The 72089-nt window shown below is 44.4% G+C and overlaps 1 protein-coding gene and 1 long non-coding RNA gene across 2 annotated transcripts; one reads left to right on the top strand and one right to left on the bottom strand.

The window, feature by feature from the left end:
• Positions 1-18676: 18676 nt before the first annotated feature.
• LOC147110341 (uncharacterized) lies at positions 18677-22620 on the bottom strand. Its single transcript, XR_015079905.1, has 2 exons — positions 22395-22620; positions 18677-21123 (listed from the first exon to the last, which is right to left on the bottom strand). It is a non-coding gene; the product is annotated as an uncharacterized LOC147110341 (long non-coding RNA).
• Positions 22621-23511: 891 nt separating this feature from the next.
• On the top strand, positions 23512-29895 carry LOC147110342 (transcription factor SOX-8-like). Its single transcript, XM_086000260.1, has 3 exons — positions 23512-24326; positions 26392-26648; positions 27893-29895. Exons 1-3 carry the CDS (start codon positions 23890-23892, stop codon positions 28618-28620), a joined length of 1422 nt encoding a protein of 473 aa, XP_085856386.1. The 5' UTR covers positions 23512-23889; the 3' UTR covers positions 28621-29895.
• The last annotated feature ends 42194 nt before the right edge of the window (positions 29896-72089 follow it).

Consider the following 72089-nt stretch of genomic DNA (forward strand, 5'->3'; position numbering starts at 1 on the left):
TTATACCAGAGCCACATCTAATGTCACAATCTCATGTGCGCACAGCAAGCTACCACAAACAGCAATGAGGTAATGGCCAAATCAACTTTTTTGACATATAGGTTGAGGGATAAATATTAGCCAGGACACCGGGTAGTGCCGTGGGATCTTTTACATCCACCCGAGAGCAGACGGGGCCTCGGTTTAATGAAAGACGGCACCTCAGACAGTGCAGCACTCCCTCAGCACTGCACTGGAATGTCAGCCTAAATTTAGTACTCAAGTCCCTGGAGTGGGACTTGAACCCACGAGCTTCTTACAGGAGGAAAGAGCCACAACTAACTAATACACACCACAGCATGTTTCTGCACTAGAACACACTGCTCCTGCACCAACTGCTGCAAGCATTCATATTCATACTTTTTTTGTTCATCTTTTAAATGTTTAATATCACAATGCTTAACTTATCAATGTAATGGAATTAAGTTCTTTTAGAAAAACTGTCGAGACCTTGTGAGCAGTTTTCAGCACTGCCCGTACAATTATTACTCTATCCAGACCAGATATAGTTATCTTTGAACATCTATGATTAGCTGTGGACGAGACTTGTGCAGCATCGAGGGAGAATGTGGACAGTGCATGACTATCTGCATGTGATTCAAAGCTCGAGTGCCTTTTTTTTTCCAAACAACCTCTATTCTTGGAGCTTCAGATGGCTATCTGAGTGGCGTGGAACGTTTACATCTAGTTTCTCATGGGCCAACAATTAGGATTTTGTGGCTTCAACTTAATTTAGCTCGATATTAGATTTTTGCCGATTACAAGTCGGTGGGTTTGAGTCCAAAGGTCACTCCGAGGACAAAGTTTGGGGCTTGTACAAGTTACAGAAGCCTGCAATTTGAAGCAGGACATTTGGGTGAAAGCGACCACTTATTTTGTTCCGTACGCACACGGTGTATGCGCAACTATTGAGGCGCAGTGCACGATATGTGGGCATTATGCACACAAAGGAATAGAGATCCTTAGACTCAGAGGGTAAACAGGATTAGTAAAACAGCCATGTTCACTGCTACTTGCTATTTGATGTCAACAGAGCAATGCAAATGAGGGTGCAAAACACAAGTGTAATCTACTGATGGAACAATAACGTGCTTCCATGTCACACAACGAGAGTTATGGACAAGGAAACAAAGTTACAAAGTCTAACAATGCAGAAACAGCTTCCCTGACAGCTCATTTGGCAAGTACATTATCGAGTGTAGCACAGTCATACAGCAACTTGCATCGCTATTTCCTGCTTTACAGCAGTGACTACACTTCAAAAAGTACTTCGTTGACTGTGAAGCGCTTTGGGACGTCCGGTGGTCACGAAAGGCGCTATATAAATGCAAGTCTTTCTTTCTTTCTATAATGCAGAAAAGTGTCCCACATGATTCACAGAGGTGTAAGCAGACAAAATAGATACCGAGCCAAAGGAGACATTTAGGAAGAATGACCAAAAGCGTGGTCCAAAGTGGTGGGTTTTAAGAAGGGTCTCAAAGGGAGGAGACAGAAGTGGAGAGGCAGAGGGCTGTGGGGAGGGAATCCAGAGCACGGGGCCCAGGCGGCTGTAGGCAAAGCCACCAATGGTGAGGCAAAGGGAGGGCGGCTGCACAAGAGGCCTGAGTGAGAGGAACGGCGAGTTCGGTTGGGGGGTGGGGGGATTGTTGTATGGCTGGAGATGGGGCAAAGCCATGAGGGATTTAAACATACTTAAAGGTTGGGAGAGCGATAGAGACAGTTAAACAACAAAACATTTTTTTTTTTTTTTAAAGAGTGGACTGTGGGAGGCAGAAGATGGGCTGGGGGGGGTGGGGGATTGAATTTTAAACTGCAAAGTGCCTAAACAGAAGATTAAAGAAGATAATATACCAGAAGCAATACAGCACCATGTTCAGTTCCGTATATGCTTAGTTATCTCAGCTAATCATTCTTGTGATAGGTTGAGACTGGGGAGTTGTTTCTCTGTTTATGCAAATGGCTGCAGTTGATCTTCCAGCTCCAGCAGTCTACTTTGTTTTCATTTGTTGCTTTGCCGTTGCCTATTTTACATTCATTTTTTACCGCCCCCACCCCCAAAGACAGTTTTCCAAACAAAAAGACGAAGCATTTTTACATTGGCCTATTTCTGTGCTGTAGTCTTTCGGCCCAACTGGTCTATGCCGCCATTAAATGTTCCACATGAGCCTCCTCCCACCCCTCTTCCTCTAACCCTATCAGTATACCCGCCTATTTCTTTCGCCCTCATGTGCTTATTTAGTTTCCCCTTAAATGCACCTTTGCCGTTCGCCTCAACTACTCGTGGTGATAGCGAGTTCCACATTCTAACCACTGAGTAAAGAGGTTGCTCGTGAATTTCCGATTTGATTTATTGGTGACAATCTTGTATTTACAGCCCCTAGTTTTAATCCCCCCCACAAGTGGATACATCTTGTCTAATGTGCACTAGAACTAATTTATATTAAGAGTTGCCTGTTAATCATGTGACCGACAGTCTGACCCATTTCCTAACACCCCAACAGAAGAGAGTCAAGTCCACTGATGTCACAATATTTCACAATGTAGGTGAAAATGTTTTCCCTTTTAAAAAAAAAAAATATAAAATGAATTCAGTTCAAGGGTATAAAATATGGCTACAGATTATCGTGAACACTCACTCAGGACCAGTAATGCATTATCATTCCCTCTGCCCAATCCATTGAATACTCACTCAGGACCAGTAATGCATTACCATTCCCTCTGCCCAACCCACAGAACATTCACTCAGGACCAGTAATGCATTGCCATTCCCTCTGCCCAATCCATTGAATACTCACTCAGGACCAGTAATGCATTACCATTCCCTGTGCCCCACCAATGGAATACTCACTCAGGACCAGCAAGATACATTATGGCCTCATTTCTCTCCCCACCCACCCAAGCCATAGCTGAAGAAGACACAAGTTGCACGTAAACAATTTGAATGAATCATTAGATGTCAAAAGAACGCACTTTAAAAATATATTGCGCGTGTCCACCACAAAAATACTGATAAGTTTTCAATAGTTAGTTTTGTATTACTTGTTATCATATTTGATTTCAAAATAGGTTCTTTTTTATATTGCAAAAATCTAAATGGTTGCTTCTCCAAAAAAAAAGGTTGGCCCATAGGCAGGCCATATTAATGGCATTAAACTGGGTAACACAGTGCCATCAAAATACGTGAGGAGAATGCAAGGTGTACGTATATGGAAGGGGATGTTAGTCTGGAGCCAAGAAAGCATGAGGGAAGGAAACAGCAACATTTATTAAATCCAGTGGTATGTTTGTTGTTTAGTGCAAACATCCTTTGCTGAATCACAAGAGACATGAAGTGATACCTGCAACAACAGGGTTAAAGAGCCCAGCAACAACAGAGCTGGCAAAATGCTGAAAAGGCTTAATCAGTAAGACGGTAAACCCATTTAAACCACATGGAGAGCTGTGGTTAAATGCTCCAATTAAAAAGCTTCATTGGAAAGGAGAGAGCTGACAAGTCTGCAGAGGTGACATAAGGATGACACTGGGTACCATCACAGAACCACAAATTGGCAGGTGCCCCCTTTGTCAGTAAGGTCCTGGGAGGACAGGGCACAATTTCAAAATCTGCAGATGACACTAAACTCAGAGGTATACAGTGAGGAGGATACTGATAGACTTCATGAAGACAGATAGGCTGGTGAAATGGGCGGACACGTGGCAGATGAAATTTAAACCAGTAAAGTGCAAAGTGATACATTTTGGTAGGAAGAACGGGGAGAGGCAATATAAACTAAAGGGTACAATCCTAAAGAGGGTGCAAGAACAGAGAGGCCTGGGGGTGTCCGCGCACAAATCGTTGAAGGTGGCAGGGCAGGTTGAGAAAGCGGTTAAAAAAGCTTACGGGATACTGGGCTTCATAAATAAATAGTAGCCATGGCGTGGAGATGCCGGTGTTGGACTGGGGTGGACAAATGTAAGAAGTCACACAACACCAGGTTATAGTCCAACAGTTTTATTTGAAATCACAAACTTTCGGAGCGCTGCTCCTTCGTCAGGTGAAGTGGAGAGATGCATAAAGGCACAGCTTACATAGTCAGAGAATAATGCCAGATGTTTACAGGTAATCTTTCTAACTGCCATTTATCACACCTCGGCAGAGAGATAATCACAGCAATCAAAGGTGTGAATGGTGTCCAAACAGGTTAGTCAGGAAAACATTACATCAAAGAACAATGCGGTGGGGTCACAAGGGGTCAAATGTTGCAGATGCTGGGGTCCGTATGAAAAACAAAAAAACATTTTTTTTTGCAGGAAGAATCACTGAAAAGACTACACGATAACATCAACAAGTTCCATCCCACCATCAAACTCACCATGGACTACTCCTCAGAATCGGTTTCATTCTTGGACACACGAATCTCCATCAAAGACGGACACCTCAGCACTTCACTCTACCGCAAGCCCACGGACAACCTCACGATGCTCCACTTCTCCAGCTTCCACCCTAACCACGTTAAAGAAGCCATCCCCTATGGACAAGCTCTGCGAATACACAGGATCTGCTCAGACGAGGAGGAACTCGATGCACACCTACAGACGCTGAAAGACGCCCTCGTAAGAACGGGATATGACGCTCGACTCGTCGATCGACAGTTCCGACGGGCCACAGCAAAAAATCGCATAGACCTCCTCAGAAGACAACCACGGGACACAACCAACAGAGTACCCTTCGTCGTCCAGTACTTCCCCGGAGCGGAGAAACTACGCCATGTTCTTCGCAGCCTTCAACATGCCATCGATGACGACGAACACCTCGCTAAGGCCATCCCCACGCCTCCACTACTCACCTTCAAACAGCCGCCTAACCTCAAACAGACCATCGTTCGCAGCAAATTACCCAGCTTTCAGGAGAACAGCGACCACAACACCACACAACCCTGCCACGGCAACCTCTGCAAGACATGCCAGATCATCAACACAGGTACCATCATCACACGTGAGGACACCACCCACCAGGTACATGGTACATACTCAAGTGACTCGGCCAACGTTGTCTACTTCATACGTTGCAGGAAAGGATGCCCCGGAGCATGGTACATCGGCGAGACCATGCAGACACTGCGACAACAGATGAACGGACACCGCGCAACAATTGCCAGGCAGGAGTGTTCCCTCCCAGTCGGGGAACACTTCAGCAGTCAAGGACATTCACAGAAATCACAGAAACCCCACAGTGCAGATAGAGGCCATTTCGGCCCATCGAGCCTGCACCGACACATATCCCACCCGATCCCCGTAACCCCTACACCAACACATATCCCACCCTATCCCCGTAGCCCCACGTATTTAATCCCCCTAACACTAAGGGTCAATTAATCATAGCCAATCAACCTAACCCGCACATCTTTGGACTGTGGGAGGAAACCGGAGCACCCGGAGGAAACCCACGCAAACACGGGGAGAATGTGCAAACTCCACACAAACAGTCACCCGAGGCCAGATTCGAACCCGGGTCCCTGGCGCTGTGAGGCAACAGTGCTAACCACTATGCCACCGTGCTGCCTCCAATCTTCAGGTAAGCATTCTCCAAGGCAGCCTTCGAGACACACGACAACGCGAAATCGTAGAGCAGAAACTGATAGCCAAGTTCCGCACTCATGAGGACGGCCTCAACCGGGATCTTGGGTTCATGTCACACTACATGTAACCCCACCTGACGTAGGGTCATCCAGACTCGAGTCGTCGTTGGCTTGTTCTCTCTACACAGATGCGGCCGGACCTGCTGTGATTTCCAGCAAAAAAAAGTGTTTTTTTGTCTGTTTTTTGTTTTTCATACAGACCCCAGCATCTGCAACATTTGACCCCTTGTGACCCCACCTCATTGTTCTTTGATGTAATGTTTTCCTGACTAACCTGTTTAGACACCATTCACACCTTTGATTGCTGTGATTATCTCTCTGCCGAGGTGTGCTAAATGGCAGTTCGAAAGATTACCTGTAATCATCTGGCATTATTCTCTGACTATATAAGCTGTGTCTTTATGCATCTCTCCACTTCACCTGACGAAGGAGCAGCGCTCCAAAAGCTTCTGATTTCAAATAAAACTGTTGGACTATAACCTGGTGTTGTGTGACTTCTTACATTCATAAATAGAGGCATAGAGTACAAAAGCAAGGAAGTTATGATGAACCTTTACAAAACACTGGTTCGGCCTCAACTGGAGTATTGTGTTCAATTCTAGGCACCGCACTTTAGGAAGGATGTGAAGGCCTTAGAGAGGGTGCAGAAAAGATTTACGAGAATGATTCCAGGGATGAGGGACTTCAGTTACGTGGATAGACTGGAGAAGCTGGGCTTGTTCTCCTTAGAGCAGAGAAGGTCGAGAGGAGATTTGATAGAGGTGTTCAAAATCGTGAGGGGTCTGGACAGAGTAGATAGAGAGAAACTGTTCCCATTGGTGGAAGGGTCGAGAACCAGAGGACACAGAATCAAGGTGATTGGCAAAAGAACCAAAGGCGACATGAGGAAAAACCTTTTTACCCAATGAGTGGTTAGGATCTGGAATTCACTGCCTGAAAGGATGGTGGAGGCAGACTCAATCGTGGCTTTCAAAAGGGAATTGGATAAGTGCCCGAGGGGAAAACACTTGGAGGGCTACAGGGAAAGAGCAGGGGAATGGGACTACCTGAAGTGCTCTTGCAGAGAACCGGCACGGGCTCGACAGGCCGAATGGCCTTTTTCTGTGCTGCAACCATTCTATGATTCTATGAACTAATACAATAATTTAAACACAAAATAAATGTGACAAAACTATCGACACCAAACTTTGGGGGGGGGGGGGGGGGGGGGAATAGTCAATACTGAGGAGGACTGCAACAAATTACAAGACAACATTAATAAACTTGCAGAATGGGCATATAATTGGCAAGTGGGTTTCAACATAGGTAAGGGTGAGGGATTACATTTTGGTAAGAAAAATAAGGAATCACACATTACTTGGGAAATAAAAATCTAATGGGGTAGAGGAGCAAAGGGATCTGGGAGTGCAAATACACAAATCACTAAAAGCAGCAATGCAGGTTAATAAGGCCATAAAAAGCAAACCAAGCACTGGGGTTTATTTCTAGAGGGATAGAAATGAAAAGTAAAGAAGTTATGCTAAACTTGTATCAAACCTTGGTTAGACCACACTTGGGGAGTACAGGAAACTCTTTTATCCGGCACCGACGGGACCGGCGTGGTGCCGGTTTATCAAAAAGTCCGGATCACAGAGAGGTATAGTTAAAAAGGTACGAGAGCCCCGTACATAGCAACAGAGCCAGGTGTCCCTGTTGCTCAGCAACAGGTGCAGGAACCCCGGCCACAAGATCCAGGCGTCCCCGTTGCTTAGCAACAGGTGCAGGAACCCCGGTTACACAGCCACAGGTCCAGGAATGGCCACTAATATGAAGTAAAACTTACCTGAACCTACTCCTGAATTTTGCCAGTTAACAGAGATTTCCGGTTATTTAGGTGCCGGTAAATCGAGAGTTTCCTGTACCGTGTACAACTTTGGTCACCATTATGGCCCGTAATTTGCGATAGGAGGCTTCCTGCGTGCGGAGGCCTCCTATCGGAAAAAAATCTACGCTCTTACCTGAGGGCTCCCGTGGTCTGGACACTTCCGCTGCTGGGCCTCTCCACAGTCGAAATGCGCAGGACCCAGGTATCCCAGGGGCGCAGGCAGTTCGCAGGCATCCCTGGGATCACGTGGGCCAGGCCAGCCAATAGGAGAAGGGAATCTCCCTTCATACTTTTGACAGATAGACCTGTCAAATATATGAATGGAGATCATCCCAAAAACACACTAGAACATTAAATACATTTAAAAAAAACCATCACGTTTTAAAATGAGTTCAAATTACATTAAATTAAATATGTAACTTTTTGAAAAAATTAAAGTTTTTTTACAAGGCTAAAAATAAACCTATCTTTTTTCAAAGTATTTTAAAATTATAAATGAGTGAAAAAAAACATTTTTTTTAAAACTTTTTTTCAATTCTTATGCTGGTAAAAGCAGGCCTTATGCTTTTACCAGGCGTAAGATTTCCTCAGGGTTTTCTGCGGGCAGAGGTTCTGCAGAAAGCGGAACTCTCCCCCCGCAGAGGCCCTTCTCCAGGGCAGGCGTCCGATCTGTCAAGAACATTCTTCAAAGGAGCCTGAAACCGGCATTTCCGATGTCCCTACGGGCATGTACACAGTGTGCACACACCTGTGGGCATCGGAAAATACGGCCATTATAAAAAAGGATATACCGGCATTGGAGCGGGTGCAAAAAAGATTTTCAAGGATAATACCAGAACTGTGAGGTTATACCTATCAGGAAAGGACGACCAGGCTGGGCTGAGGGGTGACCTAATAGAGGTCTTTAAAATTATGAAAGGTTTTGATAGAGTGGATACAGAGAGAATGTTTCCCACTTTTGGGGAAAAGCAGAACTAGAGGCCATCAATACAAGATAGTCACCAAGAAATCAAATAGGGAATGCAGGAGACACTTCTTTACCCAGAGGGTGGCGAGAATGTGGAACTTGCTCCCACATTAAGTAGTTGAGGCGAATAGTACAGATTCATTTAAGGGGAAGCTGGATAAGCACAGGAGGGAGAAAGGAATAGAGGGTTCTGCTGATAGAGTTAGAGGAGGAAGAATGGAGTGGAGCATAAAGCATAGACTGGTTGGGCTGAATGGCCTGTTTTTGTGCTGTAAATTCAATGTAATTCTATGTAAATCATATAACAATAAAATAATAATAATAGGTGTCTATGTTGTTGGCATAGGGACTGAGAATAGGGAACTTTCTGCAGCTGTCAAGACACGTCAGCCTTCAGGTGAGAGGTGGGACGTCAACCTGCAGACATGTCCTGGACCTACAGTGAGGGGGGGGGTGCAGATCCTAGTCGATTTAATTCGATTTAAATGACTAATGGTTTGTTTTTGGTGGGGGGGGGAGGTTTCCCCTTTCACTCGCTTTCTCTCCCTCACACATTTCACTCACAGTAAATGAACGCTACGGAGCGCAGCAAGACTATCCTGGTCAGCCAGAAGGTGGCCGGCTGTGGCTGCGGTTGCCGCTCGCCACCAGAGGCCGAGGCCGAGGCCGAGGCCGAGCCCGCCGCCGCCGTGCCGCTCTGCCGTTCGCCGCTGAGGTGATCCGGCCGGCGCGCCCGCAGCGCCTCCCTCACCGCCGCCATCTTCCTCCGCACTGCGCATGCGCCAGCCCAGAGCCGCTTCCAAGGAAAAAAAGCCTCAGTTGCAGCAGGAACTTCCTCCAGCAGTCTGACACAAAACTGCTTCATGTGTGGGGGGGGTTTCTCTCTCTTTTGCATTCCCACCAGTTAGATTTGGGGGGGGTTTGCAAATGTATGCACGTGTTAAACTTACTTTTGCAAATGTATGCACGTGTTAAACTTTTGCAAATGTATACACGTGTTAAACTTACTTTTGTAGCAATACGTTAAAATTAAAAGCAAAAAAGTGCGACACAAAACCTTCCCCCCCGGTTTGACCCTGATGTCAGCATCCTTTACTGTTTGCACCCTTTTACTGTCTGCGCCCTTTAAGGTCTGCACCCTTTAATGTGTGTTTTTTTCCTCTTTTGCATTCCCACCAGTTTGACTTGTGTTTTTTTTCTCGGTCTCTTGCAAATTTATGCACGTGTTTAAAGTTATTTTTTTATAGCAATGCGTTAAAATTGAAAGCAAAGAAAATTTCAGCACCAAAAGCTTCCCACCAGTTTGACTCAAAACTAATGTGTTTTTGGCTCTTTCGCATTCTCACCAGTTTGATTTGTGTTTTCTTCTCTTGCAGAAATGTGTGCACGTGTTAAAGTTATTTTTTGTAGCAAGACGTTAAAATTAAAAGCATTAAAAACATTGCCAAATTTGCAAATTCAAGACACGGGCATTGCATTGTTAAGAGTAACTTTTTAGGGATTTTAGCAGAATTTTGAACATGATCAATTCACACGAAACTGACAGCAGGGTTGTTGTGGACATTGCATTGGAATTAATGGCTCTTCCAAATCACACCCAGCGGAAGTGACAATCGTGCACTTTGGTTTAAACCAAGGCCAATTTCGATCTGTTCGAAACCACCACAACATGTGTTGCAATCCACGTTGTTCTCGTCACTTTACGGAGCTCCGAATATTACCCGATGTTTACAGCTCTGCGTCAGCTGCTTGTAAACAAATGAAAACGTTTGACAATTTTTACCCAAATTAAATGCTCCTTTGAAGTGTTAAATATAGGAACGAATTATTTGTACTTTCCTATTATTAAAATAATTAATATATTACTATTATAAATCTGTAGCAGTTAACTTTTGGGTTGGTTCTAGTTCTTTGTGTATGTTTCAGTTCTTAGTTGATTTCGTTTGTTTTTTGTCGTTATGACTGTCATCGTGTTGTTTAGCAATATTTAAACATTAAACGAAAGTAGAAATAATAATAATAACCCACGAAAAGTACCTCCCTAAGCTCGTGGTGTGATGTGGGATCTCTCTCACCTTCAGCCTGCAACCTCTCTCTTATCTGTTGTTGTGGAATCTTCTGTTAGTGTCAGTGATCTGAAATTCCCTCTCAAAATTCAAACATGCCGTTCTCCCCACATCCTCACTGTGTTGAATTCAAGATTAATGGTACAGCCTCCCAATCCAACGTATTCTTTCCCAGGACTTTAAACCTGCGGCACTCCCTACCTCTATAGCTCTGTCCTGATTCCTACAATCTTCAGACTTTTAACATCCAACCTTGTGTCATCTAATCACTACTTCCTGGTTTAACTTGTTGTCATGTTTACTTTTATTTAACCCTTGCATCCCACGCTATAGGTCTTTGGTCTTCCACTTGGGTTTTTCAATACATAGATTACCTGTCCTTTTGCAATTGATTTGCATTTTGATTTGATTCGTATGTATTTACAAAGGAGGGCGGGGGGGGGGGGGGAGGTGCTGCCTCTATGACATCTTTAGACGATTCGCCTTCTCGGTCCCGTGGCTTATGGTTTGCTTGCAATTTGTTTACCAATCCGGCCCAATTTCAAAACATTTTGACGTGGACCGCATATAAGAAACCGGTTACTGTGTTGCCCAATGTGGCTTTAAATCACGGAGACAAATTAATTCTGAAGCCTTTCCAAATGTGCAAAGTATAAAATCATAAATTCCAAAATCATAAATAACAACAGAAAACGCTGGAAAAACTCAGCAGGCCAGGGCAGCATCCGTGGAGAGAGAGACGGAGTCAACGTTTCAGGTCAATTACCTCATGATTCCAAAATCAAGCTGTGAGGGGAAAGAGTTTGAGCAGTGAGCAGAAAAGGAGGAATTAAGGGAGGGTGGGGTGGGGGAGACCATAATCTCCAACTCCCCTTCCTCGTCACACGCTGTCCTGGCTTTGATATACATCGCGACTCCTTCATCGTTAATGAGTTCATATTCTTAAATCCATTGTGAGAGCACCAACACCACGAGAAACTCACTAGCACCTTCTCAGGCCAAGAAGGGATAGGAAATAAATGTACCTTTGCCAGCGTCACTCGCAACCCGAGAACAAATGTTTAGAAATAAGATTAATAACTGGATTAAAAGAGTGTTCAAAGGAACACCTTCCTAATATCACAAACAGTAACTTTTAGTCTAAAGATTTGTAGCAAGAAACAAGAGTGAATAAACAAGTATATGTTTTTGTTAATAGATTGCACGGTGGCATAGTGGTTAGCACTGTTGCCTCACAGCGCCAGAGACCCGGGTTCGAATCCGGCCTCGGGTGACTGTGTGGAGTTTGCACATTCTCCCCGTGTTTGCGTGGGTTTTCTCCGGGTGCTCTGGTTTCCTCCCACAGTCCAAAGATGTGCGGGTTAGGTTGATTGGCTATGATAAATTGACCCTTAGTGTTAGGGGGATTAAATTCGTGGGGTTACAAGGATAGGGTGGGATATGTGTTGGTGTAGGGGTTACGGGGATTGGGTGGGATATGTGTCGGTGCAGGCTCGATGGGCCGAAATGGCCTCTATCTGCACTGTGGGGTTTCTGTGATTCTGTGAATGTGCATGATTGGCCTGTCTAGTTTTCAGTCCAGTTTAGTTGGATATTGTTCCTCATAGAGGAAGCACATAGAATCATAGAATGGTTACAGCACAGTAGGAGGCCATTCAGCCCATCGAGCCCGTGCCAGCTCTCTGCAAGAGCACCTCAGCTAGTCCCACTCCCCCGCCCTTTCCCCGTAGCCCTGCACATTTTCCCCCTTCAGCTACTTATCCAACTCCCTTTTGAAAGCCACGATTGAATCTGCCTCCACCACCCTTTCAGGCAGTGAATTCCAAATCCTAACCACTCGCTGCATAAAAAAGTTTTTTTCTCATGTCGCTTTTGGTTCTTTTGCCAATCACCTTAAATCTGTGCCCTCTGGTTCTCGACCCTCCTGCCAATGGGAACAGTTTCTCTCTCTGTACTCTGTCCAGACCTCTCATGATTTTGAACACCTCTATCAAATCACCTCTCGATCTTCTCTGCTCTAAGGAGAACAAGCCCAGCTTCTCCAGTCTATCCACGTAACTGAAGTCCCTTCATCCCTGGAATCATTCTCGTAAATCTTTTCTGCACCCTCTGTAAGGCCTTCACATCCTTCCTAAAGTGCGGTGCCCAGAATTGGACACAATACTCCAGTTGAGACCGAACCAGTGTTTTATACAGGTTCATCATTGTACAAAGTACATCAGAAAATATTCAAATATATATAAAGTCTATTCCAAAATGCTGAAAAAAATCACTAAATAAAAGTGGTTTAAAAATAGCTTTTCTGCAATTGCAAGCTCTTCCCCCCAAATCGTTTACATGTTGACAGGTCACTCACTTCGAACATTGTGACTATAAACTATTTTGATACAATATGGAGCACACAAGCAAACACTTGATTGTGATACTACCGTGGGGCAATACAAATAGAATACAAATAACCTCCCTGTAGCCTTTCAACAGGTGTGACTTAAAGCATTTTAGTTCTGGATTCAGGTCAGGTGATTAAATTGCGGGAGCCAGTCATCGATGGGCACCGAGCTCCAGTGTAAGGAGAAGTGAAAATGGACCCAAGCCAACGCCACATGTTGCAACTATTAACACATTACAACGAACATTACAGACAAGAGTGGATTGCAAGGACTCTTGGCCTTCAAATGGAAAACCAACAGAGTGAAGCATCGTTCCTGATACCATCTGAAATTTCTGCTGTGTTGTTGGCTTGTTTTCTTGTACTGTGCACTCTCCGCATCTAAGTCCCCACTGCCAAAATCCCTCTTGTTTACGCACCGAAATCAGTGCAGATAATCTATAGGGGGCATAAGCTTCTTTACCCAGAGAGTGGTTAGAATGTGGAACTCGCTACCACATATAGTGGTTGAGACAAATAACATCGATGCATTTAAGGGGGACGCCAGCTACGTGCAAGAGGGAGAAAGGAATAGACGGGTATGTTGAGAGGGTGAGATTAAATAGGGTGGGAGGAGGCTCGTGTGGAGTATAGTTGGGTCGGTTGGGCCGAATGACCTGTATCTATGCTGTAAATTCGATGTAATTCGATGTAAAGATGAAATATAGGCACAATGTGAATCATCGCCCGCCCCTTCCCAATGCTGGTCAACGTTTAATTATAGAAGTCTTTGGTTTCAATTGAGAGTGAAGTAATGGGAAACTCGTCGAAAATGCTTGCAGAACGTCTTATTGAGTGACATAAATCTCGAGGCTGCTAAATATCCTCCCCGACCTCTTCTATCTGGCTTCGTGGCGACGGACCGACAAAGCTTTACTGGGTCCGGGCTGATCGTTACCCTGAGTTTTTTTGAACACAACGCCGACTCTCATGTCGCTGTCACCGCTCTTTGTATTGTGGAGACACTCGCCGTCCTGCCTCATTAACAGAAACTGCAAACACCTGCAGCGAACTGGCAAAATATGTAAATAATAATCGTTATGTGTGTGTGTGCTCTTTTGAATGGGTGCAGGGAAACGATGATAAGAAAAGTAAGTGTCAATCGATCATTGTTGAGAACAAAAGTTTTCTTTTTTTTAAATGAACAGTTAACAGACAGGCTGCAGAACAATCGTTTTTGAAGGAAAATTAGAACCCAACAGCCTGCCGCGCCTTTCCAAGCATTCTTCGTTTTTCTTCCCATTTAATTATGCTTTTCAATTGCTTGCTCACTCAGCTAGTCAGAACACGGAGTCCTCCCTTATTTAGGCCACCAGGACTGCGATATCATATTACTTCCATCTACCAGTCATGGCTGAATTATGTCACAGTTTTTTTTTTGCCCGAGTAATATTGTTCCCTGAAACTGTTATAACTAAAAGGGGTGAGAAAAGATTTCACTGAAATTAAAAGTTATGGAGTAAACATACTGCAAGTAAAAGCCCTTTCTCTATGTAACCGAGAGTGTTCCAGGCAAAGGCTGGCAAATAGGGCTTTTCCTATCAACACTGGAAACACAGTTAGTTTAAGACATCGTTATACTTTAAGGCTAAGTGAGTATATTACTCCCTTTTGCGTCGATGTTTCGGGTGTGCAACTTCAAAACCACACTTTAAAATTATCCAGGCTGACACTTGAGCCCCTTGGGAAATTCGTTGACTTACTTTTGACACATATTAAAAAAATGACAGGAACTCCGCCCCTGCCAACTCTCCTAACATTTAGAGATTGGGTCCTGGGGAATGTAAAAAAACACTTGCATTTATATAGCGCCTTTCATGACCTCAGGACGCCCCAAAGCGCTTTACAGCCAATGGAGTACTTTTGAAGTGGAGTCGCTGTTGCAATGTAGGAAACACTGCAGCCAGTTTGCGCACAGCAAGCTCCCACAACAGTAATGTGATAATGACCAGATAATCTGTTTTTGTTATGTTGATTGAGGGATAAATATTGGCCAGGACAATGGAAATAACTCCCCTGCTCTTCTTCGAAATAGTACCATGGGATCTTTTACATCCACCTGAGAGGGCAGATGGGGCCGGTTTAATGTCTCATCCGAAAGGCGGCACCTCGGACAGTGCAGCACTCCCTCAGCACTGCACTGGAGTGTCAGCCTGGAAGTTTGTGCTCAAGTCTCTGTAGCTCTTCCCATGCACAGGAGACCTTAGTCAACGACTAAGGTTAAGGTGCAGCCAGCAGTATAACTGGCGTCAGCTGGCTGCTAGTCACACTTGGTACCTGCAGTGCAATCACATCCTGAAACAAACAGTAAAGCCCATAGAGGTGAGCTATGCAAAAGGGTTACCATTAATATTTATAAAATTTGCATTCCCTTTAAGATGGGAAGGAATATGTTATTGCAGTCCTGGTGGCATAAATAAGTGTGCACATTCTTCCACGATACAGAAAATATCAGATACAGATGATACCAGAAATGCGAGGGTATACCTATCAGGAAAGGATGAACAGGCTGGGTCTCTTTTCTCTTGAAAAGAGAATGCTGAGGGGTGACCTAATAGAGGTCTTTAAAATAATGAAAGGTTTTGATAGAGTGGATACAGAGTGTTTCTATTTGCGAGGAAGAGCAAAACTAGGGGCCATCAATATAAGATAGTCACCAAGAAATCCAATAGGGAATTCAGAAGAAACTTCTTTACCCAGAGAGTGGTGAGAATGTGGAACTCGCTACCACAGGGAGTGGTTGAAGCGAATAGTATAGATGCATTTAAGGGGAGGCTGGACAAGCATATGAGGGAGAAGGGAATCGAGGGTTACACTGATAGAGTTAGATGAGGAAAGACGGGAGGAGGCTCGAGTGGAGCATAAAGGCCAGCATGGACTGGTTGGGCCGAATGGCCTGTTTCTGTGCCGTATATCCTATGTAATTCTATGTAAAAGTTTATAGGTGGTATATCTATACATGTGCGTGTGTGTTATGTATGTCCGTATAGTGTTTTCGATATCTAATGAAACAGAAAACGAAGATTTATAGAAAGGCTCGGCACTTGCTTATAAACTGTTAAAATCTCTACCAGTTCTGATGAAAGGTTATCGACCTGAAACGTTAACTCTGTTTCTCTCTCCACAGGTGCTGCCTGACCTACTGAGTGTTTCCAGCATTTTCTGTTTTTATTTCAGGTTTCCAGCATCGGCAGTATTTGGCTTTTATTTATAGATAGGAGGTGACTTTTGGGCATTTTTCTGCTGACGGGCTAAGGAACAATGCGCCACATCTATCTTGTACCGAAAAACCCCAGTACTGTCACTTTTTAACAAGAAAGTCTCGTCAAATGGTGAAAGCGCATCAGTGTTCCCTGATGTTGACAAATATGCAAAGCAAGCATGCAGCACGATGCAGTGAATCGCATTGCAAAAAAAAAGGCCACTGCTGCATCCCTTGAACATAGCAGGATCAGTGTTCAATTCTTCCAGGTTCCTTTCCTGCCCAAACGCCAAAGATAACCCCCCCCCCCCCCGTTTAAACATGGCACTATCCCATTTAATATGAACACTGTGCAATTCATGGAAATCATGAGAGCTGACAATTCACAATGAGGCTGGCCGAAGCCCAAGTGATCAAACCAATTTAAGCCTTTGAAGCCTCCTGTCTAAATGCAGTGGCCACCAACCCAATACCTCAATGCTCTCTTTGTTACTGCCCCCGTGCTGTATTCCTATCACCGTCATCGCGATCATATTGTGAGAGCTGAAGAGGTTGGGGCAGTTGCTAGTGACTCCTTTATAAACAGGTAAGTTCAGCGAGACCCTTCACTGCTGCAATTGTGAACCAGCTAGTTAAAAAAAAACACGCCAGCTCTTGGTCCAACTTGCGGTGTCTCGAAGGATCCAGCTAGCAGATTGCAGAGGTCATTCGAGGGGAGGAAAAGACGACACAGAGGGAAGTTAATGCAATGCAAGAATGACAACCCTTCAAAAATACCTGACCCGACAAGGGCTCAGGTATGTAAGAAGATCTTTCTGCTTCTTAGATTGAATAAACCCGTCTGTGCTGTTGACTGCCGACTAAATGACATCATTTAAACTTCAGCGCTCTGTGCCAGTTTACAGGTATCAATGTAAACCATTTCCAACATTCGTTTGTTACATTTGACTGGTTTCGCCCGTTTTATTATTATTTCGGATTGTTTGATAAACTGATTTTTAATAAAGCCACATCATTTGAGAACTCCTAGATTTAATTCGAGGGACTATTTCACCTATTCCACTTCTGAAGTTAAGATCGAAAATATTGGGCACCTGTGCCCTTGGAAATTCATTTAATGAATTTGAAAACAAGCACCATCAGCCCCCCCCCACTCCTCCTCCCCACCCTCCCCCCCCGCAAGTGCAGACCCTGCAATTATCTCCCGGTTTATTCATTTGATCGCACTCACATGCAAACGATCAATAGACCAAAATAAGTCAAATCTGTCCCAGTCGCCATTAGATGACCTGGCTGTTAACCCGTGTAAATGGCATTCGTTATTATCGTGACGAACATCAAACACTTGGGCATTTAATAAAAGTATCTGTGGGGGTGGGATTGCAACGAGTCGCTCGGTCAAGGAAGCTTTGCAGTTATCTCGGATACACGTCGTTAGACACATATCTCTGACCATTTATTAAACATTGTTGCCGGTCCCTCTTAAACACACCGGCACTCCCGGTGACTGTCATGAAACTTGCCAAGAATGTCAGATCGAATAATGAAATTAAATATCGTAAATAATTACTAAATGTATTATTTGAACACTGGAAACGATAGAAACGGGTGGAAGGGCGGATAATTGATACAATTAGTTAGTTTCGTGTCTACATCGTGCAATTGAATGTCTATGCAATGTAAAAAATTTAAGTCCTTTTGTACGGAAGTCTTTCTGCAAACCGGTCTCCACGCGGCTTCCAGGCAGGCACATGACAGGATTGTGTTCGCCTGTCTGCGTTCACCTACACACAAACATTCTCAGTCAATACTTGGTGTATGTTGAGCTGCCCTGAACCTGTTTATTATATTAATAGCCATGCTGCTGAAACAGCACCCACCCTTACCTGTGATGGTGAGCTATTGGAATTCCTGGTTTACAATGTACAGAAAAAAATCATAACACAAATAAACACGAGTATATTTCTGACGAAGAATGCTTTATTTTTTTTAGTCTTTCATTAGACAAAACATTCCTTTCGGAAGCCACGTCACTAAATATAAGCAACGTCTGATTCATTCCAGGTAATGGACAAATATTGATACTTGAAATAGTCAAAATCAGCCACCTAAGGAACTGAAATCCGTCGGTAACTCATGAAAGGAACTGCTACTTTTGACGTTGTATATGTATGTGTCGTGCATACTTACTTTTGAAAGCGGTTCAGTTGCGCGAAATAATGCTTACAAATAATTGGGTCTCATCCAAAACTAAATGTCGGCAATTAATTGTGAACGTGTTTGGACAATTATAACGCTGACACAACCGACAGCGGGCATAAGTTTGCCAGCTTGTGTACTTTACGTTGGTGAGAAGGTTGTGTTTCACAAGGTAAGAGAGGCTCTGATAGAATAACTCTACCAGCTCCTTTTTGGGGGATTTTAGGAAGAAGCATAAAGTGTCTGTTGCGCCGAACAGTCAATTTCCAAATGATTTGAAGTGTATTCCTTAATGAACCAAAAAACAAATTTATTCTTCAAAGGCTGGGAAGAATAAGACAGACATAACATTCACATGACAAAATATAAACTCCTCATTTTGCTGAAATGTACATATCTCCCCCCCCCCCCCACCCCCCCAAAAAAACACAAAAGTTGTCTGTGGAAAGCGAACACATCTTAAAAAGGCACTTGATAAATTTCATAATTAAAAAAAAACTCAATACTTTTTGGGATTTGCATATTAAAATGATTACACACAATATATGTCCATAAGTGACTGATTAGTTAACATTATCATACGGTTAAGGATTGACTTATAAACAATTCTAACAAAAGTGGAACGCTGATTAACCGAGTGATTGTAACGTTATATGTTTGTCTACATGTATTATTTAATAACGATATGATAAACACGATATAAAACCTGGTGATCCGAAGCGGGGAATTATTTTCCCGTGAAGGGTTTTAACCTTGGGCCACTGCGACTCGATACAACCTTAGCACAAGGGGAACTGCGGATTGTCCTGCTCTGATATTTCGACTGCTGTGCCGAAGATTCGACATGCCAACACTCCGACTGGAACCTAGTCAGAAGAATAAAATCGCATTAGTTGCTATTAACCCACAGCAGTCCTTTTTATTTGCTTAAAATAACACGGTATGCATCCAATTTGTGGGAAGGGGTCGGTTGCCAAGTCGGTGCAGAAGTAGAGTCCCACTTCCCTGCGGATATATATATATAATTCAACAACAAAAAATTGCACCGCATAATACAGTGTTGTCGAACAATCTGCAAAAAAAAGACGGGAGTAAAATCCACTTGCAGTTTGGACCTGTTTATTTTTTTGTTGCCTACGTCTTAAATATGAGCATCGTATTACAGGTCAGACAAGAGTCTCAAAATGCAGGGTTTGAAGGGCCATGCTGTCGGGCACAAAGGTATCATATAATTAGACGTACATTAACATCAAAACACCTTCATACAATAGACCTCCTCAGAGATTCCAGAACTGTCCCACTGCAGCAAACACCCACACAGTGAGACCAGGGGAACATGTGCTTTGTGTGTGTGTGTGTGTGTGTTTATATAATTTATAGTTGCGAAGAAACACAACCCTGTCTGCCTGAGTTTTGTTGACAAGATTGTTAAATAAATCAAAATAAATTATTTACCACGCGGCGCTCTCCGTGCAGCCCGGGATGATGTTGAAATATAACAAACACACACACAGCTGAAAATCGAACAGGAATGAAAACACATCTTTAGTGAAGTCAAAGCAGGAAATGTGCGAGTCGCTTATAAGTGAGCATGTCCCACTCACTTCCCGATAAAACGAAGCTCTCTCCCCGTCCCCCCAATTCGATGTCCTGAACGTTCACTAATAAACTTCCCCGCCCACCCTCATGATCAATTAATTGATATTACTTTCAGCTTTTGAATCGCAGCCGAACACTACATCGGGGACTTTATATATTTTTGCCTGCTTGCTTTCGTTGTTTATTCCACAGACAGACCTAGTTTGGGAAGTCATCACAAAAGACTCACTGTGTAACCCAGCAGCGGCGATTCTTCAGATCGTTTCCGTTTCCCTTTGACCCTTCTCTTAATTCCGACAGAATTACCCACTCGCGGGCATTTGATCGGGAGCTTCCCCGATTCTGCCCTGTGGAGACTTGAACAATCAAATCAATGTGTAATTGGAAATGATACTCTCAAGCGCAACTCGCACTCCTGTCTTCTTTCGTACACGGTCCCTCTTTTAAACAGAAGCTGGCTGAAGACAATCAGTTCGGGTCAAACATCAATCTCGGACCGTCTCCATTCAAACTGCTGCATTCCCGAATTCGGCTTGTCTCATATCTCAAAAATGATATTAAACTCCAGTATTCAGGAAAACTTCCCTAAGATGGACTCTTCTTGTCATGAATTTGGTTCACAATTCACAGTCAAACGGTTCCAACTGTCCTCTTTATATAGTTTTGTTCCATTCGTTTTCTGTCGAATTTCTAGGTTTTTTTTAAGCGCAGTACTGGCGACACACACACTCACAGACACAGACACACACGTATCTATTAGAATGAGAGGCTCTTCATGAAGATTCTTTTAAAAAAAATCAAATAAAAAGGTATAAAACATTAAGTGAACATCATTTGAAAGAAAGACTTGCATTTATATAGCGCCTTTCACAACCCAAAGCACTTTACAGCCAATGAAGTACTTTTGGAAGTGTAGTCACTGTTGTAATGTAGAAAACGCGGCAGCCAATTTGCGCACAGCAAGCTCCCACAAACAGCAATGCGATAACGACCAGATAATCGTTGTTTTTAATGATGTTGATTGAGGGATAGATATTGGCCCAGGACACGGGGATAACTCCCCTGATCTTCTTCGAAATAGTGGCCATGGAATCTTTTACGTCCACCTGAGAGCAGACAGGGCCTCGGTTTAACATCTCATCTGAAAGACAGGTAAATATCAGCTGAAACGGACAGAACCAAATGATATAATAGCAAAATACTGCGGATGCTGGAAATCTGAAATAACAACAGAAAGTGCTGGAAATACTCAGCAGGCCAGGCAGCATGAAACGTTGACTCTGTTTCTCTCTCCACGGATGCTGCCTGACCTGCTGAGTGTTTCCAGCATTTTCTGTTGTTATTTCAGAACCAAATGATGCTCATTTCATGTTTTCTTCCTTTTTGTTTGAGTTTTTTTAAAAGACACCTTATGACGAGACTCACACTAATACACCGGCAGATCCAGTCTGACTTAACTAGAGGTAGAGCATCGAAATATTCACTTTGCATTAAAAATGACCCATTAATTTAGTTCATAAAGTTTCAAAAATATATTTATCAACTGGTGCATTAAGGATACATTACATAGAATTAATATAATAATTTTACATTAAAAACGTTTACATTACAATTATTTGTGTATATAAACCACACTCCTAAATCATGTTTATAATGAAGTCAACAGATAATAACATTTGAGTTCCCTCCCCCACCATGTCCTTTAAATTTGAGCTAAACAATGCAAGCCTTCTAAACGACACGTCAGACTTTCTCGCTTCAGACTATAAACAGCAGGGTAACATAATAACAAACAAATTTTGAGTATTACTTGTAGGAAACTAGCGAAGGAGTGCGGTAGAACTCAAGCACCCCTCCCCCAACTGTGCAAACTCTGCGTTTTACCCGAACCTTTTGACAGGTGTTACTGGAGTGATACCAAAGAGAATTTAAGCGATGTTAGATCTTTTCCAAATGGATCCGAATAAAGATAGGTTTCCGTGTCTCCTATTTTATGCCTATGCTCAAACCTCGAACAAGTGTAATGTCGTTTGGATATTAATTCACCTTCCAACATTTTAATATCAATGGTTCACAATGCTTCCGGCTGTAACAGAACTTTTGCTGGGAACGATATGAGAGAGAGAGAAGGGACAGCTAGCGAGAAAAAGAACACATTAAATAAACTGCAAATGAGAAAGACAGATAAAGATCCATCAATACTCCCCGAAAGCAACCCATCAGAAATTATCGCGAAATTAACGTGAAATAGCACAAGGAAAAAAAAACACTTTGCAACTAACAGCGAAACTAAATACAATTCTCCTCCGTCTTCTATTTATCTAAGATAAAACATTTACTCATTTAGTAACATAATAAAGACTTCAGTCCACAAAACAGCCCAAGTATTAAAACGCTGGCGCTATCACTAACCGCACGAAAAGCTACAAACTGTTGTCCACATTCACCGTGCGATGCTGGAAAGCGTTAATAGCACCGTCCAGGTCAGTAAACACGTTTTAATTGGGGGGCAGATTACACATCAACTCCTCTTCTGTACAATAATGTGGCTTCAAGTATTTGATAACACTGCCTGGTATTTAGTAACCAGTCGGAGCGCGATATAGCAATTACACGATCACTTGCCGAGCCAACTTTTGCAACTGGTAACAGCAACAATCACAAAGGACCCCCTGTATACCTCAAGCTCTTAATACAGGTTTAAACGTTGCAATGAACCATAAAACACACACACACACAGACAGAGTTTGTGATGCATGCAAGTTACTTACGATTAAAAAAAAATCGATTAAACAATCGAAGTGGATGAAAAGTTTAGCGGGAAGTTGTCCTCGGTGACCTGGTTTGATTTCATTTAAAGATGAAATGTCCATTTTTTGGCAAGCTGGTGCCAATTGACTGATTCCTGCATCTAAAGGTGAGTAGTCATTTATTGTCATGGTGGCTCTGATTTACAAACGGGATCGTCCGAATTCCAGCCTTATGCTTTAAAATTGAACCCGAGTTACAGATCTAACAACGAAGAGGAACGCAGCGAGCCGCTTAGTGTGCAAAATGTATACTGCAACTTAATGTCTTTAAAAAAAAAAGAATGCACGCCTTTGAACATAAATATTTATACAGCGCCTAAACCTATTAAGCCATTGAGCTTCGAGATGCTGTAACATTGTTTCTGATTCGGAAGAAACATTACGGTCTATAGACTAAAATGCTTTGAGTTTTTTTGACTCAATTTTTGTTTTAAAAACAAAAACCTTGGCAAGCAGATTTGACGCAGAATGTTTCTGGCGACCAGTCGTTTAATGGTTAAAAAAAAAAGGGGTTCCGAGGAGTTGGAATTCGAAGGGGGAAAAAAAGCCACACGAAAAGAGAAATCCCCCCCCTCGGATCGCCCCCTTTAAGAGAATCCCACCCATTTAATAACAGGTGGCCAATCAGAGAGACGGCGACACGGACCAATCAGAGGTGCGCAGGAGAGACTGATATACTGTAGCCAGTAAACAAACTTCTAACCAAAAAAAAGTTTCTTTTCTTGAAGTTTTCTGTGACTATCCGGCCGGCCAGTATCGAAGGCGATTTTGACAGCGTCTCTCGCAGCGAAGCTGTGTCTCTCGGAGTGACTCCCATGGACATCGCCCGCTAGCTCTCTGCTCAAAGGAGTTTTTTTTTGCATTTTATTTTATTTTCCAAATGCACAAATTGAAAGCATGGCTTTAATGTAGGATCCTGATTTTGTTTTGAACTTGCATTTTTGCAAAGTTGAACTTTTTTTTGTGCAATTTTTTTAATTTCCTAAACTTTTAATTGCAAATTTTTTTTTGTTGTTGCAATTTTTTTTGATTACAAAGTTATCAATTTTTGTTGTAACATTTGTGGCTGCAATAAGACGATCGGATTTGCCAAGTCGATGCTGAACATGACAGAAGAGCACGATAAGATGATGGCGGAGGTGGCGTGCAGCCCGGGTTGCAGCGGCTCCGACAGCGAGTCGGTGGGTTCCCCGGGCTCCCTGTCGGACAGCGAGGCTCAGCACGCCGGCCTGTCCGAGCCCGAGGACGGCGGCCGCCCGCTCTCCAGCGCCGGCGGCAAGAAGATGGGCAGCGAGGACGACGAGCGCTTCCCGGCCTGCATCCGAGAGGCGGTGAGTCAGGTGCTGAAGGGCTACGACTGGACGCTGGTGCCGATGCCGGTGCGGATCAACGGCGCCTCCAAGAACAAGCCCCACGTCAAGAGACCCATGAACGCCTTTATGGTCTGGGCGCAGGCGGCTCGCCGGAAACTGGCGGATCAGTACCCGCACCTACACAACGCCGAGCTCAGCAAGACCCTGGGCAAACTCTGGCGGTAAGCAAGGAAGGCGCAACTGGGCTTGTGCCCCTATTCAGTCAGTCCCTGGGCAAGATGATGAGGAGTAAATACTGCACTCAATTGGCAACTTAAAGCATTTACCCCCATAATAATGGAATGTAATTGTCTCTGAGCCATTGGGATGTATCTGAGAGAGCTGATCGAGTATAAGTATTACCATCCGGAATAAATACTATATTAAATACAAATATTACCATCCGGAATAAATACTATATTAAATACAAATATTACCATCCGGAATAAATACTATATTAAATACAAATATTACCATCCGGAATAAATACTTAAATACAAATATTACCATCCGGAATAAATACTATATTAAATACAAATATTACCATCCGGAATAAATACTATATTAATACAAATATTACCATCCGGAATAAATACTATATTAATACAAGTATTACCATCCGGAATAAATACTATATTAATACAAATATTACTATCCGGAATAAATACTATATTCATACAAGTATTACCATCCGGAATAAATACTATATTAAATATAAGTATTACCATCCGGAATAAATACTATATTAAATACAAATATTACCATCCGGAATAAACACTATATTAAATATAAGTATTACCATCCGGAATAAATACTATATTAAATGCAAGTTCTGTGATATGATTAGAGTCGCATTTCCGATTTCTAATATTTATTCCCCCGCCTTGATCAGTGCCCGTTTTATATCTCATTTTCGTCCTGATCTCTTCTCCCCTGTCACCGTCAGACGGGAAAGTTATGAACTTACAATAATATCTGGCAATCTTTCTTTTGGGAGGCGAAGAACTGTCCCGGTCGTTAAGTAGGATTTCGCTAGAAATTCCGACCAGGGGGGTGTCTTTATGAAGTCGTTGGCCAAGGCACTAGGAATAGGGACCAAAGCACTTGGTTATTTTATTGTCAATACTTTGTGTAATATCGGGTGAGCTTGCTCTGGTTATAAATCCGTATTCTACCCGTGTTGTGACTTTTTCGGGTGGTAAGATTCCACTTATTAGCGCTGGGTGATTTAGTGAATGGCGCTTCGGAAGGTCGGTTCCAATATCGATATGTTGGGAGTTTTTCTAAGCGGAGGAGGTTCTAGCTGGTCATAATTGATGGAATTGGCCCGTGGGCTTCGGCCCCTGTTTTCCATATCGACATTGAGAGCAGATCCAATGGTCGAGGCTTTTTTTTGTTGCAAATGACCACAGGCTGAATGCTAGTCTCCAGCGGCTGGTCTGTCACTGAAGGAGGGGAGACCTAACTCTTGTCGAACTGGCTGGCAGAGGTTGGCTGCTGCAGCAGCCGAACCCGTTTCCATTTCACTTCCAACCCCCCTCTGCGATTACAAGGCACAAAAAAAAGCCCATATGTGAACGTTTAGCTCATTAACTAATACTTATATCCAGGGATTGAAATCGAGAAATTGTGGGGGAGGGGGCAGGGAAGAAGGCAGCGTCATTTTCACCATGCACATATCGCAGTGCAAGATTGCTTGGACGAATTGAAGCCCTTAATCTGCGAGGAGGACTGTCTTGTCGGTTACTTGATCCCTTTATTAAGACCAGGTTACATATTGAGTGGCACAGATAAGCTCCTCAGACCACACAAGTGCTTTGTGGAGGCGGGATTCATTTGGTTACAGATAAGGAGTGCAGTGCTTCCAGAATCACCTATTGCTTTCTAAAATCTAGGGATTTCTCATCAAGCCAACTGGAATCCAATAAAGCGTGGTTTCTTTAAGCAGGAATCCCCATTCCCTTGGTTAAGAGGAATGATGAGATCGGTATCAGAGAGGAGCCATGGGCTGGATTCACTTTATTTTATTCAATAATAACTTTCAAAAGGAAATTGGATAAATACTTGAAGGGGAAAAATGCAGCGCTGTGGGGGAAAGAGCGGGACTAATTGGATAGCTGTTTCAAAGAGCAGGCACAGGTGGTATCGTTCTATGATTCTCTGCTTGAGGAGCGAGGGGGCGGAAAAGTAACCTCGTTGCATCTGTAAGGCTGCATCTAATCTATTGCTGTGTCTCACTTTATAAAGTTTGCTGAGTGAGAATGAGAAGCGTCCCTTTGTGGAGGAGGCCGAGCGCCTGAGAGTCCAGCACAAAAAGGACCACCCCGATTACAAGTACCAGCCCCGCCGGAGGAAGAGCGTGAAGAACGGGCAGGCGGAGGCGGATCAGGGCGCCGAGCAGAGCCACCTGCCCGTCAGCCAGCTGTACAAAGGCGGCCACCCCGGGGACGGCCTCCCCGGAGGGAGAGTGATTCCCGAGGGCCACCACCCGTCGGAACACACAGGTGAGGAGATGGGGGAGCTTGCGAAGGGTGTGGTGGGAGATAGGGGAGGGGGCTCTCACGGGCAGACAAAAAAAAAAGCAGGGATACATTAAAAGAATGCATGCAGAACGAAAAGAAAGCAAGCGAGGAGAAGGACAGAGAATGTAGGACCAAAGCAGCGTTGGAACTGGAATTTTAGATCAACGCTTATTCCTTAAAGCATCTTTCAACTCGTTTTTTGGCAGGCGGTGCAGCGTTTTAATTTGCCGTCTTGTGTTTGCACCAAATCTCTTTGAGGAGAGGCTGCGTTTATCAGCATTTAATTGAGATGTTCAATCTTAAAAAAAAGGAGCAACATGCTATTATTATTTAAGAGTGACCACGCTCTTAAGAGTTAAGACTTTCCATTGCACCACTGTCCTGGTTGCAGTTTCATTTGAGAGCCGAATTTCACTTCCCAACTGCCAGGCGGCAAAACATTCATTTTCCTCCCTTTTCCAATGCTGTAACATGTAAAGGCTTTCAATTCACAAAGGAGCAATCTCTCAGGGCAGAGCTGTCAACTCTACAGGAGGCTAAAAAAAAAATCTTTAGACCATCTAATTTATGTTAATATATGCATAAAATGAACGGCGTTTGATAATTAGAACAATTGGAGTTTTTTTTTAAATTGATTTGAGTTTTACATAAACATTTCAGAGAATTGCTAATGGTTTTCAAGTGGGACGAGGGACTTCAGTTAGGTGGAGTGAGCAGAGAAGCTGGGATTTGTCCTCCTTAGAGCAGAGAAGATTAAGGGGCGATTTAACAGAGGTGTTCAAAATAATGAGGGGTTTTGAGAGAGTAAATAGGGAGAAACTGTTTCCACTGGCAGGAGGGTCGCTAACCAGAGGACACAGATTTAAGGTAATTGGCAAATTGGTAAGTGGGGAGATGAGGAGATTTTTTTTTTATGCAGCAAGTTCTGATCTGGAATGTACTGCCTGAAAGGGTGGTGGAAGCAGATTCAGTAATAACTTCCAAAAGGAAATTTTACATATACCCGAAGGGGAAAAAATTGCGAGGTTATGGCGAAGAGAGTGGGACTAATTGGATAGCTCTGGCAAAGAGCCGGCACAGGCACGATGGGCCGAATGACCCCTTTCTGTGCTATATGCTTCTAAGTGCTGAGTTCTTGGCCAATCATGTTAGCCACAGTGTATTTGTTTGGTCTGTTCTTGACCTCTTAAGTAAAGGCCTGTCCATTTTATTTTGTTTTTAATCAGGCCATGCACAAGGGCCCCCAACACCACCCACCACCCCCAAAACCGATCTCCACGCAGGGAAGCACGAGCTGAAAAGGGAGGGCCGGCCCATGGCGGAGAACGGCCGCCAGAACATCGACTTCAGCAATGTGGACATCAGTGAGCTGAGCAGCGAGGTCATCAACAACATGGAGACCTTTGACGTCCACGAGTTTGACCAGTACCTGCCGCTGAATGGCCACGCGGTGCCTCTCTCCTCTGACCACAGCCACGGACCCAACTCGGCAGGCTCCTTCAGTGCGGCCTACATAACCAGCAGCGGCACGGCCCAAGTCGTCTGGAACCATAAGAGTGCCTCGTCCTCTTCGTCTTCATCGTCGGCCTCCAGCGAACCAAGTCAACAAAGGCCGCACATTAAGACCGAACAGCTCAGCCCAAGCCACTACAACGACCAACAACATGGCTCTTCGCCTCAAACCGATTATAGCTCCTACAGTAACCAGGGTTGCACTCCTGCCAGTGCTGCTGCTGCTGCCTTTTCTGGCTCCCAATGTGACTATTCAGACGTCCAGGGCCCCAATTACTACAATCCTTACTCTGGATACCCTTCGAGCATCTACCAGTACCCATATTTCCATTCATCCCGCCGCCCTTATGCTTCGCCCCTCCTGAATACTCTGTCCATTCCTCCATCCCACAGCCCAACTAACTGGGACCAACCAGTCTACACAACCCTCACCAGGCCATAGGAAGTCCTCACCTCCCATGAAAATTATTAGGTGGGGGGGGAGGGGGTTGGGGAAACGATGATCTCAAGAAGCCTTGAGACTTAACCAGTCTTCCATGGCATTATGCACTAATGAAGAACTGAACAAGTGGAGCACTGTGCCATTCCAGTTTAAGTGCCTGCTGATCCAAAAGGATGCCAATCCTGGCCAATGAAAACCACCACTTGCTTTTAGTTTAAAAAAAAGGAACGTAAAGCTTTTGGTCTGGACAGATTTCCAGGTCGATTACAGACAAAAATAGGAACCTCTGAAATCCTCTGTGAGGACAAAGTACGCTTAAATGAAATTGGTCAAATTCTGCAAACCTGTTTTTTTCCCAGTTTTATTTCCTAAGTTTGCGAAAAGAGGTACTACAAGCATTGAGGAGTTCTTGAGTTTTGAAACGTGTCATTTCTGAAACTTAGAAAGTTGTTGAAATGTATATTTATCTTATGTATTTTTTTTTCCCTTTTTATTATTTGGAACAATTCAAGCAGAAAAGGATAGGACTTTCACGTGGGATCAAGAGTTCGTGTGTAATAATGGAGAGTGTGTCTTGAGGCAAAATAAGTCTGTTGACTTATTTCCCATGGGGAGGGGAGGCCGTTCTTGATTTTGATTGACGCACCGACTGTTTTTTAAATCAGAGCAGAAGCCGTACCTTATTAAACATGTTACATGCTTTGGAATCATGTGTTTATCACCTTAGCTGAGTTTCTGGAGAAAATGGTAACACTTTTCCAACAGAGAAAGTTCTAAGAAAGTTTGTTCCTTGACAACTCGATATTGGGGACCAGATATTCTAGCCAATAAGCTGTGAATCTTTTAATTCTCCTCCACAATAAAACTGCACCTATTATTAACAAACGCTGTCCGGTACGTAGTGTAGTCTAATACTGTCTTTTGTTCTCCAGTTTCAATTGTATGCTGAGCATATAAACTCGTTTTCCATTTAAGTGCTAACTTGTGCCTTTAAATGTTTGCGAAACTAAAAAAAATTGATTTTTTTAATGTTAATTTTTACTTCTATTTTTGGAAAAAAAAGTTCGTTTTGGCAAAGATATTCTTGGCGAATTCCTTTCTTTCTGCAAACCGTTTTCTGTATAAAGTTTGAAAAAAAAATCAACTGTAACTTAACCATTCTGTGTTTGTACTAGAAACGTCTGTTAGAGGTATGCAGAGTAATTTCTGACTAAACAATGTTAACTTTTGTACAGGTAAAATTTGTCAAGATTAAAAACAAAGCTTTTTACTGTACCTTGTTGGTGTTATCTACTTTTAAAAAGAATTACATTTCATATTCCAATTTCTAAAAAAATATAGGTTTGTTGGACAGTAATAGGTTAAATCTGGAATGAGGGAATCTGACCCTGAATAATAATCTAAAAGATCAGTTTCTGGTTCTATCAAGTCCTCTGAAGATCGATCTGAGGTTTAAAATCTAAAGACCCAAGGTGTTATTTGTGATTGTGTACCTCATTCCATTTTTGGCAGATTTAGGTTGATCGTGTTGAACTTTTGAGTGAGGTATCTTTTAAAATATGAAAATCACGAGCAACGGATTTAAATATTTCAGTGAGTTAACTGTGTTCCTAACTTGCTCAGTGCGTGGGAGAACGCTCCAGGAAACTGCTCAGCTTTGTTTTATAAAGGAAAAAAAGACTTTCATTTATATAGCGCCTTTCACAACCTCAGGGTGTCCCAAAGTGCTTTACAGCCAATTAAGTACTGTTGAAGTGCAGTCACTGAGTTCTTGTATCATTTTCAAGGGAGATATTTTTCTCTTGGTAAACCTGTATTTATTTAAGTTTAATAATTTTCAAACAATCTTTAGAAATGCAGTCATTTCATTCTCATTCTAATAAAAACTGGAATGGATTTTAAAAGGACTTAATAACTTCTTTGTGGGATGCATCCCATCAACCATACAGTTGATGTACACGACCAGACCGCCCCTAGCATAGGTCATAGTGAGTCAGATGATATTTTTTATAACAGCTGGGGTGTTATCAACAAAGTGTAGTGGAGAAAGTGTTACAGGAAGTAAGTGCGAATAAATGCTGATTTTTATATATATATATATATAAGCTAAAGAAAGAAAAAAGACTTGCATTTATATAACACCTTCACAACCTCAGGACGTCCCAAAGCGCTTTACAGCCAATTAAGTACTTTTTTTTTGAAGTGTAGTCACTGTTGTAATGTAGGAAACGCGGCAGCCAATTTGCACACAGCAAAGTCCCACAAACAGCAATGTGATAATGACCAGATAATCTGTTTTAGTACATAAGAACATAAGAAATAGGAGCAGGAATAGGCCACTTGGCCCCTCGAGCCTGCTCCGCCATTCAATAAGATCGTGGCTGATCTTGGGCTCAAAGCCACTTCCCTGCCTGCTCCCCATAACCCTTCACTCCCTTATCTTGCAAAAATCTGTCTAGCTCCACCTTAAATGTATTTAATGACCCAGCCTCCACAGCTCTCTGGGACAGAGAATTCCACAGATTTACGACCCTCTGAGAGAAGAAATTCCTCCTCATCTCGGTTCTAAAAGGGCGACCCTTTATTCTGAGACTGTGCCCCCCGAGTTCTAGATTTCCCCACGAGGGGTAACATCCTCTCTGTATCTACCTTGTCGAGCCCCCTCAGTATCTTACATGTTTCAATAAGATCACCTCTCATTCTTCTAAATTCCAATGAGTATAGGCCCAACCTGCTCAACCTTTCCTCATAAGTCAACCCCCTCATCTCTGGAATTAACCTAGTGAATTGTCTCTGAACTGCCTCCAATGCAAGTACAGGTAGACTATCCTTTATCCGAAAACCTCGGGACCAGCCGAGTTTCGGATAAAGGAGAATTTCGGATTTCGGAAGGTGGGTCGGCAGGGGTCCGCGGGGGGGGGGGGGGTCGGCGGGGGGTCGTGCGCACGACTTACGCTGACGCTCAGCGTAAGTCAGTCGGGGCCGGCGGGGTCCGCGGGGGGGTCGGCGGTTGTCGCGGCTGGCGGGGTCGGCGGTTGTGGGGGTCGGCGGTTGTCGGGGCCGGCAGGGGGGATCGGCGGTTGTCGGGGTCGGCGGTTGTCGGGGCTGGCGGTTGTCGGGGCCGGCGGGGTCCGCGGGGGGGTCTGCGGTTGCCGGGGCTGGCGGGGGGGTCGGCGGTTGTCGGGGCTGGCGGGGTCGGCGGTTGTCGGGGCCGGCGGGGTCCGCGGGGGGGCTGGCGGGGTCGGCGGTTGTCGGGGCCGGCGGGGTGGTCGGCGGTTGTCGGGGCCCGCGGGGGGGGGGGGGTCGGCGGGGGGTCGTGCGCACGACTTACCCTTTATCCGAACTTCCGAAACCGGAACCCTCTAAAAACCGAAGGTTTTTTCGTTCGTACGCACGACTTACGCTGAACGAAAAAACCTTCGGTTTTTAGAGGGTTTCGGTTTTCGGAAGTCCGGATAAAGGGTAGTCTACCTGTATATCCTTCCTTAAATAAGGAGACCAAAACTGTACGCAGTACTCAAGGTGTGGTCTCACCAATACCCTGTACAGTTGTAGCAGGACTTCCCTGCTTTTATACTCCAACCCCCTTGAAATAAAGGCCAACGTTCCATTTGCCTTTTTGATTACTTGCTTTACCTGCATGCTAACTTTTTGTGTTTCATGCAAGTCCCTCTGAACTGTGGCATTTTGTAATTCCATTTAAATAATAATTTGCTTTTTTATTTTTCCTGCCAAGTGGATAACCTCGCACTTTCCCACATTATACTCTGCCAAATGTTTGCCCACTCACGTAGCCTATCTATATCCCTTTGCAGATTCTTTGAGCCCTCTGCACAACTTGCTTTCCCACCCATCTTTGTATCATCCGCAAACTTGGCTACATTACACTCGGTCCCTTCATCCAAGTCATTAATGTAGATTGTAAATAGTGGCACCCCACTAGTTATCGTTTGCCAACCGGAAAATGAGGCAGTGTTGTTGGTTGAGGGATAAGTATTGGCCAGGACACCAGGGATAACTCCCCTGTTCTTTTTCAAAATAGTGCCATGCGATCTTTTATGTTCACCTGAGAGGGCAGAAGGAGCCTCAGTTTAACGTCTCATCCAAAAGACGTATATAGATAGATTAGATATATACACGAACCCACAGGTTATTACTGAATTCCAGCGCGTAAAGATCAATGTAACATTAGTGGTCACTTTCTGCTTGCTTTATGGCTTATAACTGCAATTGTTTGCATGACTAACATACTGATAGCTCCCACCCATTACAAAACAGGTTACCTATCATGTGCTATTTCGCCCTTTTAGTCAGAAATAATGAACCAGTATTACAGCATATTCTCCACAGGTCTATCAAAGGGTTTCTAGACCATCGATTAATTACCCTTTCTCGTCAGTTTTACTAGAGTCCATACCAAATATCTTATTGAATACTCTTATTTCAGTGTTGGGCTGTTTTTTTCAGATTGTGCATTGCTAATATCAATGTTATAATTAAATGTTAATTTTTAACCACCCCCTCCATTTTTATATATATATATATATACAGTATATTCAAGTGTTGCATCCAGAACAGAGATCATCAATCTTCTGCCAATGGCCTTTAAAAGTTGCTAAAGTGTTCTTGGTAATGGTAAAGTTATTCCTCTACTTCCAGGATTTGCTCTAACTAAATTGAGCAATGGATGCCGCTTTTCTGCTTACATCCCTTCAATTCCACTGATTCAATTTCATTCCCTCTCCCTTCAAAAATGCTGTCACCGCCCACGCCCCCACAAAAAGACTTGACCCTTCCATCCATCGTCCTATATATAAAACTTACCTTGAAAAGGCCCTTGATTGCTTGTCACCACCCAGCTCCATGCTTTATTCTTATTCAGTCAGGGGGTGTGGGCGTCGCTGGCAAGGCCAGCATTTATTGCCCATCCCTAATTGCCCTCGAGAAGGTGATGGTGAGCTGCCTTCTTGAAACAACTAAAGGGCCTGCTAGGCCATTTCAGAGGGCAGTTAAGAGTCAACACATTGCTGTGGGTCTGGAGTCACATATAGGCCAGACCGGGTAAGGGTGGCAGATTTCCTTCCCTAAAGGACCTTAATGAACCAGATGGGTTCTGTTAGTTAGATGGTCAGCATTACTGATAATGATTTAAATTCCCCAGCTGCCATGGTGGGATTTGAACGCTTGTCTCCAGATCATTAATCCAGGTCTCTGGGTTCCTAGGCCAGGAACAGAACCACTATGCTATAGTAGCCCATGCTTACTTTTCCTAAAATGTCCTTTTTTGGATCTTTCTCTTTGGTTTATGTCCCATTCACAGCATTGAAACCACTCTAGTCAAAATCCCATCCACATCGTCCTCAACCTTTCCATTTTCCTCCATTACTTCTCCTCCACCTTCAGGGGACTCCCTTCATTTGATTCCACTCCTAGTTGTTCCAGCGGAGCCAGAACACCTCCAGCAGTGGTTTCTCCTCTTGCCCCATTGTTGTCAACCCATGGTCCCAGCCTTGGCCCCCTATTTGTCCTCATTTGTACACCAGCCATTGCATGGCTTTATCTGCTGGCATAGGATCAGGTTCCGTATATATAACCAGCTCATCCACTCCACTACCACCATCCAATCTATAACCATTTTCGTGTTGTCAGCTGTCCATCCAAAATCAACCTTTCGATGAACCAGAACTTTCTCCAATTGAACGTTGGGATAACAGACGCCATCTTACTTGGCCACTGCCAAAAATCCTGCCCATAAATTATCAACAACTTGCACTTATATTGTGTCTAAAACATCCCGAGGCGCTTCACAGGAGAGGTTATCAAACACAATTTGACACCGAGCCGCATAAGGAGATATTAGGACAGGTGATCAAAGGCTTGGTCAAAGAGGGAGGTTTTAAGCAGCATCTTAAAGGAGGAGAGAGAGGTACAGAGAGGCGGAGAGGTTTAGGGAGGGAATTCCAGAGCTCAGGACCTTGGTAGCTGAAAGCACGGCCGCCAATGCTGGAGCGATTAAAATCGGGGATGCAGAAGATGTCAGAATTATGGAGCGCAGAGATCTCGGAGGGTTGTGGGGTTGGAGGAGGTTACAGAGATAGGGAGAGATTTGAAAACAAGGATTAGAATTTTAAAATCAACAGCGGGAGTATTCTCAAACTTTAGTTTGGCACTGCATGAGGTGCAACTCACAGAAATCACAGAAATCACAGAAACCCCACAGTGCAGATAGAGGCCATTTCGGCCCATCGAGCCTGCACCGACACATGTCCCACCCGATCCCCGTAACCCCTACACCAACACATATCCCACCCTATCCCCGTAACCCCACGTATTTAATCCCCCTAACACTAAGGGTCAATTTATCATAGCCAATCAACCTAACCCGCACATCTTTGGACTGTGGGAGGAAACCGGAGCACCCGGAGAAAACCCACGCAAACACGGGGAGAATGTGCAAACTCCACACAGACAGTCTCCCGAGGCCGGATTCGAACCCGGGTCCCTGGTGCTGTGAGGCAACAGTGCTAACCACTATGCCACCGTGCTGCCCTCAGTGGTATCAAACCAGGTGCGGAAAGTGCCCAAGGCCAATGAATTTAAATGTGTGGACAATGTGAATGGTGTCTCCTGCACTCTTGAAACATGTAACGTTTAACCGCTGAGACAGAGGCTGAGTGTTTTTTAAAAAATACCGCGCCTTTCACGACCTCAGGACGACGCAATGAAGTACTGGTTGAAGTGTGGTCATTGTTGTACTGTAGGAAATATGGCAGCCATTTTGCACACAGCAAGGCCCCACAAACAACAATAACCAGATAATGGCCCAGAAATTAGGTTCGGGGGCTTGCCGCGCGTGCAAGCCCCCGATGTGCACGCACCCGGCGCGCCGACATCTGAAGCCTGGGCCTGCTTGGAATTCCTGTCACAGGCCCGGTTCAGATGTCGGCGCGCTGTGCTTGCCTGATCCAGCGGCGTAGTTAGTGCGATGTGCCGGCTGGGATCAGGTGAGCACTGTGCAGCCAATCAGGGGAGGGGAAACTTCATTCATGAGTTTGATAGTAAGAACTGTCAAACTCATGAAAAGTATGGGCGCCCAAAAGACTAGTTTAACTTTAAATAACATTTTAGAAAACATCCCAATAATTAAATAAACTATAAATAACTTTAAAAACTATTTTAAACAATTAATCAAATTAAAAAAAAAAAATTAAAAAAAAAATCAGGTCTAAAAATACACTTACCTTACTGTAAAGTCCTTAAAAACAATAAAGCTGTGGAAAAAATGTTATAATTTTAAGTAATAGACCACTTACCTTAAAGAATGAAGTCCTTACGTCTCCTTTTTACATTCGTAAAAAGGAGGCCCTTACACACGCGCAAACCTGTGGAAAAAAAGGAATTTCAGCGCGCACGCGCAGACTCCTGCGCGCACGCGTTCGTCCTCTGAACCCCTTGGTTCAGAGGACAGGAAATGCCGGTTTCCCGCGCATGCGCTGTGCATGCTGAAATCCGGCACTTCCAACGGGCCCACGCGTGATTACCCTGTCCGTACTCACGCGTTGGGACCGGAATTACTGGCCCAATCTGTTTTCGTGATGTTGGTGGAGGGATTATAACCATAATAATATCAAGTGTTCCCCAGTTGCAGTGTCTCACCAAAGTGAGGCACTCCATCTAGTGGTGCAGCTGGGAACCGTCATAACTCCAAACAGCAGCAGGTGGACTCGAGTGACAGGTAGCTCTGTGACACTCCCATCTTATCCCCAATGCATAACGCGGAAATACTCCCCGTGGATTACGGTTTTGACTGCGACCTGTGTTACCTCCAGACTCGACTATTCCAATGCGCTCCTGGCTGGACTCTCACCCTCTGTAAACTTGAGCTTATCCAAAAACATTACTGCCCGTATCCTAACTCGCACCTAGTCCCGCTCACCCATCACCCCCCTGTGCTCGCTGACCTACATTGGCTCCCAGTCTGGCAAAGCCTCGATTTTAAAATTCTCATCCTTGTCTTCAAATCCTTCCGTGGCCTCGCCCCCCTCCCTATCTCTGTAATCTCCTGCAGCCCCACAACCCTCCGAGATCTCTGCACTCCTCAAAAACTTCTTGCGCATCCCCGATTTACTTCGCTCCACCATTGGCGGCCGTGCCTCCAGCTGCCTGGGCCCTAAGCTCTGGAAGTCCCTCCCTAAACCTCTCCGCCTCTCTACCTCTCTCTCCTCCTTTAAGACGCTCCTTAAAACCGACCTCTTTGACCAAAATATATAACATTAGGGGTTTGGTTGCTAATAAAGTCAACCGAGAAAAAAAAGTGGCTATTTATGTTTGACACCAGAAGTGTGAAGCCACAGAAGGAAACCACCGCACAAATGCTGTTCTGTATCTCAGGCATATGTGGTGCCTCACTTACGTTAGCTATCTCTCTGAAGCCTGCGCCGTAATATAAATGCAACACTAGGCGCTCTTGTCTGGGCCACCTCACAGCCTAATAGCTACTACTGGGAGTCTGAACACCTTCCTTAGTTATTATCTCTTCTGTACAAAGTGTTCTTGTATGGAGAGACATATAAAACTGCAACCAGATAAACCGAGGCTACGTAAACACAACATGCTGGAGCACATGGGGGAGCTGGACATTATTTGCCTTTCAGAAATGAGGAGAGTTCTGTCAATTGTGTATCTGCAGTCTGGCTCTTGCCTCATTTCATGCAAGCTCAAACTTGCTTGAACATTATTTTATATTCTGCCCCTCTTTCTTTTCTCCCCCTCTTTACATCTCCACATAGCACAATCCACTCATCCAGGCCTCACCTGATGCTCCCTATAGGAGGTCTGAGAGACTGATGTTGGGTATTCTTGTACCCTACACCCTCATAATGCCCCAGCAATGATTACAGAATTACACACAACGTACGGCACAGAAACAGGCCCAGCTGGTCCGTGCCGGTGTTTCTGCTCCACGCGAGCCTCCTCCCACCCCCTCTTCATCTCACCCCATCAGCATAACCTTCTATTCATTTCTCCCTCGTGTTTCTCTAGCTTTGCCTATGCCTCTGTGCTATTCGTCTCAACCACTCCCTGTGGGAGCGAGTTCCTCATTCTAACCACTCTCTGGGTAAAGGAGTCTCTCCTGAATTCCCGATTGGATTTATTAATGACTATCTTATATTTATGAACCCCCCCCCCCTAGTTTTGGTCTCCACCACAAGTGGAAACATTTTCTCTACGCCTACCCTATCAAACCCTTTCATAATCTTACAGACCTCTATCAGGTCACCCCTCCGCCTTCTCTGAAGAGCCCCAGCCTGTTTACTCTTTCCTGATAGGTATAAACCCCTCAGTTGTGGACTCACTCATCGGCAGTAGTGAGTGTTACCTCAAGTTCTGTTGCCTCAGACCCATCACCCCGGTTCATTTCAGGCTATCACGCACCTTTAAAACATTTTTTCCCCCCCTTTTTTAATAATTTTTTTAATGATCTACAAAATATTGCAAGGCATTTCATCATATTTGAACATTCAAATCCCTTCCCACCTTGTGCAAAGTACCTTAAAACCCATTGGTGCTCCTTCAGTTCCTCCCAGTGGAACCATTCATCAGTATCACAGTCACTTCTGCTGAAAGGACAAGCGCGCCCTACAGTCGTCACCCCCGTAATATTAAGGAGCCAGTTATGCTATAGTTACCGGTCTAAGACCCATACCCACAAGGGCCGGCAGACCTGAGTTATACTGCTGCCTCCATGTTGTTCTTAGCTGAGCATCAATGAAACGCTACGCAGAGAGCTCCAGTCACCAGTTTAATTCTAGCATTGGGAGAGAGCCGGTTGTCCCTTTGGTCCTGCGCTAACGTTGAGAGTGAAGTTTAAGAAGTTTAAGCTAGGCTCTGCGTAGACTATACAGGAATCCCGCCCCAACCGTGGTTTTGCCATACCCGGATTTCACATATACACGGTAGGGTTGCAAAGAGGTGGAAAGTTTCCGGTAAATTTCTGGAAATTTTCCACGGGAAGTTTAGCTTGGGAATTTTGCCCAAAAAAGCACATGCTAGCATAATATTGTTTTTTTTGTATTTCTTTTTTTTCCACAGGTCCTCTCTTAAAATTACTAACAGAGATGGAATCTTAATTATTAAGGAATTTCTTAATCAATATATGTTTATCTTCTTACTTGGCTTGTTTTAATAATTACAAGTTTTGTGTGTGACTGTGAACAAATGTGTCCTGATTGGTTGGATGAGTGGATGAGCGATTAGCTCCCTCTATTTGTAATATTTGCATATCGAATTGTGATTGGCCTGCAGGCATCTGTAAGACTGCTATAGTTTTTTTAAGATCCAGGTTAGGGGTCCTGAGGGAAGTCATTTTGTTTTCTGCTGATGTTGTGATGATGCAGTAAGTAAATCAGACTTTTTTCCAAATAAACCAGTTACTTGTTGAACTCTGTTGTCCTTCAATTTAAAATATACAAAATAATACACTATTGGTGATGTAGCGTGGTGTGTGTACAGGTCATGCTTCCATCACATGGAGCATCAGCAAAAATGTACTCATCCTGTTGCAATCGTGCTGATCGACCGCAGTTCGACACAGAGATGAATGCCCTTTATTTCTCTGCATAGAACAATGCCACGTTTACCGTCGGATGTGTGGAAGCATTTTACCCCAGGCATTAAAGATGGAAAGACTGTGTACATGTGCAAACACTGTAGAAAGCCATATGTAAAGAATGCCACAAAGATGCAGCAACATTTATCCAAATGCAACAACTTCACTCATATTACGTCTATTGGGTGCGCAGCTCATGGGCTTAACCTGCTCCTCAAGGACATCATGGGTTTGAGAACCATGGAAGCACTGTACAAGAGAGCCAAGCAAGTTGTTAAGTATGTCAGGGGAAAACAGGTAGTTGCAGCAACCTACAACTCCAAGCAAATGACAAAGAACAAGAACACCACACTGAAGCTGCCCAACAACACTAGATGGGGTGGTGTTGTCATAATGTTCAACAGCCTTCTGGAGGGTAAGGAGTCGCTGCAAGAAATGGCAATATCCCAGTCTGGGGATATGGAAACCACCATCAATAAAATACTGCTGGATGATGTGTTTTGGGAAAGAGTGGTTAGCAGCCTTAAACTACTCTCACCAGTAGCATCTGCAATTGCTCAGATTGAAGGAGATGACGCTGTCTTGTCAGATGTTCTCAGGCTTTTTACTGATTTAAAAGAACAAATCAGCATTGCCCTACCCACATCCCTGCTGCTCAAAGCAGAGGAGAAGGCAATTGTTCAATTCATACAGACGCGTCAAGAATTTTGTGTCAAGCCGATTCATGCTGCAGCATACATGCTGGACCCAAAGCATGTTGGGAGACCAATACTTTCTGGAGAACAGATCAACAGCGCTTACAGTGTGATTTCTACCCTCTCACCATCTCAATCTGGATGTGGGCAAAGTTCTGGGAAGTCTGGCAAAGTTCTCTACCAAGCAAAGTCTTTGGAATGGGGATGGGATATGGGAATCATGCAAGCATATCAGTGCACATACCTGGTGGAAGGGACTTTGTGCATCTGAGGCCCTGTCACTTATTGCATCGGTGATACTCCAAATCCCACCTTCATCAGCGGCCTCTGAACGAAACTGGTCACTTTTTGGGAATACGCATACAAAGGTGCGCAACAGGCTGACTAACAAGAGAGTGGAGAAACTGGTGGCTATCCGGGCGAACCTACAACTTATTGAGCCAGATACAGAAGTGTCCACCACACAGCTAGACACTGACACAGAGGAGGAAATGGACACGTCAGAGCCAGAGTCAGAGAATCAGGAGGAGCAATGAGGAGTAGAAGACTCTGAAGACTCATGAGTAGAAGACTCAAAGGGACAAAATAAGGACAAATTACAGGCTAAATAAGCTGACACTCTTTTTATTTTATTTTAGATGGGTCTTTTTTGTGGGGGTTCAACAAAGTTCAAAATTATAACCTAAATAAAGTTTTGAAAGCCTGTTTTTATTTGTATGGAACAGTATGTCTATTTTGATGACAAAGATAATATAAGGGTCAGAGACAAAAACCATCAGTGTGCAAAAAAACTCTAAATTCCCGAAAATTCTCATGGAAAGTTTCCTCTTTTAAAAATTCCCAGAATTTTGCAACCCTAATACACGGTTTCCACTCTGCAACAATTTTTGTCAACCGCGGCAGTGAAATTCGCGTATCCGCGATTTTTAATTTAGGAATAAGGTAAATAACATGATTTTTATGCTTTTTATATTTTTTTTATTGTGTTTATACACATTTATAGTGAATTTGCCAGCCGCGGTTTTACTAACCATGGGGGTTTTCAGGGACGTATCCCCCGCAGTAGGGGAGGGATCCCTGTAATCATATTGTTGCACCCTCCGTAAAATTGTAGTCATCCAAAACTCGGTTGCCCGTGTCCTAACTCGCACCAAGTCCCGTTCACCCATCACCCCTGTGCTCGCTGACCTACATTGGCTCCTTATAGTGTTTTGGCGAGTGATTCTTTTTACATTGCCTCACCAAATTCGCAGTGTACAGATGATTCTAAACCACGTAACAGGGGGAATATGTATCAAAGAGATAAAATGGGAGAGCTGGTAATGATAATAATATGAGGCACTAATCCATTACTTTTAGATACTTAATAATGTGAAAAGGATAAATTAAAATGCGTATTCATATTTTTCGTGTTTACAGCTTCTACAGTTTTTTCCCCTTTTGTCTCCAAACTTGTACATTATTTTTCTTGTTTGACAGATGCCCCAGACGCTGGAGGAGAAGGGGAAAAATGCAGGTATACACCAGGAAATGGTTACTGATGTCTGGGGTAAGCTGAATTTTAAACATTGTTAGCGTACAGAAGGAAAGCAGGCAGTGCTCTCTTGGCAAGAAGCCAAGGACACACTAAGGGGAACCTGCTGAATTTTAATGATTGGTTATTGTGTGCAAAAAGGCCTTTGTCTTTTTTTTATGCAGTGCACAATGAAAGAATTAATTGGACAGAAAATGGCAGGGCATATAACTGACAAGTCATTAATGCCTTCTGTACGGCTGATTAGATGCACATGTGGGCGGAATTTCAACTGCATTTTTCTTTCCAGAAAGGACAGCAAGTTGTGAAGGAATGTCGTTCCAGAACATGTAAATACTGCCACCAGCAGCTGCATATTTCCATTATTTTATATCTTGGTTTTAATCCGTGGACTGTTAACATTAATTAAACAGAGAAAGAGATGATTTACGATTTGGAAGAATTTTTATTATTCGACCGCCTGCAACCGACTTCCCGACTCTTGCGAAGAACTCCCAGGCTTCAGCTTGTTTTTCTTTGCATTTTCTTTCTTTCATTCAGCTCAGAAGGCGGTGGAAGAGCTTAGGTCATAACTGCTGCAGGTTATTTTGAATGCGAGCTTGCCATTTTTGGGGGTAACAACCCTGCTTTTTATTAACCTGCGCTCTCCTCATCTTTCGATTAGGTGCTTTACAGCCCTCTGGACTCAACATAGAGTGCAACAATTTCAGATCATAACCTCGGCCCCTATCATATATAGATTTTTTATCCACACTCTTTGTCTGTCTTTTTTTCTTCTCTCCCACAGGGCAGCTGCCTTTCATTCTGCCAGCGCAATTCACACTTCATCTAGAGCCATCTTTTGTTTCTTAACCTGTCCCATTACCGTCTCCTTTTGCCTTGAATATCTCTTAATGTCTCTTAATCGCTTCCGCCTTCTATCCTATCACAGACCTTCCCTTTTGTTTTTTCATCTCCTCCCCCCTTTCCCAGCCCCTACACATGCTTAAAAATCTGTTCCATTTCCTGCTTTTTTTCCAGTTGTGACGAAAGGTCATCGACCTGAAACGTTAACTCTGTTTCTCTCTTCACAGATGCTGCCTGACCTGCTGAGTTTCTCCAGCATTTTCTGTTTTTTTTAATCTCTGCTGTAACTTGTTTCCTCGGATCAGTGGCGCGATCCCTGCAGTGAGTTTGGGTGCTCGGTTCTGCCTTTTCTTTCACTGCTGCGTTCGCAGTAATATTCCTCAGTCGACTGCCCCGCTCTGTGTTCCATCTTTTCCCACGGGGTTTCCTTGGCCCTCCGCCCGGTTTGTTTACTGACACCTGGAAAGAGAACCAGGATTACATAAGAAATAGGAGCAGGAGTAGGCCAATCGGCCCCTCGAGCCTGCTCCACCATTCAATAAGATCATGGCTGATCTGATCCTAACCTCAAATCTTCTATCACTCTCCATCCCACCCGAACCCATGTGATCTCCCGGGAGAGGCGAAAAACCAGATAAAAAACACAATGGCCAATTTTGGAGAAAAAATCTGGGAAATTCCTCTCCGACCCATCTAGGCGATCGAAACTCTTCCAGGAGATCACTCTGTCCCTATATTTTCTACAGTACTTACCTTCTGTAAAGGCGATCTCCACCCCAGCCAGGAACAGGAATAAAACTATCTCCTGAAATCTAACACAGAATTAGAACACAGTAGGAGCAGAACCAGGCTACACGGCCCCTGGGCCCACTCCGTTACCCACAGGGCCATGACCATTCCGAACCTAGACTCATGTCCAATTTCCTGCGAAAGTGATTTTCCATTCAAAGATTTCCATTTTGCCTGAAAGGGTGGTAGAGGCAGAAACCCTCATTGCATTTAAACAGTACTTGGATATGCACTTGAAGTGCCGTAACCTGCAGGGCTACGGACCTAGTGCTGGAAAGTGGGATTAGGGTGGAGAGCTCTTTTTTGGCCAGCACAGACACGATGGGCCAAATGGCCTCCTTCTGTGCCATAAATTTCTATGTTTCTATGATTCAAAGAGATAATACAGTCGACCGAAGCCAATTTTTTTTTGGTGTGGTCAATACTAATTTATATAAAGTGGGAGATGACGAGTCTTGGGGAGTGGAATATTCTCCAATTTTCTGTCCAAGGTTACACTCCTGCTCAGATACAGCACGAGTTATTCACAGGGTAAAGCTACGTATTAACTACTCTCTCATCAGATGCCTAAATGGAATCTCAGAAGCACGCCTCCTCCTAGTGTGACACGACCCATTTTACACAAGGTCATCCATGTAGCCTATCTGAGGGAGACTGCCAATTCAGTGCTGAATTACAGGGCGGTGTAATACGAGAGACTCAAGCTCACAAGGAACTGGTTTGGGGTGACTCTTTGGGCCCTTCCAGCTGGCACAGAGGAGAGATGGTAATCCTATCACACGGGGTTGGATCTGAACCAAGTTCCCCTGGGGTGAAAGGGCATTGTTCTAACTCACTGTGCCACACAGCCCTGAAGACTGCAGCAACCAGAACACTGCAATGACTTCAGAAATGTATTCCAGTGTTTTACAACTGTTTCTCATCCTGTATTCTTCTCAGTATAAAGAAGGGCGAAGAAGATTGGATGTGTTATTTTCCAAATCCACAGACATAGGCCAAAGATTGCAAACATTTTTGATTGAACATTCATATCCATAATAGTTTAGATTTAGAAGACGATCTTGTCACACTGCTATGCAGCGGGAGTCATTTCAATCTTTTTTAATGGGTTTGTAACTTTAAAGTGGCAGAATGCAATGTTTCAAAAAAACATAAATTGATGAAAGAAGATTCTCCAATAGCTCCGTGAATTTATCCAGCTAGATCACACAAGTCAGGAAGATCTCAGGTGTGCGCGCTGGACTGTGATGACTTTGTTAACATCACCTGAGGTGATGACACATCGTGTCCCAGTTCTGTAAAAACAGCAACTTTCATGTCAATGCATCATAAGTGAGAAAACTACCTGTGCTTCAGGAAGAAATAAGTTTCATTTCAATCTTGTGGCGTTTCATATGTTAGAGAGCTGTGACCCATCGTACCACATAACTGCAACGCTCTCATTGGTACTGATGTATAATATATTTACATATTGCGCACAACATAACATTTGGTAATTTATTCAATATTTTTTAATAGATGAAAAGCCACAGAGACTGCCAATTTCCACAACCCATGAAGATCAAGTAACTTTGGTCATTATTGATGTACTAAGTCTTGAAACTGTTAAATCAATGTTTATTTAAATTCATTCTCGGAATGTGGGCATGGCTGGCAAGGCCGTCATATATTGCCCATCCCTATTGCCCTGAGAAAGTGGTGGTGGGCCTTCTCCTTGAACTGCAGCAGTCCGTGTGGTGAAGGTACTCCCTTTGAATCATAGTTAGGGAGGGAGTTCCAGGATTTTGACCCAGCGACGATGAAGGAACGGCGATATATTTCCAAGTCAGGATGGTGTGTGACTTGGAGGGGAACTTGGAGGTGGTGGAGTTCCCATGTGCCTGCTGCCCTTGTCCTACGTGGTGGAGGTCGCGGGTTTGGGAGGTGCTGTCGAAGAAGCCTTGGCGAGTTGCTGCAGTGCATCTTGTAGGTAGTGCACACTGCAGCCACGGTGCACCGGCGGTAGAGGGAGTGGATGTTTAGGATAGTGGATGAGGTGCCGAGCAAGTGGCCTGCATTGTCCTGGATGGTATTGTGTTTCTTATATTGATAAAGAAAACACTCTTGTCATGTGGCGGTTTTACTTTCTGTTTCCAAAGCGAAGGCACCAGTGACAGTAAATTATCACCAGTTATCGGCCCAAGCTTTTTGCTGACCTGTGCAGCCCTCTTCCCCGGCCCCCTCCACCACCACATTCACAAAGGTCCACGGACAGAGGTATACTTTTGTGAACAAGACTTTTGAGCAAGGGACCAGAGACAAAAAAAAAGAGAAAAGTCCCAAACGCACTGAGTAACCACAGCACTAATGGATTATGAATTCACAGAAAGGTCCACTACCGTGTAAAAGGCTGAGATGGTTGGTGTGAACTAGAAACGTACAAGGGTTGAACCCACTGTCAAGGAAACCCCGAGTAGTCACATCTATTTCACTTGTGGCTCTTCATGATGATCAGCATGAGGGGGAGTTATTGGATATCCATCCTGGATACTTAACATCATAGGTAAAGGATAGTGTCCGAGAATTAATTATGACTTACCTGTAAATACCTTTGATTCACCAATTCACTTTATAGCCATGCCTTGTATCTTACATCTACTCGTTAGCTGGGAGTTGGGGCAACTAGCTCTTGGTCTCTTTCTTGGTTTCCTAAGCCAATCCATTAATCAGTGAACAAGAGCAACACTTTCCAAGGTTCGGATGGTCTCTCTGCCATTTTTCTCTCATTGTGCAGTAAATAACAACTGAGGAAGCAGTATTGTAAGTTTTGACTAGGAGGAATAAAGGGCTGGATTTTCTCAGCGGTGTCGGGATGGTGGCGGGGGAGCTGATTGCTGGGTTCTGGTCCCGCTCCCGGCTGCAGCCGCTCTATCAACGGGATTTTCCCTTGATTGGCCTTGTTGAGCCCGCCCTGCGGGCTTCCCGGCCAATTAACAGGAAGCGGGTCTGATGACATCATTTGATGACGCGTCATCAGCCGGTTTCCTTAAAGGGATCATGGCCACTTGGAGTTTGACAGTTGTTCTCTCAGTGTTTGACATCATTGAGTTGCTGCAAATACTGACAATCACCGCACAAAGGTGGACGCTTGCACCCAGGCTCTCCAATGACTCCAATGATAAGCATATGGAGGGAGTCACAGCACGCAGGGAGGTTCTCTTCCCTTCCAGGACACCAACGCAGCCTGGTTGCTCATTGCACAGGAGGGCAAAAGCAGGGATGTCATCAGGTGTCCCTGGCTGCAGTGGCGCCAACCTTTCAATGATCTCAGCGGATCACGAAATGTTACTGCAAAGCCACACTCAAACTCACCTGCTGTGCCACTCATCACATCCCCATCACTCTGCCTTCCCTACCCTACTCCTGCACATCCTTACTCACACCAACTTACCTTGCACCTCCACCCATCCCTCTCTATCTACATTATCATTTCCCCATCTCACTAGCCACCCCTCACACTCAGCCTCATCCTAGTCCAATCATACCAACTAACAACACACAAGGGTAGGCCCAGTTAGACTGTCTCTGTATTGCTCCCAGTTAGATTAAGCCCAGTTAGATGGATGGAGGTGCAAGGTAAGTACGTTTAGCCAATGTCCATGTGAAGTTTCTAGTAATGTGTTGTCATAGTGAAATCTATATTTTCAACACTGCCCCTTATTGGACAGACCTGTGCGCACCTTGAGAAGTGTCTTACTGAATTCCAGTGAATGTTGAGACATAACTTTCCCCCCCCACACCCCCCACCCCTGCTATAATGATGAGCATGCATGGAATGGCTTGGACATTAAAGGGATGCTTCACGGTGCTGGTGTGGGATGGTGTCCACCTGGCACATCATGTGGCAGCCAGGGTTTACAGCGTCAAGTGAAGTTAATCTGGCCATGGTGATGCCATCGCTGGCCTCCCGGGCAGCAATGTTGTCAGGGGCTGATGCCCTGTGTCCTGTGCAGCATCAGGTGATGGCGGAGAAGGTTGGTGTTGTTGTTGGTGCTGCTGGTGTGCCTGGTGATGTTGGTGTTGGCAGTCTAACTGGGCTCAATCTAACTGGGAGCAATACAGAGACAGTCTAACTGGGCTCAATCTAACTGGGAGCAATACAGAGACAGTCTAACTGGGCTCAATCTAACTGGGAGCAATACAGAGACAGTCTAACTGGGCTCAATCTAACTGGGAGCAATACAGAGACAGTCTAACTGGGCTCAATCTAACTGGGAGCAATACAGAGACAGTCTAACTGGGCTCAATCTAACTGGGAGCAATACAGAGACAGTCTACAAAAGCAAAATACTGCGGATGCTGGAAATCTGAAATAAAACCAGAACAAGCTGGAAATACTCAGCAGGTCAGGCAGCATCTGTAGAGAGAGAAACAGAATTAACGTTTCAGGTCGATGACCCTTCGTCAGAACTGAACTCATTCTAACTGTTCTGACGAAGGGTCATCGACCTGAAACGTTAACTCTGTTTCTCTCTCTACAGAGACAGTCTAACTGGGCTCAATCTAATTGGGAGCAATACAGAGACAGCCTGACTAGGCTTAACCGGACACCCACAGCCGTGTGAAGGCAATGGTCCTAGTTGGGTTACTCAACATCAACTTGCATTTACATAGCGCCTTAAATGTAGTAAAACATCCCAAGGCACTTCACAGGAGCGATTATCAAACAAACTTTGACGCCGAGCCACATAAGCAGATATAAGGCCAGGTGACCAAAAGCTTGGTCAAAGAGGGAGGTTTTAAGGAGCGTCTTAAAGAAGGAGAGGTAGAGAGGTGGAGAGGTTTAGGGAAGAATTACAGAGCTTAGGGCCCAGGCAGCTGAAGGCACGGCTACTTTGCCTTTCGAGTTTTTTCTTAAACTCCGCATTGCAACTAAAATTCTCTTACCTATCGCTTTATACAGAACAGCCTGGTTGCGCCAGCTTCATTGCGTCAAGTGTGCCAAAACATTTTTGGAATGCCTCATTTGGAGAGCTTAAGAAACTGTGGATAAAAGTGCCCTGACCTTAATAATGGTATTCAAGCTTTTTTTTAAAAATTTGCCTGGAACCATATTTTTGTGTGTTTTATGACAGGAAGTGCCAATGGAGCCAAGTGTCCGGCATCCATCCAGAAAAAAGATTCTTATTATATTAGAGGTTGCTAAGCCAAAACGCTAAACAATATGTTTGTATGAGCAAGGAAATGCTTTCAAGTTTGGAAAACATCCCATTCCAAGGAGAGCAAAAAAAACAAGCCCACTATCTTGAGCAACAAGAATGTATTCACAAGATGCGGTGGCCTGTTACTGGGCTGGGTTTCATTACGAAGCAAATAGCTGTGTCAAAATGCAGGCATAGCTACTAACAATGTAAAGATTTTCTGGAATTAGCAAATACATACAGGTTGTGCAGATCATGAACAAATGAATCATGATGTAGTAGAGTAATGTTTTGGGCAGAACACCATTGGCCCATCTAGCCTACCCTTCTAAATCTCCCATTAGCAAGAACTAATAGTTCTGTATCCCCTTTCCATGCCAGGAATTCATCCAATCTTTTTTTTAAAATCCTGCCGTGGCTTCCTGTTCCACCACCTGGAGTACAGTGTTCAGTTCTGGGCATCGCAACTCAGGAAGGATATATTGGCCTTGGAGGGAGTGCAGTGCAGATTCACCAGAGCGATACCAGGGATAAAATGGTTGAATTATGAGGACAGGTTGTATAGATTAGACTTGTATTCTCTTGAGTATAGAATATTAAGGAGTGATCCAATTAACATAGAAACATAGAAGATAGGAGCAGGAGTAGGCCATTCGGCCCCTCGAGCCTGGTCCGCCATTCAATGCGATCATGGCTGATCATCCAAATTCAGTACCTGGTCCCTGCTTTCTCCCCATACCCCTCGATCCCTTTAGCCTTAAGAAATATATCCAACTCCTTCTTGAATATATTTAATGTATTAGCCTCTACTGCCTTCTGTGGTAGAGAATTCCACAGGTTCACCACTCTCTGGGTGAAGAAATTCCTCCTCATCTCTGTCCTAAATGGCCTACCCCTTATCTTTAGACTGTGACCCCTGGTTCTGGACTCCCCGACCATTGGGAACATCCTTCCTGCATCTAGTCTGTCTAGTCCTGTCAGAATTTTATAAGTTTCAATGAGATCCCCTCTCATTCTTCTAAACTCCAGCGAGTATAAGCCCAATCGACCCAATCTCTCCTCATACGTCATTCCTGCCATCCCAGGTATCAGCCTGGTGAATCTTCACTGAACTTCTTCCATGGCAAGAACATCCTTCCTCAGATAAGGCGACCAAAACTGCACACAATACTCAAGATGTGGTACTCAAGCACTTCTTCACACAAAGGGGAGTGGAAATCTGGAACTCTCTCCCTCAAAATGCTGTTGAGGCTTGGGGCCAATTGAAAATTTCAAAATAGATTGTTGTTAGGAGAGGGTATTAAGGGGTACGGAACCAAGGCAGGTAGATGGAGTTAAGATACAGATCAGTCATTGAATGGCAGAACAGGCTCAAGGGGCTGCATGGCCTACTCCTGTTCCTATGTTCCTATCCCCGCAGGTAATCTTTTCCACAATTCGATCATTCCCTTACTAAAAAATATTGTCTCAATTGCTTATTTACTTTTGACATCCTTAACTTCAAGCCTTGTTTACCAATGCTCAAATCCTATGCCCGACAGTAGAACGGCCCTGAATCCAAATTCTCCATATCCGGGAAAACGTTAAAGACCTCTATCATTTCCGCTTTGCTAGTGAGCAAAGTGCCAGGCTAGACAAGCCTCCTCATTGTTCAGCCCTCTCAGTTAGCCAATCTGCATCGTAGCCCTTCCCAGGACACCATCCAATAACTCTATAAAAGAAAAAGAAAGACTTGCATTTATATAGCGCCTTTCACGACCACCGAACGTCTCAAAGCGCTTTACAGCCAATGAAGTACTTTTGGAGTGTAGTCACTGTTGTAATGTAGGAAACGCGGCAGCCAATTTGCGCACAGCAAGCTCGCACAAACAGCAATGTGATAACGACCAGTCTGTTTTTTTTTGCTATGTTGATTGAGGGATAAATATTGGCCAGGACACCGGGGATTATGCCCCTGCTCTTCTTCAAAATAGCGCCATGGGATCTTTTACGTCCACCTGAGAGGGCAGGCGGGGCCTCGGTTTAACGTCTCATCCGAAAGACGGCACCTCCGACAGTGCAGCGCTCCCTCAGCACTGCACTGGGAGTGTCAGCCGAGATCTTATGTGCTCAAGTCTCTGGAGTAAACACACTCTAGAGAAAGGGCTTAGGAATAAGTCGCCTGCCCGTCCTCTCAATTACGGCTGATCTATGGTGTAGGGAGAGCAAAGCAAAGGAGAAGGAGGAAGAAAAAGACAAAGCCTTCATGCTTCAAGAAAACCTTATACAAATCAACCAGTTGCTTTCTTTCATGTGAATATTCAGGAAAACAAACTTTAGGAAGACCATGTTGAATGTTTCTTTTGTACAATCCAAGTCTATAACTTTGTGCAATGTGAGGTGTCTGACAGTAGCCTGGGAATGCGTCTGCATGTACAGCTGTTTATAGGTGCCTGTGTCTTTGTTTCCGACTGTAACGCATTCTTTCCCATGGCCTCACAACTGTGCAACTCCCTTGCCTTCTTCAGCCTTCTCTTCTTCCTGCACTTTGCAAGCATTTAAAAACGAACCCAGCATCCCCTAACCAGTAATTCTTCATTTCCCTTCAATCTTGGTGGTGTCCCACTCTCTGGGTCCTGACCTTACAGCAAGGTTCCTCAATGAAGTCAAAGAAAACATATTATTTTATATCTCTTAAATACAGTCGCACGAATATGCATTTACCTTTAATGAAACACATTTATTTTTAAAAAAAGGGACAAAAATAAAATGAAGGATTTTGAAAAGATCATTAATTATAAACAGCCATGTGACGGTACCCTTTAGTGCCTCAATTCTCAATTCTGCCGCTGGAAATTTAAAGATAACTTGCTGTGTCTGTAAATTACAATTTGAAACAGACGGGTGCAAATTAGGTCCATAAGTTGCATTTGAGTCTGTTGTACACCAGGTAGTTATTTCAGATGGCTGTAGATGCTGACTTGGGGGAGTTGCGTTGGGGGGGGGGGGGGGAGGCTGGAGAGCTGGATGACACCTACTCTCCAAATAGTGATTTGGAGAGCGTAATACACCCAAATACAGTGACCTGCACACACCCTTGTTAACAGTACATAGGATTACATAGGATATACAGCACAGAAACAGGCCATTCGGCCCAACCAGTCTATGCTGACGTTTATGCTCCACTCGAGCCTCCTCCCGTCTTTCCTCATCTAAATCTATCAGCATAACCCTCTATTCCCTTCTCCCTCAGATGCTTGTCTAGCCTCCCCTTAAATGTATCTATACTGTTCGCTTCAACCACTCCCTATGATAGCGAGTTCCACATTCTCACCACTCTCTGGGTAAAGAAGTTTCTTCTGAATTCCCTATTGGATTTCTTGGTGACTATCTTATATTGATGGCCTCTAGTTATTCTCTTCCCCACAAGTGGAAACATTCTTTCCGTATCCACTCTATCAAAACCTTTCATTATTTTAAAGCCCTCTATTAGGTCACCCTTCAGCCTTCTCTTTTCAAGACCCAGCCTGTTCATCCTTTCCTGATACCCTCGCATTTCTGGTATCATCCTTGTAAATCTTCTCTGCACCCTCTCCAGTGCCTCTATATCCTTTTTATAATATGGCGACCAGAACTGCACGCAGTACTCTAACTGTGGTCAAACCAAGGTTCGATACAGGTTTAGCATAACTTACCTACTTTTCAATTCTATACCCCTAGAAATAAACCCTAGTGCCTGGGTTGCTTTTGTTATGGCCTTGTTAACCTGTGGCGCAACTTTTCGTGATTTCTGTGCAACCTGCCCCACTTGCGTTCTTTAGCGGGCGGAATTCCTGCGTATTTTCCTGCACTTGTTTACATTTTATCTCTAGCTCCACTCCGTCATTGGCCCTGCAGAAACTGAGTCCAGGTATCCAGGTCAATGTTCAAAGACTGCTTCACTCCGTGACAGCCCTTTAAAGCGGCGCATTCTTGAATCCTTCCCGTTTGCCAAAAAAATGTAGGCCCATTTGTTTTTAACGTCGAGAATTTGAAACCCGCTGCGAATGCTTTAACTGAAAACAAACTGTTCTTCATGTTTGGCTGTGTAGCCCACTCCCCTTCTGACCTCATAGTTTATGTAATCAAACATCACCCTGTGATGTATTTTCTTTGGCAATCTACTCTTCGTCATCTCGTACTTTATATGCAGCTAACAAATTTAGACTGTTGTCCCACACCAGTCCCCTTTTGTAGGCCTGAAATCAACCAAAGACTCATTCAGATATTTACTTCTTCCACGATAGCAAAATACTGCAGATGCTGGAAATCTGAAATAACAACAGAAAATGCTGGAAAAACTCAGCAGGCCAGGCAACATCCGTGGAGAGAAAATAGAGTCAACGTTTCGGGTCAAACCCTTTGTCAAGACTGAAAAAGCACAGGAAATGAAATAGATTAAAAGGCCGGGCTGGGAGAGAACAAAAGAGAAGTGAAGAGACATTAAGAGGTATTCAAAACCAGACGAGATGGTGATAGGACTAGTGGAGACAAAAGACGGCTCTAGATTAGGTGTGAAATGTGCTGGCAGAATGGGAGACAGCTGCCATGTGGGAGAGAAAAAGAGGGGGGGGGAAGGGCCAAAACAAAGGTGTGGATAAAAAATAAGTAAAAATGTAAAGGGGGCCGAGGTTATGATCTGAAATTGTTGAACTCGATATTGAGTCCGGAAGGCTGTAAAGTGCCTAATCGGAAGATGAGGTGCTGTTCCTCGAGCGTACGCTGGGCTTCCGTGGAACAATGCAAGAGCACGAGTACAGTGAGGTCTGAGTGGGAATGGGGCGGTGAATTAAAATGACCGGAAGCTTGGGGTCATCCTTACGGACTGAACGGAGGTGTTCCGCAAAGCGGTCACCCAATCTGCTTCTTCCATATTGGTGGCTAAATCAGAAAAATTTCGTTCTTGCCCAATTTTCCCAATTATTAAACAGCTTATAGTCAGCAAAGTTTCTGACTAGAAACTGGAGAATGTCGGTCCCACATACACTGCACTTGATTAAATTGGATGTGAATTGTTAAGCCTATTTTAGGTAATAAGTGCTTTTGACTCAAGTGACAGAACCTTTGGGTATTTCAGGTGCCAAGTAAAGGTACATCGGACTTCTTGAGTCAGAATTATACATCCGATACAGATTTCTGAGAGGATTATTGAAATATGGGAACTTGGGTGATATAAACCACTTTTAAAATCTGACGCCGATTTAAATGAAAATGTGCATCTAGGTTGTAATCGCTAAGCTATGTTTTTGTCTCTGAGTCAGTGTTACAGACTTGCATCTTTGGTAGCCATGGCTCAGTTGGTCGCACTCTGCCTCTAGAGACACGAAGGTTGTGGGTTCAGGTCCCACTCCAGAGGCGCAGGTAGTTCGCAGCATCCCTGGGATCACGTGGGCCACGGGGAGCCAATCAAAGAAGGGAATCTCCCTTCATACATTTGACAGGAAGACCTGTCAAATATATGAATGGAGATCACCCCCAAAACATAGTAAAACTTTAAATAATTTTTTTTTTTAAATCACATTTTTAAAATGACTTGAAAGTACAATAAATTAACTATTTTAAACAAAACTTTACATTTTTGAAAAAAAGAATTCAAGCTTTTTACGGGGCTAAAAATAAACTTACCTTTTTTTAAAAGTATTTTTAAATGATAAATCAGGCTGACACTCCAGCGCAGTGCTGACGGAGTGCTGCACTGTCAGATGGTGCCATCTTTCAGATGAGATGTTAAACTGAGGCCACCGTCTGCCCTCTCAGGTGGAAGTAAAAGATCCCACGGCACTATTTCAAAGAAGAGCAGGGGAGTTCTCCCCGGTGTCCTGGCCAATATTTGTCCCTCAACCAACATGACTAAAAACAGATTATCTGGTCATTATGATACTGCTGTGTGTGGGAGCTTGCTGTGTGCAAATTAGCTGACGAGTTTCCTACATTACAACAGTGACTACGCTTCAAAAAGTACTTCATTGGCTGTAAAGCGTTTTGGGACGTCCTGAGTTCGTGAAAGGCGCTATATAAATGCAAGTCTTTCTTTTAGAAACATTCAGACAAAATGTTACTGAGATTCCACAGCGTATCTGCATGCAGTTGTGCTGACATAACTGGCTCTGTGTATCAATAAAATCAGGGGTTAAAAAAAAGAAAACACCTCACGCAATAAAAACATAAAGTGCTGGAAACACTCAGCAGGTCAGGCAGCATCGGTGGCGGGAGGAGAAAAGTCAATGGCCCAGATATTCCGGTCGCAGGCCTCCCGCAGGCGGAGGACTGCGATCTGGAGAAATCTGCGCCAAGACTGGAGGGCTCCCGGGAGGCGCACAGTTCCGCGGCTGGGCCTCGCCAAACTGCCGGTGCGCAGGGCCCACGTATCCCAGAGGCGCAGGCGGTTCGCAGCGTCCCTGGGATCACGTGGGCCATGGGGAGCCAATCAGAGAAGGGAATCTCCCTGCATACATTTGACAGGAAGACCTGTCAAATACATGAATGGAGATCATCCCTAAAACATAGTAAAACTTTAAATAAATTTAAAAAAAATCACATTTTAAAAATGACTTGAAAGTACAATAAATAATTTTTGAAAAAAAGAATTAAAGTTTTTTTACAGGGCTAAAAATAAACTTACCTTTTTTAAAGTATTTTTAAATGATAAATCAATGGAAAAACTTTTTTTTAAACTTTTTTCAACTCTTATCCTGGTAAAAGCAGGCCTTACGCAGAGGCCCTTCTCCAGGGCAGCCGGAGGATCTGTCAAGATCGGAAATGCCAGTTTCCAGCGTATGCGCAGTGCATGCCCGAAACCGGCATTTCCGATGTCCCTACGGGTGGGTACACAGCGCGTACACACCCGTTGGAATCGGAATATCCAGCCCAATGTCTCAGATTTATATGACTCTTCGTTAGGACTGGAAGATGCTACAGATGAACAGCTTATAAGGAGGAACAGAGCAAGAGAAAAGGGGGTGGTGGGGGTGGGGAAATAAAAATGACCAAATGCCCAAGTAAAGTGATTAGGTGGAGAATGGGACATGGTTAAATGATAAGTGATAATAGCATAAGAAAATACGAGGCACAATGAGAGAAATAAGAGGAATAAAATAAAGATAGCAGACCTAGAGGGTGTGTGAGTCAATGTAGTTCTGATATATCAGTATGAGCATAAATCTGCTTTCAAACTAAGTGATGTAACATCTGGATACATCAGTTCATCTGGATTCAGTGGCCACATAGCATGTCAGGTCACGACATCTCACTGCGGATTTATGCTGTGTTAGCTCCAGTAGAAATCCCCTGGGGTTGGTAGACGGGGACTGGTAAGTTAATTTGCAGTGTCTTGGCTGGGTGAAATGGGCAGCACCCCCACGCAACCCCCCCTCCCCCCCCCCACCCCAGTTTCCTCTGAGACTCTGGCCGCCGCCCGCCATTCAGAATTTCAGAGGAGATTGGAGCATTGGGCAAGTACGTCCCAGCGGATGTCAACTGCTCAGTATCGCCTTACTCGCTCGACGACAGTGCTGCCAGCTGGTTCTACAGCAGCATCACCGAACATAGCAACAACAACAAGAACTTGTATTTATACAGCGCCTTTAACATAGTAAAACGTCCCAAGGCGCTTCACAGGAGCGTCATCAAAGAAAATTTGACACCGAGCCACATGAGATATTAGGGCAGATGACCAAAAACGTGAGGAGGAAAGAGAGTTAGAGATGCGGAGAGGTTCAGGGAGGGAATTCCAGAGCTGTGGGCCCAGGCAGCTGAAGGTACGGCCACTGTTGGTGGAGTGATTAAAATCGGGGATGCTCAAGAGGCCAGAATTAGAGGAGCGCAGATATCTCGGAGGGTTGTGGGGCTGAAGGAGATTACAGAGATAGGAGGGCCATGGAGGGATTTGAAAATGAGAATGAGAATTTTAAAATCGAGACTTTGCTTCACGGGGAGCCAATGTAGGTCAGTGAGCACAGGGGTGATGGGCGAACGGGACTTGGTGTGAGTTAGGACACGGGCAGCCGAGTTTTAGATGACCTCAAGTTTACAGAGGGTAGAACGCGGGAGTATATCAAACAGTATGTCTAGTTTGAGGCCACCTTAATTTGAAATTTCATTTATTGGTGGCGTGGTAGAGGCAGAGATGGGCACATTAAGTCAGCCTCTATAACTTAAACTATCACAGTGCCATAAAGCTTGCCATATAAGACTGCCACCGATTTTCAAACCTCTCCAGTAAATCTATTAGTATTGAGCTCAGTTGGTTGCACTCTTGCCTCGGAGGCAGAAGGTTGTGGGTTCAAATCTCACTCCAGGGACTTGAGCACAAAATCTATGCTGTCACTCCAGTTAGAGGGGCCGTCTTTCCAATGAGATGTTAAACCAATGCCCCCCCTCTCAGGTAAAAGATCCCTTGGCACTATTTTGAAGAAGAGCAGAGGAGTTCTCCCCGGTGTCCTGACCAATATTTATTCCTCAACCAACACTTCTAAAATGGACTAGCTGGTCATTGTCACATTTCTGTTTGTGGGAGCTTGCTGTGCGCAAATTGGCTGCCGCATTTCCCACATTACAACAGTGACTACACTTCAAAAGTACTTCATTGGCTGTAAAGCGCTTTGGGACGTCCCGAGGTAATTTGTGTCAGAGGATCCAATCTTTCTGAATTTTTGACGCTATTTTTAATTTCTCCCATTCGCTGTGGCACCAATCCTTGAGCCAATAATGTACTGCACCACCACAATGATCCTAATTTGGGCTTTGACAGCGAAACCAACGAGAAAACCTTCCAATTAGGCACTTTGCAGCCTTCCGGACTCAATATCGCGTTCAACAATTTCAGATCATTACCTCGGCCCCTATTACATTTTTACATATATTTTTTATCCACACCTTTGTTTTGTGTCTTTCCCCCTTTTTCTCTCTCCCACATGGCAGCTGTCTCTCATTCTGCCAGCGCATTTCACACCTCATCTCGAGCCGTCTTTTGTCTCTTTACTAGCCCTAGCACCATCTCGTCTGGTTTTGAATACCTCTTAATGTCTCTTCACTTCTCTTTTATTCTTTCATCCCCATTTCCCAGCCCCCAAACTGGCCTTTTAATCTGTTTCATTTCCTGTGTGTTTTCAGTCCTGACGAAGGGTTTCGACCTGAAACGTTGACTCTATTTCTCTCTCCACGGATGTTGCCTGGCCTGCTGAGTTTTTCCAGCATTTTCTGTTGTTATTTAGAAAACCTTTGGATTCAGCTTCGGATTATTCTCCAGTGAAACCTGGTTGGTCCAAAACTGAAAGATCATTTGATGCGAGTTGGGTTGTGCATTAGATCAACTTTGGTTTGACTTTAGGAAGGCACTGAAGGAGTTCCCCTCAGTGGTTCAGTCCACTGTCTGGTGTGGTTCAGGGAGTAAGCACATTGGCGGGCATGGCACTAAGCCATTCAGACCATGGAAAATAAATGACCATAAAGGTCGCAGAAGTCAAGACTTATTGAATTGAACATCTCCGCGATTAAAACACAGTCTTGGCCACATTTGCAAACATGTTGGGTTCTGATCCTTTTTGGCAAAAAGGCAGTTTCTAAATAGGAAGATTACAGCAAAACATTGGTAATGAAAGCACTGTAACCCAACTGTTGCTGTGTAAAGCCGAAGGTCAACCTAACAATAACAGAAGCAACAAAAAGCATGTATGTTTGTACAACAACAACTTGTATTTATATAGCGCCTTCAACATTGTAAAATGACCCAAGGCGCTTCACAGGAGTGTTAGGAGTGGGCCTTTGGCGTAGCGGTAGCATCCCCGCCGCTGGGCCAGAAGGCGTAGGGTTTCGAACCCCGCTCCAGACAGTCCCGGCAAGTGTAGTCGGAGCTCCGACTCTAAATTCTGGGTTGACATCCAGCAGGATACTTGCGTCCGTGGGTGTGGGTGTGGGTGGCCCCCCCCGTATGGGTTGTGGGAGCCCGTAAAACCCTCCCGCCATAGGACTAACCACCCTAATGGCTGGTACGAAGATGGTTACGGTCACGGAAGGAGCGTTAATCGCGGCCAGAAATCCTTCCACCACTTCATACAGTTCCCCAAAGGGAACAGTATGAAGACACGTACGACGACAACAGGAGTGTTATCAAGCTTCAGTGCACTCCTAAATTGCATATATTATGAGAGTTCAATTTTGAAAACATGAAACAAGTGTCAATGAGGTAATTTTAACTTTAGCTGACAGTGTGAAATGGGCAATATCGAACTAGCTGCCTGTTATGCACCACAGCAACTTGCTTATATACAGAGCCTTTAACATAGTAAAAATGTCCCAAGGCACTTCAAGGAGCGATTATCAAACAATATCTGACACCGAGCCACATAAAGAGACACTGGCCTGAATTCGCGGTCGGAGGCTTCCCGCGGGGAAATGCCTCCGATCCGCAAGTAAAATGCCCACGTACCTGGTGGTCCGGGACCTCCGGGTGCCCACGGGTAGAGGCCCACATATCCCGGGGCGGGGGGGGTGGGGTGGTGCAGGCGGTTCGCAAGCGCTCCTGGAATCACGTGGGCCGACCCAACCAATGACAGAAGGGAATCCCCATTCATGTTGATGGAAATTCTGTATGTACAGAAACCCCATCAGCAGGAATGGGAATACCCCAAAAAATACACCTAGGTGTCAAATAAATAAAAAAATCACATATTTAAAATTAATTAAAATGCCATTTAATTAAATATTTAAAACAAAATTAAATTTTTTGAAAAATACATTTAAATGTTTTAAAGGGGCTATAAATAACCTTACCTTATTGCACTGGTGTTTTAATGTATAAATGATTAAAAAAACATTAAAATATATTTTTTTCAAACTCTTACCCTGGTAAAAGCAGGCCTTAGCCTGGCTTTTACCATGCGTAAGAATTTCACGGGCATTCGCTGGGCAGAAGTTGGGCAAATAGCCCAACTCTCTGCCTGTGATGCCCTTTTCCCGGGGATTCTTGATTGATCGCTAGTTCCGGGTTTTCACGCATGCATTTCGCACGCACCCTTCGGGGCCGCAAATTACGGCCCATTAGGACAGGTGACCAAAAAGCTTGATCAAAGAGGTAGCTTTCAAGGAGCATCTTAAAGGAGGAGAGAGAGGTAGAGAGGTTTAGGCAGGGAATTCCAGAGCTTAGGGTCTAGGCAGCTGAAGGCACAGCCGCCAATCCACAAAGCAGGTGTTTTCACAAGAAAGATCATTGAAACAATAGAGAAAAATGGCATTCAACAAGACATTTCATGAAAGGAGATTGTGTACGGCCAAGAACAGGTAACTTCCGCCACCAAATGCCTAGGTCTCTGTACCAAAACCGAACTGCAAGAAACATAAGTGCGGGCCAAAGCTAGTGTAATCCAATTCTAGTTCTGTGCATCATGTAGCTATTTAAAAAAATATATATTTTCATTAAAGTTGTTAACTGTTATGTCTTGTTGCTGAAATTCGACTTGAGTAGTAGGTCTCAGCACAGGAAGCAGAATGAACCGGACATCCTCCTTCACTGGACCAAGTCCTGGTGGTCCTTGCAGTGTGGCCATTGCCAATAGTTCATTCTCAGCAATGTCACTGATCCCACAGCTTCATGTGATGTTTGTTGTTTTAAGGAGCGTAGGTCAAATGTCTCTCCAATCCCAACTGTTTCTGGTTATATTGAACATTCAAAGGAAGTGCTGCCGATGCACATTTTAATGGTTTCTAATTGATTGCATTCATGGGCTAACAAGGTCCAGCTCTTGTATCCAATCATCAAAGCTTGGTTGCAATCTTCACAAATGACTCTACTAATAGAAAACTGCTGATTAAGACAACTCTCATATCATCAAATCCATTTACAATCTGGATATTTCATGCACCACTCACAAAATATATTTTTAGTCCATCATTCACATCAACTTCTGAACCTTAAATCAATTCAGATTGGGCTGACTCCTGGTTCTGTTGTTTGGTATCATGGGGAAAGGGATATTCTGTTATGTTTGTCTGTCTTGTGAAGGGCTAATCCCATATTGGTTGTGATGCACCAAACGTTTGCATAATTCTGTGACTTGTGGGGGTTGTGTTCTGTCTGAGGGATTATTTAAAAAAAAAATTAAATATATTATTTTGCGCAAAGTGTATTCAATCTCTTTAATTTTCATTTATCGATGGTGACCTGTGGTGACTGTTTCACTGGTGGTCTTGAGGGATCTCATCCATCTCCGTGGTGATTGGTGGAGGAGGAGAGAAGAGATCTATTTCAATGTCCCTGGTGATTGGTGGAGGAGGGGAGATGAAGAGATCTACTTCAGTGTCCAAGGTGATTGGTGGAGGAGGGGAGGAGAAGAGATCTATTTCAGTGTCCCTGGTGATTGGTGGAGGAGGGGTGATGAAGAGATCTCTTTCAGTGTCCCTGGTGATTGGTGGAGGAGGGGTGATGAAGAGATCTATTTCAGTGTCTCTGGTTATTTTGCAACCGGTTTTCTTCACACCATGTTTCTTATTCCCACTTCAGATTCACATTCTTCTGGGTGCAGGCTGAGGAAGTTGGAAATCCAAATCGTGCAAAAGCAAATGTTTCTTATTCACAGCATTGGGGACAATCCCGGCTAAGATTGAGTCTATAAAATCCAATCAAGATGAAAAATTGTGGACTGTAATTTAAATTGTGTCATTTGAGATCAAATTGCCTGGCTTTCTACAAGATCTAGGTAACTATATCACTGTGTGACTAGGGTCTTCACCACAGCAAATCCTTAACGCTTCCAATCAGTTAATATCAGCATCAACAAAAAACACTTTGCTATTGATATAGGAACATGGAAACAGGAGGAGGCCATTCAGCCCCTTGAGCCTCTTCCGCCATTCAGTTAGATCCTGGATGATCTGTATCTCAACTCCATCTACCCACCATTTACTTTGCAGCCTAGTGGGGATATTATCAATTCAATTCAATTCAATTTTATTTGCCATATGTAACCAGTACTAGTACAAGTACAATGGAATGCTTACTCCCCGTCGGGACACGTCAGCTATTCTTACAGCGCCGTGTTCAGAAAGTCAGTTCAATGGCTTCCAGTGGCAGTGGGAGCACGATGTCCCTCAGCCGCTCCATCCTCCTCGTCACCGCGGCCTCCTCCTCACTGTTGCCGGCTCCACGTGTGGTGGCCTGCTTCTCCCGCTCACGATCCGACCTCTGGCCGCCATGCCCGGCTCCCCTCCTCCCAGTCGGAATGCCTTTTTGCCGAGGAGACTTGGGCGGGGGGGATCAACACCAGTAGCGCAAAATGGGTTGATGCGAATCGGCAGCCCGTTAATGGGAAAGAAAATCGGGCATAGTATAAAGCGGGCTGCCGATTCACATCGAGCCCATTCTTACGCTGCTGCCATTTACCAATTTCACTGCTGACGTAATAAATCTCACTACACACTTGGTTTGAGTATAAAGCAAGGCTTTAATCAACTTGTTTCAGAACATGGAGGTCTAGTTGTACTTCACTAGTTCCTTGTCTTACAAAATGTCCCTGGAAAGCTCGGCCCACGCCCGAGTATTTATACTCCTTGGACGGCGCCACCAGCTGGCCGTCCAGCATTATTTCATGAGTAGTTTCTTGATGATGATGAGATTTATAACAACTCCCTTGACGTTTGACTTCTTAAAAGATCTGCAGCGGTGGGAGTATGATTTTTGAAAGATTTTCCAGATTGCTTGTGTGGGTTTATTTGTCACAGTTGAGGACCCACCCATGATTTTGAGCTTCCCAAAACTCCACAATTCTAGGGGTGGGGGAAGGGATTGGCCGGAAGGCCGCAAAGGTTTCCATCTTTCGTTTTCCATTGAGCTTTTCTCCCCTCATTCCTCCTGCCGCTGCTGACCGACACTGGGATACAGTGCTGAAGTGCCACCTCATCCTGAACCCACACAGTGACCCCCAGGGGAAACATTACAGCTGCGGCCAATCCTGTCCCCCACTGATGTGAATTTTCCAGCAGGTATTATTTCAGAGTGGTGAGGGGCAGCATCCCTGAGTTGACTGCACGAGTCAGGTTTAGGCCACATACGAGTAAAATCTTTCTCCCCGATGAGATAGTGGGATCTATCATTTTCACCCACTCTGGCATTGGCTGAAATAATGCAAATGGAAAATAATTAGATTATGCGGGAAGAGTAAGGTGTCCGAAGGAAGATCATAGAATCACAGAAGGAGGCCATTCGGCTCATTGTGTCTGTGCCGGCTGAAAAAGAGCTATCCAGCCCAATCCCACTTTCCAGCTCTTGGTCCACAGCCCTGTAGGTTGCGGCACTTCAAGTGCATATCCAAGTACTTTTTAAATGCGATGAGGGTTCCTGTCTCTACCACCCTTTCAGGCAGTGAGTTCCAGACCCCCACCACCCTCTGGGTGAAAAACATTTCTTCTCAACTGCCCTCTAATCCATAGAATCATAGAATGGTTACAGCACAGAAGGAGGCCATTTGGCCCGTCGAGTCCGTGCCGGCTCTCTGCAAGAGCACTTCAGCTAGTCCCACTCCCCCGCCCTTTCCCCGTAGCCCTGCAAATATTTTTCCTTCAGGTACTTATCCAACTCCCTTTTGAAAGCCACGATTGAATCTGCCTCCACCACCCTTTCAGGCCGTGCAGTCCAGATCCTAACCACTCACTGCGTAAAAAAGTTTTTCCTCATGTCGCCTTTGGTTCTTCTGCCAATCACCTTAAATCTGTGTCCTCTGGTTCTCGATCCTTCCGCCAATGGGAACAGTTTCTCTCTATCTACTCTGTCTAGACCCCTCATGATTTTGAATACCTCTATCAAATCTCCTCTCAACCTTCTCTGCTCTAAGGAGAACAACCCCAGCTTCACCAGTCTATCCGCGTAACTGAAGTCCCTCATCCCTGGAATCATTCTCGTAAATCTTTTCTGCACCCTCTGTAAGGCCTTCACATCTGGTGGGAGGGGGCGGTGGGAAGGGGAGGGGGCGGTGGGAAGGGGGCGGGGTGGTGGGAGGGGGGAGGGGGCGGTGGGAGGGTTGGTGGGAGAGGGCAGTGGGAGGGGGAAGAGGTGGTGGGAGGGGGAGGGGAGGGGGCAGTGGGCAGGGGCGGTGGGAGGGGAGAGGGGGCAGTGGGAGGGAGCGGTGGGAGGGGGGAGTGGGAGAGGGGAGGGGGAGGGGTGGTGGGAGGGGGCAGTGGGAGGGGCGATGGGAGGGGGCGGGGGAGTGGTGGGAGGGGGGCTGCAGTGGGAGGGGGCAGTGGGAGGGGGGAGTAGGAGGGGAGGGGGTGGGAAGGGAGGGGGCAGTGGGGGGGGGAGGGGGTGATGTGAGGGGGCGGTAAGTTGTGTATCAAGCTGGAGTGTGCTAACATTGTTTTTCAACACCAATTACAGAATCCAAACAATTTATTGGCACGTATGTATATAGCTGCAGTGGTGAAGGTGTATTGAAAGTAATCAATCAGCTCCCTCATCACCCATGCACTGCATTGGCAAGAAAGGCCTGGCAGACATTCACAATACAATTCAAGTGAGCTTAGCAACAGGCAAATATAATTATAAACAGAAAATCTTTAACTTAATTATAAGTTTCATCATTGTATTTTTTCCAAGAGTAATGTCTACTGCACAGAAATAAAGAGAGTGAAACAGAAACAAAACGTTGGCTGGCAGAAGGGAATCGTAATTTAAGCCTTTTCCAGAGGGTTAGTGGATTAAACACTTATGTATTTGGGGTACCATGACCCCCCTTTAAAGCTTACAGCTATTAAAAGAATAGCATGTAATGGGTTAAACATGCAGTGGTCATAGGCAATGTATTGAATTGCGAGAGTTGGAAGATTTTGGCTGCCCTCGGATTGTAGAGTATAACTTGAAGTTTTCTCAAAAATCCATCTTCTGGCAGGAGTCTTGTAAGATTTCGGAAGGGGTGTAAATATGTTTCCGGAGTATTTACTTGCCGTTGTGGTTCATTCTTAGACCTCTTCCAGTCTTGGTCATTTCCATCGGGCTGGTTTTCACGTGCCCATTCCCCTCTTAGCCAGCCCTGCAACGTTATGCATTCGTATAGCTCGCTTATTCTTATTTTGTTATATACTTGCTTGCATGCTCTTGTATTTCATTTTGGCAGAGTTAAGTTGCCATCCAGTACACGAATCATCATAATCTGCCTGTAATGATCAGTAACCTGTCATTCTGGAATGGTACACTAGGTGGTGCTGTATGTATATAAGAGTGGGCTACCCACGATGCACCAGGCTACCCACAAGGCAGCAGTCAAGATGGATGCCTCTACAGATGCTGTACCTAGTCCACATGTGCTCAATAAAGTGTCTAGCAAAAGCTAGCTGTTTTTAATAAAAACGACTAGTTATTAATGAACATAACACTGCCTTTGCTTTGAATGCCCGTCATAATTCAGAGCCAAGTGTTGACCAGGGCTGAAACTTGACCATTACTCTGAACAGATCAGCGCACAACATCTTTCAGACACTTGAAGTGATTATGATTCCTTTGCTTCTAAGCTCTCATGATAATTAGCTTATCTTTAAGACTTAGTTTTATTTTTCAGTATTTTTTGAAATAGAAAGAGGTCCAACTCTTAAGTATGCAAGAAATCTTTCGAAGGGAATGTTTGACTTAGCTTTCTCAGTTCCGAATGGCTTTTCACAATAAAGTTTTCATATGTTCCTTTAGTAATAAAGCAGACACCAATATATTAGTTCCTCCACATGTGTTTCTTTAAAGCTTCAAGCCCGAGGGCATACACTGAGCTAGCAATTACAAAGAACATTTGGTCAATTTGCATCAAGCTATCATGATTTCATATCTACAATGACTGGTTGCTTCTCCTGTTACTGGACGGACCTGGCTAGCATTCAGCTAGCCGGGTTATTGCCGCGTGTGAGGTTTGCCAGTGGGACAAGTGGTTGGCCCGTGAAACAATAGAAGAGAAAAAGATATGGAGTTACTTTTCACTGGACAAGCTGGGAAGTAGATCAACATTACCAAAGGACAGCAAGGCCGTTCCTGACATGAATTTGCAGCACTGTTACTGCACTGTACATTTATTCATTGCAATGGCGACAATTTGAAGTTTTTGCAAGTATAGAAACAGAGAAAAATAGAAGATAGGAGCAGGAGTAGGCCATTCGGCCCCTCGAGCCTGCTCCGCCATTTACTGCGATCATGGCTGATCATCCAAATTCAGTACCCTGTCCCTGCCTTCTCCCCATATCCCTTGATCCCTTTAGCCTTAAGAAATATATCTAACTCCTTCTTGAATATATTTAATGAATTGGCCTCTACTGCCTTCTGTGGTAGCGAATTCCACAGGTTCACCACTCTCTGGGTGAAGAAATTCCTCCTCATCTCCGTCCTAAATGGCTTATCCCTTATCTTTAGACTGTGACCCCTGGTTCTGGACTCCCCTGCCATCGGGAACATCCTTCCTGCATCTAGTCTGTCTAGTCTTGTTAGAATTTTATAAGTTTCAATGAGATCCCTTTTCATTCTTCTAAACTCTAGCGAATATAAGCCTAATCGACCCAATCTCTCCTCATACGTCATATGCTCCAGCGGTTACCAGCAATGAGACAACTTACCCAGCATGCGGTTGTGCCCTAAGCATACACCTGATAGTAAGAAAGACATTCATTTTATATAGCAACTTTCACGACCTCAGGATGTCCCAAAGCGCTTCTCAGCCAATGAAGTACTTTTGTTTTGAAGTATAGTCACTGTTATGATGTAGGAAACGTGGCAACCAATGTGGGGGAGCTTGGGGGTCGGGGGGGGGGGGGCGTCGGGAGGAAGCACTCCTGCTCCTCCTGGCCCACTAGGAGTGCTCCCCGGCTGTTGCAGCTGCCGGGTTTCCCGATGCCCGGGGAAACTGACCAGCCACAGTGAAACCTGCAAAGCAGGTTAAAACCGAGGCTTCCAGCCTACTTAACATATTGAAAATGCCAACCCACCCCCTGGGAGCAGATTGGCTGCCCGCCCCTGGTCCCGCCTCGGGTAAAACCCGGAAGTCGGCGGGTTGGAGCCAATTTTCTGACATGCCTCCAATTTTTGACCATTTAACCTCCCCAGCCGCACCCGCTCACCCACGTTAAAACTTCCCCACATGTTTCTGCCGTTACAGCTCAATTCATGTTTGACTTTTCAACGAGTGCTAGAGAATATTTGAGGAAGCATTCACCGCTGAGTGAACATGATGCTTTCTAAGGTCAACCTTTCACTCATCAAAATCAGTTACTTGAACTGTAACCAAAAGGAAATAAATAGATAAAAGGTTCTTTTATCCTAATGCTCTGAGGCCGGTAACTCACACAGTTCTGCAAGGGTCTGTTCCAGCCCTCTGATGCTTAATCTCGTCAGAAATGATACGGAAGATGAATTTATAGTATTATCAAATTTACTAATGTGAGCAGCGGTCAGAGTTGGGAGCACTGATAGTACTGAAAACGTTCTGGCCAGATTGGGAAGATGAGCTAAGAAATGACACCTGGAATTTCGGGTGAAAAAATCTAAATTTATGGCCCCGACCTACACTTACATAGCGCGCCGACAGTCGAGGCCTGGGCCTGCGTGGATTTCCTGTCTGTGGCCCGGTCCAGCTCCCGGCGCACTGTGCTTGCGTGACCCAGTGGCGTAGTTAGTGCGATGCGTCGGCTGGGATCACGTGAGCACTGGGCAACCAATCGGAGGAGGAAAAAGTCCATTCATGAGTTTGACAGAAGAACTGTCAAACTCATGAAAACTCCGGGCGCCCAAAACAGTACATAATCTTGAAATAATTTTTTTTTAAATCACACTATTTAAATCAACTATAAATAACATTAAATAACCATTTTAAACAATAATTTAAATTTTTGAAAAAAATAATTTTATAAAAATTCGGAGCTAAAAATACACTTACCTTACTGTAAAGTATTTAAAAATAATAAACCTGTGGAAAAAATGTTCCAATTTTAATTAATTGACCACTTACCTTTTAAAATGAAGTCCTTACGTCTGCTTTTTTAATGTGCAAAAAGTAGAGGCCTTCACGCACGGGCAAACCTGTCAAAAAGAAGGAAGTTCAACGTGCACGCGCTGCCTCATACGTCGCACGCGTTTCACCTCTTAACCCCTGCTTTCAGGGGACCGGAAGTGCCGTTTTCCCGCGCATGCGCTGTGCATGCAAGAAACCGGCACTTCCATCGGGTCCACGCATGAGTACTCCGTGCGTACTCACGCGTTGGGACCCGAATTACTGGGCCAATATACATTTGTGCAGGAAACATGAAACATGTGCATATAATGGATGTATCGTATAATTGATAAATGTGGAAAAGGAAAATGATTTGGCCAACTCTTTATTGAAAATACCGAGTCAATTTGAAGTGATCCTCAACAAGGATAATCAAGCGCGGGGATGTATTTTGAGAGTCTTTTGAGTGCAAGTTAAAACAAGTCATTTCAATCTTTTATAACTCATTGATCAGATTACATTTGGAACACTGTATGCTTTCTTGGGTACATGATGTTTAAAATGCTATTAATGAACATTGGGATCTGCGAAAAGCAAAGGGATAATTTCAGGACTTCAAATATTATGAATTAGACTGACAGAATTGGTCCTACGACTCTTGCAGAGAAAATACGTGGACCAAAGCCTTCACACATTAAAACCTGTGGATAATGTAGATAAAAAGTGAGACTGCAGAACAAGAGGATGAGTACAAAATTAGCAAGGCTCAAGGAAGGCCAAAGATTCCATATTTGGTTTGATGACCATTGGGTTAAGTGGGACATTTTGTAGAACATGCCCTCAGCAGTTACAATAAATTGGGCAGGATCCACTATAAGGGACATTGTATCTGCTCTATGGAAGTACCAGGCTTGATGGGCCGAAAGGCCTTTCCCCACTCCCTGCTTCGTTACCAGGGTTGATGGGCTGAATGGGCTCTTTCCACTCTACACTTGCTTAATTTTATTTTTAAGACTCCATTCAGGGAAAACGAATGCTTTGTTGATTGAGGCATCCGCCTTTCGGATGAGACGTTAAACCGAGGCCCCCGTCTGCCCTCTCAGGTGGACGTAAAAGATCCCACGGCCACTATTTGAAGAAGAGCAGGGGAGTTCTCCCCGGTCGCCATCACAACAGAGACTACACTTCAAAAAAGTACTTAATTAGCAGTAAAGCGTTTTGGGACGTCCTGATGTCACAAAAGGCACTATATAAATGCAAGTCTTGCTGCTTTATAAAAGAAGCTGAACAAAAATCTGGTTAAGAGGGATTGAAAGATATATTGAAGATAGAGGCATGGAATCATAGGGATGTCATCTGCGGCATGCATTATCAGCACTGGATAATCTACGATTGAAAACTGTGATTTATTGTTTAGCTCAGTTACTTTCAGGGGTCAGATAGTGGATTTGCTCCTTTGTGGTGCTACTTTGTGGTTATTCGTATTCCCTCAGGAAATTAACAAAATAAGAAAGAGTCAATGAAAACACAGACTGTCCAAGGTCACTCAAAAGGACTTGGCGTGATGAGTAGAATGCTTTTGCTTGTTCCAAATGATTCCACGTTTTCGAAAAGAAATAAACAACCCTTTGGTGGAGATAACAAGTCAGCGAATTAGGGAGGAGCTGCATTTGGCCAGAAAAGATCGAATGCGTAAGGAGAGCACAGAAGGAAGCAGCAATGGACTGGGGGTGGAGGAACAAGCACACTGATGTTTGCAGTTATAAGTGAGCATACTTTTCCACTTCACAAAACTGAACTTAAACTGGACTTGACTAAATGGTGAGTAGAACTTTACAACAATCATGGGCTGTGGGTCCCATCAAATTCTGGCCTTCAGCCCTTCAATTTTTTTGGTAAACATCACACTCTGTGAACCTTATACTATAACAATTGAGTCAAGAAGTTACCACACTTTAGAGAGGGTGCAGAAAATATTTACGAGAATGATTCCAGGGATGAGGGACTTCAGTTACGTGGATAGACTGGAGAAGTTGGGGTTGTTCTCCTTGGAGCAGAGAAGGTTGAGAGGAGATTTGATAGAGGTGTTCAAAATCATGAGGGGTCTGGACAGAGTAGAGAGAGAAACTGTTCCCATTGGCGGAAGGGTCGAGAACCAGAGGACACAGATTTAAGGCAAAAGAACCAAAGGCGGCATGAGGGAAAACTGTTTTACGCAGCGAGTGGTTAGGACCTGGAATGCACTGCCTGAAAGGGTGGTGGAGGCAGACTCAATTGTGACTTTCAAAAGGGAGTTGGATAAGTACCTGAAGGAAAAAAATTTGCAGGGTTACGGGGAAAGGGCGGGGGAGTGGGACTAGCTGAAGTGCTCTTGCAGAGAGCCGGCACGGGCTGAATGGCCTCCTTCTGTGCTGTAACCATTCTTTGATTTCATGAAGAATTTACAATCTGACTACAGGCCTCATCGAAGGGAATAGGTAGATCCTACGGAGGAGATCCTGCCCCTGGTTGCTATTCAGTGACCCTCTTGCTGGAAACTCTGCATACGTGGACTTCAGCTGAGGAAGGGACTGGGTTCAGAGGTGGCGTCAAACAGCCTTTTGACAGTGACTGTCAAAGTTCAGACATGTAACTTGGACAATGACGTAATAAATCTCACTACGCACTTGGTTTGAGTATAAAGCAAGGATTTAATCAACTTGTTTCAGAACATGGAGGTCTAGTTGTACTTCACTAGTTCCTTGTCTTACAAAATGTCCCTGGAAAGCTGGGCCCACGCCCGAGTATTTATACTCCTTGGACGGCGCCACCAGCTGGCCGTCCAGCGTTATTTCATGAGTAGTTTCTTGATGATGATGATGAGATTTATAACAGACAAGTTATCAGAGGGACACTCGGAACCACACTTCAGCAGAGTCAGCAGTTTGGGAAAAGGAGGGGAGGAAATCATAAACTTAATTCTTATCAGTGCCAGTTTTCTTATTCGGAAGGTAATATATGGCCATGCGAGATTTCCCTGATCAGGTACTCCCTGCGAGCACTGTCCCGCACTGGGACTGCCCAATCGGGAATCAGCCTTATAAAATCAGTTAGGTCGACTTCATTATCAATGTTAGCCTTTTAATTATCATTCTATAATTGCACAATGTTTTGGCATTGTAATTGATTTCGGTGATGAGAATAGCATAGGCAGGAAGCTGCTGCTGATATGAAAGTGAAATCATGTGGCAGCACGGTGGCATAGTGGTTAGCACTGTTGCCTCACAGCGCCAGGGACCCGGGTTCGAATCCGGCCTCGGGTGACTGTGTGGAGTTTGCACATTCTCCCCGTGTTTGCGTGGGTTTCCTCCGGGTGCTCCGGTTTCCTCCCACAGTCCAAAGATGTGCGGGTTAGGTTGATTGGCTATGATAAATTGACCCTTAGTGTTAGGGGGATTAAATACGTGGGGTTACGGGGATTGGGTGGGATATGTGTCGGTGCAGGCTCGATGGGCCGAAATGGCCTCTATCTGCACTGTGGGGTTTCTGTGTGATTCTGTGATGTATAAAAATGCTAACTGAAGAGCTGGAAAACAACCCAAGTCAGTAAGTCAGGTTCACCCCGTCATAAGCATCACAATATCTCCCGGGCAGCACAGAATGTTTCCTAACCCTTCTAACTTCTACTAATTTGTTGTATCTTTAACACAACTTTCACGGAAGTATTGCAAGTTAATTAAAAAAAACAAATCCCTTTGAGCACTCTCACTACTGGAACTTTTCCAGTAAAGTTAACAGGCAGCCGAGAATCCGACATCTGAACTCCAATGTTACACGTAATTAGCTCGGCTCAAACGGCTTTTACCTTTAAGATCTCGCACGGCCGTGCAGATGTGTTGCTGCGGGGACTCACTGGCCTCGAAATCCGTCTCGGGCAGCGGCGCACAGCGGGCGCTATCGGATCTGCTGCAGTCCATGGAACTGAATATCGGGCGCTGCGTTTAACGGGCGGCCGATCCGATTCCACCCGTGGTTGTGCCACCGCCCGAGACCAACTATCTACCCCAATGACTACAAATAACTCCAATCGGGGTTAGGCATGAGGACGCTGACATTACAAATGGATCCTTTCCTTCAGTTCCAAATTTTTAAAAACATTGGTGGCCTGTCACTTTAATTCACCGCACCACTCCCACTCGGACCTCACCGTCCTCGGCCTCTTGCATTGTTCCATGGAAGCCCAGCGTAAGCTCGAGGAACAGCACCTCATCTTTCGATTAGGCACTTTACAGCCCTCTGGACTCAACATCGAGTTCAACAATTTCAGATCATAACCTCGGCCCCTGTCATATATATATATTTTCTTTTTTTTATCCACACTTTTTCTTTTTTCTTCCCTCCCTTCAGCTGTCCTTCATTCTGCCAGCGCAATTCACCCCCATCTAGAGCCATCCTTTGTTCCTTTGCCTGTCCCATTACCACCTCCTCTCGCCTTGAATGTCTCTTAATGTCTCTCAATATCTCTTTATCTCTCCTGCTTTCTATCCTATCACTGACCTTCCCTTTTGTTCTTTCATCCCCTCCCCCTTTTCCCAGACCCCCAACTTGCTTTCCATTTCCTGCTTTCTTTCCAGTTCTGGCGAAGGGTCATCGACCTGAAACGTTGACTCGGTTTCTCTCTCCACCGATGCTGCCCTGGCCTGCTGAGTTTTTCCAGCGTTTCCTGTTGTTGTTTAAAAAAAATTAGTGTGCCATAACTGTACTTTAAAATTTATATCGCTGAAAATCTTGCCCTCCAGCTATGACACACCTTTCACAAGTGCCACACCTGAAATTGTGGCCATTGGATGCATGCAGACTTCACAGCCGTGTCACATT

The sequence above is a fragment of the Somniosus microcephalus genome, chromosome 11 (genome assembly GCF_052327205.1).
Source record: "Somniosus microcephalus isolate GS21.2 chromosome 11, FLI_Smic_1.0, whole genome shotgun sequence".
NCBI lineage: Eukaryota > Metazoa > Chordata > Chondrichthyes > Squaliformes > Somniosidae > Somniosus > Somniosus microcephalus.

Bases quoted from the DNA above. Each gene is read 5' to 3' on its own strand.
- LOC147110342 (XM_086000260.1), top strand. From the start codon at position 23,890: ATGCTGAACATGACAGAAGAGCACGATAAGATGATGGCGGAGGTGGCG. The intron at 24,327-26,391 runs GTAAGCAAGGAA...CACTTTATAAAG, and splicing joins ACCCTGGGCAAACTCTGGCG to TTTGCTGAGTGAGAATGAGA. The intron at 26,649-27,892 runs GTGAGGAGATGG...GTTTTTAATCAG, and splicing joins CCACCCGTCGGAACACACAG to GCCATGCACAAGGGCCCCCA.